Source organism: Quercus lobata, chromosome 5 (genome assembly GCF_001633185.2).
Source record: "Quercus lobata isolate SW786 chromosome 5, ValleyOak3.0 Primary Assembly, whole genome shotgun sequence".
NCBI classification, from domain to species: Eukaryota; Viridiplantae; Streptophyta; class Magnoliopsida; order Fagales; family Fagaceae; genus Quercus; species Quercus lobata.
Genome location: NC_044908.1, coordinates 16,906,157 through 16,977,823, shown reverse-complemented (window position 1 = coordinate 16,977,823; position 71,667 = coordinate 16,906,157). Strand labels below are relative to the sequence as shown.

General features: G+C 35.0%; 6 protein-coding genes and 1 long non-coding RNA gene across 7 annotated transcripts; 6 read left to right on the top strand and 1 right to left on the bottom strand.

Moving 5' to 3' along the window:
- Positions 1-4,706: 4,706 nt before the first annotated feature.
- Positions 4,707-5,502, top strand: LOC115990076. The gene is made up of 3 exons (XM_031113938.1): positions 4,707-4,879; positions 5,006-5,134; positions 5,248-5,502. The coding sequence occupies exons 1-3, from the start codon at positions 4,724-4,726 to the stop codon at positions 5,500-5,502; spliced, it is 540 nt and encodes a 179-aa protein (XP_030969798.1). The 5' UTR covers positions 4,707-4,723.
- Positions 5,503-21,689: 16,187 nt separating this feature from the next.
- On the top strand, positions 21,690-24,295 carry LOC115990075. Its single transcript, XM_031113937.1, has 3 exons — positions 21,690-23,738; positions 23,853-23,981; positions 24,086-24,295. Exons 1-3 carry the CDS (start codon positions 21,690-21,692, stop codon positions 24,275-24,277), a joined length of 2,370 nt encoding a protein of 789 aa, XP_030969797.1. The 3' UTR covers positions 24,278-24,295.
- A 1,957-nt stretch (positions 24,296-26,252) lies between these two features.
- On the top strand, positions 26,253-28,219 carry LOC115992700. The gene is made up of 2 exons (XR_004092620.1): positions 26,253-26,420; positions 27,226-28,219. It is a non-coding gene; the product is annotated as an uncharacterized LOC115992700 (long non-coding RNA).
- A 4,217-nt stretch (positions 28,220-32,436) lies between these two features.
- On the top strand, positions 32,437-36,376 carry LOC115989568. The gene is made up of 5 exons (XM_031113326.1): positions 32,437-34,520; positions 34,677-34,805; positions 34,907-35,101; positions 35,645-35,688; positions 35,829-36,376. The coding sequence occupies exons 1-5, from the start codon at positions 32,487-32,489 to the stop codon at positions 36,142-36,144; spliced, it is 2,718 nt and encodes a 905-aa protein (XP_030969186.1). The 5' UTR covers positions 32,437-32,486; the 3' UTR covers positions 36,145-36,376.
- A 427-nt stretch (positions 36,377-36,803) lies between these two features.
- Positions 36,804-40,186, top strand: LOC115989183. The gene is made up of 4 exons (XM_031112845.1): positions 36,804-36,838; positions 39,258-39,299; positions 39,589-39,632; positions 39,778-40,186. The coding sequence occupies exons 2-4, from the start codon at positions 39,273-39,275 to the stop codon at positions 40,073-40,075; spliced, it is 369 nt and encodes a 122-aa protein (XP_030968705.1). The 5' UTR covers positions 36,804-36,838; positions 39,258-39,272; the 3' UTR covers positions 40,076-40,186.
- A 4,837-nt stretch (positions 40,187-45,023) lies between these two features.
- Positions 45,024-48,916, top strand: LOC115993105. The gene is made up of 5 exons (XM_031117386.1): positions 45,024-46,997; positions 47,158-47,286; positions 47,391-47,582; positions 48,308-48,351; positions 48,501-48,916. The coding sequence occupies exons 1-5, from the start codon at positions 45,033-45,035 to the stop codon at positions 48,832-48,834; spliced, it is 2,664 nt and encodes an 887-aa protein (XP_030973246.1). The 5' UTR covers positions 45,024-45,032; the 3' UTR covers positions 48,835-48,916.
- An 11,278-nt stretch (positions 48,917-60,194) lies between these two features.
- Positions 60,195-61,727, bottom strand: LOC115993020 (putative UDP-rhamnose:rhamnosyltransferase 1). Its single transcript, XM_031117289.1, has one exon. The coding sequence runs from the start codon at positions 61,650-61,652 to the stop codon at positions 60,234-60,236; it is 1,419 nt and encodes a 472-aa protein (XP_030973149.1). The 5' UTR covers positions 61,653-61,727; the 3' UTR covers positions 60,195-60,233.
- Positions 61,728-71,667: the final 9,940 nt, after the last annotated feature.

The window sequence follows — 71,667 nt, the reverse complement described above, 5'->3', positions numbered from 1 at the left end:
GTGGCCACAGACAAGTCATAATCCATAAGTCCAGGTTTCTTATCACATAACATAGCATATCGAGAGGAGATGAAAGAGTGTGTAGATCCAGAATCAAATAGAGTTTTAGCAAAGTTTGAGAATAAAGGGAGGATACCTGTAACCACAGTATCCGAAGCTTGAACATCTTGTGGTGTGAGTGCAAACACTCTCCCTTGTGCTTTCCTCCTCTGATCATTCTTTCCAGGTTGTGCCATTGAGTTTTGTGGAGGAGAAGTACAGCTTCTAGCTAAGTGTCCTGTCTTCCCACAGTTATAACAAGCCTTTCCTTCAAAGAAACACGGCTTATCTCCATGAAACCTTCCACAAGTAGAGCAAGCATTCAAACTTCTACCTTGAGTATTCTGGGGTGGATTCTTATTTTCTGGCTTATTTGATGATGAATTACTCCCAGACCTCCCAAAAGATCCTTTCTTGTTCCAATGACCTTGAGCATTGCCTTGACGAAAGCCTGTCTGTCCAGTGTTTCTAGGTGGGTTCTCCTTCCTAACATTGTTCTTGAAATCTTCCTCCAGTCTCATAGCTCTCTTAACTGACTCTGCATAGTTATCAACCCCTGCTGCAATCAAATGGTGTCGAAGTCTCTCATTCAACCCCTTTTGAAATCTGCTTGCTTTCTTCGCCTCAGTAAGGATTAAGTGGGGTCCAAAGCGAGATAACTCAATGAATTTAGCAGCATACTGCTCAACAGTCATACTTCCTTGCACCAAATCAGCAAATTCCCTCTCTTTTCGTTCTCGAACCACCTCAGGGAAGTAGTTATCATAGAAAACCCCTTTAAATTTCTCCCAAGTGATGGGATTCCTCTCAGTGTCCATTCCCTCCAAAATGGCTTTAGTAGATCTCCACCAACGCTCAGCTTCTCCAATCAACTTGAAGGTTGCAAACCGCACCTTCTGAGAGTCAGTGCAATCTAAAGCTTCTAACAATTTCTCCATTTGCAAGAACCAATTCTCAGCTTCTGTAGGATTTGGCTTCCCATCAAAGGAAGGGGGATTCTGCTTCATAAAAGTCTCAAAAGAGCAACCAGCCCTTACCTCTACTCTACCTACACCTCTACTAGCAACATGGGCCAACCTGTCCAACAGTCGGGCAGCAGCTTCATCCAAAGGATCAGTGCGTGTCACCCTAGGACGTTCATTATTTCTCATGTCTTGAGTGACTTCAGCCTCAGTATCAACCCTTGCTTTGGTTGGCCTTCGCAAATTAACAATAGGTTCCTCGCTATTAGAATTAGCTACTCTCTTCTTTTTGGGTGGCATGATACCTAGTTAACAAGGAAATCAAGAAATATAGACGGTGCAAGAATTATTATTACTACACATAAGAAGTAACATTGCCAAAATTATTTAAAATATCTCATCAAACATAACCTAAATTCCAAATGCTCTGACCAAAAATCAAGATCATAACCTAGTTTCAAGTGTCTATAAAATCATAACCTAGTTTTCAAGTGTCGATAAAATCATATCCTAGTTTTTTTCAAGTGTCTACAGAATCATATCCTAAGCTCTGATACCACAACTGTAACGCCCCAAAATCATAGGCAATAAAAGTCTATTTAATCTGAATAATCCATGAAAAAATATTGACTAAAAGGAACTAGCAACCTTGAATTTGATTACAAAAGTCAGAGCTCTAATTCACCAAATACAAAACATCCACAAATAATTCTCCAATACAAAGTTTAATGTCATAAAATAATGATAAAATCCTCAGTTCTACAAAAACAGTTTGTGACTTCTGTCTCCCAAGAATCTCTACTCCAGTAATCCACCTAATGTATCTGTAATGGGAAATAAAGGGGGGTGAGATAACTCAATAAGTGGAATTCACTAACATTGGGGTGTGGGAACAAACCTTTCAAATAAATAATTCTTTCAACAGATTCACAATTTATAACTCACCAATATTTTGTCATCAACTATTTCATGTAAAAGAAAATAATATCTTTATATTGTGAGCCATCATAATATATATTGATACCATCACATAAACAATTCCCTAGGCTTTTCTCGTGGTCAACGTTTACGCCCCGTTGACAGGGTTGTGCTGTCCCCTTTTTGGGACTGGAACCTCCTTTCATCCCATTTCTCAAGGATGGCTCCTTTGGAACCTAAAGGTACACTCCCTTGCTAAGGAGCTTCCTTTTGGATCCTTAATAGTATGCTCCCTTGCTAAGGAGCTATCAAATGTGCACTGTCCCCTTTTTGGGACCGTCCCTTGCTAAGGACTAGCTGCAGCATGATTATCCCTTGCTAAGGACTAAATATCATACTGAGCTTCTAATCACGACTTGCCATAGGTTTTCAAAAACATATTCAATATGCTCACAAAATAATCCATTCATACTTCTCAAAATATAAAGACATATACACACATACAAGTTTAAATAAAATTAGGTTGTCCCACAAGTTTTTCATAAAACGAATAGCCAATGTGCACATCAAACATTTGAAAAATATTCATTTATATATATAATATCATACATATTCTTTCATATAAAATAGTTTAATAATTAACACTCTTTTGGGAAAAACCCCCAAAATTAGTAAACACCACTTACTTCTTAGTTGCAAAATAAAGGAAATCAACCTCCCTTGAATCACAACAATTCAGTAGAATTAGAACCTAGCAATACCAAAAAAATAGGTTCATCAATACACAATTTCCCACTTCAAAATTTATTTTCACACTTAAATGGTTTTATCCTAGACAACATTGATTTATCCAAAATCCTCCATTTATTCACCTAACTATCCAATTTATTTTCAACTTTGATCAGATTTTTGGACTTATAAATATTGCTGCCTAATTAGAATATTCATGAGACTTCAATCAAACTCAGAGCCAATAGAGGTATGACTATACATACTATTCATACATAATCAAATTTTCAAAGCCTGGACCATACGGCTATACAAATAATAGTTCCTATTTTAATATTGTATTCATCATCCCAAAGACCCAAATCCTCTTGATGCCATAAAGCAAAGGACACGGCTGGACACTAATCGGGCAAGGACAATGGCAATGAAAAGAGATAAACCAATATATATGTAAACCACAAGCAACCCTTTATCCCTTCACATGGTGACAAAACAGTTGAAAAAGTCCAAGCCTATTAGACACAATTCAAAGCTCTGGACATGCAGCCATAATTGACCATTCTCATCTAATATAATACCATTATAGGAACCCTTTTTCTTTAATATATTGAAAGGTTAGACTTTATGAAGTCATGCCTTTTGTCCTATTAGCTACTAAAGCCATTTCATGCACAATTCTTCCTTGAAAACGTGGGATGATCTCCTAGTCATGATCAGGTTTTTATTTTTTTATTATTATTTTTTACTATTCTTTTACTTATCAACATGATGACAACGTTGAATTTCAAGTCCACACCTACCACTGTGCTCTGTGCAGCACAAAGACTCATATACGCAGAAATCCTCCCTCCTAGCTATGTGATATATCAATAGTCCTTAAGCTAGATAGACACATGCTAGGTATCACATAATTAAAAGAACCAAAATAAAGAGGAGAGCTGACCTGATTCTCCTACCCAGCCGTAGAGAAGACAAGAAACAGCTTACTTGTATGTTGCGGCTGAAAACAAAAGGGACTTCTTATGTATTAACACATGTAATTTAAGAGGAAAAAGGCTAGGGTTTTCAAGGCCCATATATATATATACTTATGCCACATCACTTGGGCTTCATATCCCATAGTATTTATATTATTTTTAATATCTTAGGCCCAAATCTATTTAATCCATTTTAATTATAGGCCTCTATTAAAAATTTTCGTATAATAATTTAATTGGTATTAAATTATGGGGTGTTACACCATGAGTATGGAGCTAAAGAAAGAGTTGTTGAGGATTCGAATAGAAGACCTTATACTGCATCTAGATAAGAATATTAAATCATCGAACCTCGTAGAAACGGTGATGGACACGGTGGAGTATGTGAAGGTTGTAAAGAAGTGGAAGTTTTCAATGTGTTGTTGTTGCGGCCTGAGGTTTTTCGATGCCAAATCGAATGTGGAGTATATAAAGCGTGCCCATTTAGGGACTTTATCTAAGAAGTTACAATCCATCACGCAAGAAGTATTTGATTTGGACCACAACGCCATTGAATTCGGCGAAAGGAGACCCGCCAAGAAAATTGCGGAAGAAGATATGTCAAGAAGAGTGTTTGAGTTCTTGGATTATCTCAACAATTTGTACGGGCTACAGAGTGTTTCAAACGATGAGGCTATAGGCGAGCCTTGTGTTGCAAATTATGAAAAGATTGTTTTCAATGAGGACTTCTCTTGTGTAGTCTTTGACAAGAGAATGTTGAGGGGAGAGCTTGTAGTGCCAAATGATGGAGCTGCTGTTACTTCTAGTTTTGTTGAAGAAATCAAATTAAATGATGAAGAAATCGTATCAAAAGATGCTATTGTGGATTGATTATTGAAGGGTGGTACTAATGTTGGGGAGCAATTAAAGCAATGGGCAAATTTTAGAGAAATTAGTAAAAGTCAATCTATCGGGCTGAATTTCACCTGATACAGAGCATTTGTAAGAAAAAATTTGAGTGTTTGAGAGACATTATGCTGTGGGCAGAATTTAGAGAGTATATGTGTTAAAGAAGATAAGAGAAGTGAATAGTTTGCAGGGGACAAACCATTGAGTTACATGTCTCTCTTGTTAAAGAGACAGAGGGAGATTAAGAGCACAAATGGTTATAATTTTGAGTCAGATATGATATTCGATATTTTGGGAGAAGAACAAGTTGAGGACAATGAAATAAGATTCGTGATCATGAATCAGATTAATAAGATGGCTGAAAAGGTATGCTATAGCCAAATTAATGAACATGTGAAATTTTTCAAGTTGTTTATTGTAATATTAAATATGTTGCTTGATGAACTGTTATATTCCATGGGATGATAAAATCTCAGTTGTTTGTTGTTGCAGCTTTACAAATTTGATGCTATTGTCAGGACGGCTACCATTGCAATGCAGCAGACTGGGAAGAAAATTGAGTCAGTAACTGCTTATGACTACCGATCATATATGGTGCCCCTGCTGAAGTCATTCATGCGGGTTTGTGTTGGATTCTCTTTGCTATTTTGTTGAAAGTTTTGAAAGTTTTTATGAAGTTACTTTCTTTCCTGTCTATGATTTTATGCTTTTGAAATAATATTTTTCTTTCATAGGCACGCCTGGAGGATCTGGCTTACAAAGATGCTGAAGAGAAGTCTAAGGCTGCAACAGAAGCATTGTTGTCAGAACTTGATCTTAGTGACAAGAAGGGTCCTGACAAAGGAGGTGGTAGGGCAAGACAAAGACAGGGAAAATCCAAGGATAAAAAGAAGAAAAAGGATCACAGAAAGGCAGAGGAACTAAAGGTCTTAGTTATTGTTCTCTTTCTTTTTTATGGTAGTTACAGTTGTCTAAAGCTCAAGGTGTAAATTCACTGGAATAAATACATAATGGGCAGGAACTAAAAGTGGTAAACATGTTAAATATTAACATAAGATGACAAATTAAACAAATATACTTGAATTGAATGCTTAAGGCTTAAGATAAGGATGAACTAGAGTTAAAATTTAAAACAAAACCGGAAGAGTGTAAAAGAAAAGGGAATTTAAGAGGAATCCAAGTTAGGAAAATGAGGATCAAGTTTCGTAGAATAGTATTTAAGGATCTGAACTCTGAAAGAGTAAGAAAATGAGCAGTCTAATACATTTGAGATACAACAGACATTGATTGCAGGTACTTACTGAAAGAGATTGTCAGAACAGCTAGTCAATTGCGCATAAACTTTTCAGAGAAGTGTAACAACATTTAATATCATTTTTCGTTAATAAGGAATGGAATAATTGGATATGACTAGTAAATTAAGAAACCGGAGACAAGAATGCGGCTAATATCATACCTTTTTGAAATAAAAAGAAAAAGAGATATAAGATCTGCAGAGAGTTCCTAGTTCCCACAAAATATAGAGAATCTATCATGCAAACTAATGTCTCCAAAAAATGCAATTTGCTTATTGTAGGCAATTGGATGTGGCAAGGAGCAGCAGGAAAATGTGGTGCAAATGTAAGTCTTTGTTTTTGTTCATACTTTCACATTTGCATGGTCTAAAACACATGTAAATTGTGTAAATTTGTAGTCATATGTGAATAAAGGTCATTGTGTGTTCACCTGTGCTGTGCTTCAGTGTCTTTACGGCTGCACAAGGCAGAGATGATCCTCCTAATCCTGTGATTGTTGGTCCTGTACCCATTGTTGAGTTGGAGCAAGAGGAATGGAAACTTACGCTTGAACAGGAGAGGGAGCAAAGAATGCTTGAAGAGCATTTGCAGTACCAGAGGCAGATTGAGAATGATGCCAAACGAAAGCACCTTGCTGAGCTAAATAAAGCTGGAAGCAGTGCAGGAAATATGGAAAAAATGTGCCTTAGGCGCATCAGCTTTGATGACTTTAACTGGAAATATTTTTATCAATCTCAGGGTATCAAATCGGATGAGAAATGAAGCAAATTTGAAGAGTAGCACCCCAGAGAACTTATCTGACTAGACCCAATTAGAAGTAATAAATTGTCTTCAATGAAACACCATCAATATTTGAAGAAAGGATCTTGATGCATGTGATTAATCTTAGTTGGAATTGTCCCCTTGCAATCTTAGTTTGCATCCTGTTCAGTGCTCTAACACCCTTGCAACTGGCAGCAGACACTAAAGAGAACCCTATAATGGAGCTCAGAAATTAAGCCAGCCACAAGGTTTGGGGTTTTAAAACCATGTTTGGAACTAAGGGAGGGTGAGAAGTACTATTTTATAACAGAATAGGACAATACAGGCATCAAAGTTCAATATTTTTATTTTTTATTTTATTTTTTTCCAGAGAGGTACAATGAGCTTGCTATAATATGCTATTCCTACTTGTTTGTGGGTCAATAAATAATGCATCATTATACAAAAAGAAATTTATATAAGAATAATTACTATCAAAAAAGAAAAAACAATTGATTTGAAATATGACATTCGTACTCATGTTGATTTAGTAGGGACCTTTTTGATATAAATATTATAAGGACCAAAATAAAACATTTCAAAGGATAGAAACCATTTTGAAACTTGGGACAAAGGTTGAGGACTATTTGTGCACTTAACCTTATGAATGATATGAGATGTATGAAATGAACAGCAATAAGGTACTAATATTGTGGGTTCCAGTTAGTTCAACTGGTAAAGTCTTTGGTGGTTATATAAGAGATCTAGGGTTCAATCTCCGCCTACACCAAAAACTGATTGGTGTCTTAGTCTGATGATAAAGAGTTACCATCAGAATCGAACATCATAAGTTGAAACTCTCTGAAAAAAAATAAAAATAAAAGGTACTAATATTAATTATTATAGAAAATAACTAAATAAAAAAAATCAAATAACGAAACCTAATAGTGTGATTTTCAGGAAATGGATCATCAATTATATCACAGTCCCAGTAATGATTCATTGACCTTAAATAAGCTTGAAATTCAAAAAAAAAAAAAAAAAAATTATAGCTATGAAAAATATAAAATTTTGAATTAAAAAAAAAACAAAAAAAAAAACAGAGAAAGAAATATTTAGTACTCATTATAACCTCAATGGTTTTTATTGTTCCTTTCCCCCTAATCAACCCTTTTTTTTTTTAATAGTCCCAATCCTTATTCAATCAACAAATCTATCACTTAACACGTAAAATAAAGCAAACAAGAAAAAAAAAAAAATGAAACATCCTAGTTTATTAATAATGACGTTAGCAAAGTGAGACCCTAGTCAACAGTAAATGGCTCCCCAGAGCTCTCAAGAACGTTCAAGAGAAGAGGAAGCGGAACTTAGTAGGAGCACTAAAAAAGTTAAAGAATCTCACTGCAATGATTCTCAGCAACGCCCCTTCAATGGAATCAATCCAAATGCTATGGGTTCTTCTCAGCTACCCGAGCCCAACAATGTCAAGAAGTCCTTTAAAGATAAACTAATAGGAGAAATACCAGGTGCCTATGCTCAGGCCTTTGATTTTTCCGAGTATATTGATAATGGCATGGAATCGGAATCAGACTCTAAGGTGGACAGCCTGAGGCAAGGCGTTGCTGCGGTTAGTTTGTCTAAGGCAACTATCCAATGTATTCGAGCCCCTTGGTCTAGTGCCCTCATTATTAAGGTCTTTGGTAGATCAGTGGGTTATAACTTCTTGCTATCTAAACTTCATGCTCTATGGAAGCCTAAAGGCAAAATAGATTGTGTGGATTTGGAATGTGATTATTTTCTTATCAGGTTCTATCTCAAAGAGGATCATGATACAGTTCTTATCAAGGGACCCTGGTTCATCGGGGAACATTTTCTCTCTATTAGACCTTGGGAGGCTAACTTCAGGCCTGAGGAAGACAACATTGCTTCGGTAGCAGTCTGGGTTAGGCTTCCACGCCTACCCATTGAGTACTACGATGTCGAAGCGCTCAAGGAGATTGGTCAAGCGATTGGTACGGTGCTTCGGATAGATACTCACACAGCAACCGAAGCTCGGGGCAGATATGCTAGGTTGTGTGTTCAGATTGATATCAATAAACCATTGATTTATACGGTATTGATTGGTAAGTTCTAGCAATCGGTGGTCTATGAGGGAATAGGAAAGCTATGTTTTTCATGTGGCCGCGTCGGTCACCGGCGAGAAAATTGTTGCTACACTATCAAACCCCAACCTCCGAGCAATCCTGACCAAGCAGAAAACTCACGCTCTTTGGATGGGGAGGTTCGTACTCATGAGCCCACAACGGACACTAAGCGAGAGCGAGAGCGAGATGTACCTGCTCTTGCAGACGCCATTCCCACTACTGAAACTGGTACGTTGCTCGTACCTGACCATTCGCAAGCAGACAATTATGGCCCGTGGCTTGTTGTTACATGTAAGAAGCATGCTAACAGATTTCCCAAGCGTCCCAGTGGCAACACGTCTCCTAAAGCTATTCCTCTGGACTCGACCCAAATTCCTTATCTGGCTGGCACTAGTCTAGAGGGGGCCCATTCTAAAGACAGTAAAAGAAAGTCCTCTGGGCTTGAATCTCCTCCAAAAATTCTGCCTTTCTCTATTGGGCCTCCTAAACTTTCTTTCCAAGGACCCAACCTGAAGCCCAAACGCAACCATAAGGGTAAGAAGGATATTTCAAGTGCTGGAATCTTACCTTTACCCAAGTTTGACGTTCCTTCAAATCAGTCTCCGTCTCCAAACTTCTCTACAATTCGTCCTTGCACTTCTAGCTCTGCTCCTTTTGATGGGTCTTTCAAATCCAAGAGTGATATTCCAAGGGATGATAGTGGTGTTCAACAATTGGTTCATGATGGGAAGCTCGTGGTGGTCTCTAATTCTAATCAACCAAGAGCGCCGGGAAGTGAAAGCCGCACGGTGGAAGAGTGTGCCGCAGCTATCTCCAATGCCGCTCTTATGCGAATTAGACCCAAGGCCGGAGCTGATGGAAAGGAGGTTTCCAAGATGCCTTCTGCTCTTGAGCTTCATCAAGATCGCCCAGGTCGCCCATCTGACCGTATGGACTTTGAGGAAGGAGGTGAGGTTCATACCCCTTCCAGATGATTTCTTTCCCTCCTTTATATCAGTTATTATGAATATAGTTATTTGGAACTGTAGGGGGGCATTGAAGCCTTCCTTTCAAAAACACGTTAGAGATTTGGCTGCTCAGCATGATCCGGCTATTTTTGTTGTGATGGAAACCCACACTGGAGGTGATAGAGCCAAAGAAATTATTGAGAGGCTTCCCTTTCAAGGAGCTATCCACACTGATACCATAGGTCTTACTGGTGGCCTGTGGCTTCTTTGGGACCCTAACAGGGTAGAGATCACCAACCTGGCTAGCACAGAGCAAGAAATTCATGTCCTAGTTAAGGTGAGATCTTCTAATCTTAGTTGGTTTTTTACGGCTATTTATGCTAGTCCTAGACTTAGAGAAAGACATCTTCTCTGGAATAATTTATCTACTGTAGCTAATACCCATAATTTGCCTTGGTTAATGGCTGGTGACTTTAATGAATTACTCTCTACTAATGACAAGTTGGGTGGTAGACCCCTTATACCCTCTAGGGTCAGTGCCTTTAAAGAATGTCTTGACTTCTGCAACATGGCTGATCTCGGCTTCCAAGGTCCGAGATTCACATGGACTAATAAAAATGATTTAAGCTCTCTCATTCAGGAAAGACTTGATAGGTTTTTCGCCAACCCTGATTGGTGTTTGACGTATCCAGAGGCCTAAGTTTCGCATCTTGCGAGGTGCCTCTCGGATCATTGCCCAATTCTTCTTGAGCTTCATCCCCAAAACACCTTTAGGTTGCCCAGACCTTTTCGGTTCCAGAGTTTCTGGCTTTTGGATTCCTCCTTTCCGAATATTGTTCGTAATGCTTGGGCAAATCAGTCCAATCTTGTCCAAGCAACTACTACCTTTGTGAGAGAAGCCCAAGTCTGGAACAGGGAGCACTTTGGGAATATTCTTGTTAAGAAGAAAAGATTGCTGGCTAGATTATTGGGCATTCAGAAAGCTTTGGCAACCAGCCCAAATTTGTTTCTTGTCAATCTGGACAAACAGCTTCAAGGAGAGCTTAATAAGGTGTTGAATAATGAAGAAGAATTATGGGCGATGAAATCCCGCATCAATTGGATGATCCAGGGTGATCGGAATACTTCCTTCTACCATGTTTCCACCCTTGTTAGAAGAAAGCATAATAAAATCCTTAGTATCAAAGACGGCCTAGGAGAGTGGATTTTTGAGCACCCAGCAGTTATGGACTTCATTCAGAATCACTTCCGGAATCTTTTCTCTTCGGAAATGCTCTTTTCTTCCAGGCAGGCTACTTTCACTCATGCTGAGGCTCCTCGCCTCTCTATTTCAGATGTCCAAACTTTATCTCTCCCGGTTCTGGACGATGAAATTAAAAATGCCCTCTGGTCTCTTAAACCCTTCAAATCCCCCGGGCCTGATGGCATCCATGCTGGTTTCTACCAGAGATTTTGGCTGCTTGTCAAGGATTCTGTAACAAATGAGATTAAGAAAGTTTTTAGGGAGAGGAAAGTTCCTGCCTATCTGAACCAGACTCATATCGCCCTTATCCCAAAGATTAAAGGTCCTGAAACCATCGGAAACTACTGCCCTATATCCCTCTGTAACTCAGTTTATAAGATCCTCTCCAAAATTATTGTCACAAGGATTAGACCGCACTTGGACAAGCTGGTGTCTCCTTTTCAAACAGCCTTCGTTCCTGGGCATAAGGGCATTGATAATGCCATTATTGCACAGGAGATTATTCATACTGTTGGAAGGAAAAGTGGGAAAGTGGGGAACATGGTCATCAAAATTGACCTTGAGAAAGCTTATGATAAACTCGAATGGTCTTTTATTCGGGATGTTCTCCATGCAGCAAACTTCCCCTTAGAGATGATTCAGTTGATTATGAGCTGTGTCTCATCATCCACAGCTTCCATCTTAGTCAATGGTGGAGCCCTTGATCCTTTTCTTCCCTCAAGAGGAATCCGTCAAGGTGATCCTCTGTCTCCTTATCTTTTCATCCTTTGCATGGAAGTTTTAGGCAGAATTATTGAGGAAAAATGCTCTCAAAAGACTTGGACCTCTCTCAAAGCCTCTTCTAGTGGTCCAACCTTTTCTCACTTGTTTTTTGCTGATGATTTGCTTCTTTTTGCAAGAGCTAATGAGGAAAATTGTGGTAGTGTGAGAGAGGCTATTGAGGAATTTTGTTCGCTGTCTGGGCAGAGAGTTAATTTTTCTAAATCCAAAGTTTTCTTCTCCCCCAATGTTAACCAGGAGCAGAGAGGTCGTCTTAGCAATATCCTTGGGTTTCGCTCCACTTCTAATCTTGGCAGTTATTTGGGGTTTCCCCTCAGACATGCGGGATCTTCGAACCAAGATCTGAATTTTGTTTTGAGCCGTGTTGAGCAGAAGCTAGCTGGGTGGAAGTCTAACCTTTTGTCCTTTGCTGGTCGCCAGGTTCTTATCCAAGCTTCCATTAGCTCGATCCCTTCTTATATTATGCAATCTATTCTTCTCCCTTCTAGAATTCTTGACAAATTGGATAAATATAGCCGGAATTTCCTTTGGGGCTCCTCGGACTCAAAGAGGAAAATGCACTGGGTAGGGTGGGATAAAGTCACTAAATCTAAAGCTGAAGGTGGCCTTGGTCTTCAAACGGCAAAGGGTAGAAATATGGCCTATCTCTCCAAGTTAAACTAGAGATTTCATGAGGAGAGTGATGCTCTCTGGTCCCAAGTCCTAAGAAAGAAATATTTATCTCGTAGAAGACTCTCCTCTAGTAATGTGAACTCCCTTCCTAGCTCTCGTACCTGGAAGGCTCTTTATAAAGGCAGCGATATTTTCAAGGAAGGTACTAGATGGAGTTTGGGTCGAGACAGCAACATTAGCTTCTGGTTTGACAGGTGGACCTCTGAAGGTCCGATAAGGGGTCTTATCCATGGTCCTCTCACTAGGGAAGAGGAGGAACTGAGAGTTGGAGATATAGCTTCGGAATTTGGATGGAATTGGTGCAAAATTTCTATGGAGCTGCCTGCAAAGACTTATATGGAAATCAAGGCCATGCCTCATTCTCGTGTTTCAGAAGAGAAGGATAAACTCATATGGGCTGCTACCTCTAATGGGGAATTTAATCTTACTAGTGCTTATAAGATTGCTTCAAATCAGGTGGATTTTGTCCCTGCTTTTAATGGTTGTTGGATTTGGAAATTAAACATTCTGCCTAAAATCCAGACTTTCATCTGGATGTGCTTACACAGAAGTATTGCAACTCGAGAATGTCTTGCCAAAAGGGGTATTCCGATTAACTCTTCCTGCCCCCTCTGCCACCAATCTTCAGAATCAATCCTTCATCTTCTTCGGGATTGCCCTGCAATTTCTACTGTTTGGCATAATCTAAATCCTCTTGGCCTTGCTTCTACCTTCTTCTCTCAAGACTTACAAACTTGGCTTGAATCCAACTGCAGAACCGGGTCTCAGGTCTGCTCCTTCTCTATTCCGTGGCATATTCTTTTTTCTTTTGGTATTTGGTCTATTTGGAATCACCGAAACAAGGTTATCTTCCAAAACCGTACTCCCTCTTCTTCCCTGCATTAGGAAGTCATCCAAAGGGCTATGGAATTTTTCTTTTGTGCCCAAGGTAGCAGCCTTCATAAGCCGAAGTTGACCAAGTTGATTAGATGGGAAAGACCCTATAGGGGTTGGTATAAGTTGAACACGGACGGTTCTGCAGTTGGGAATCCTGGGGTTGCTGGGGGAGGCGGCGTGCTTAGGGATGATGCAGGTGTGTGGGTTAAAGGCTTTGCCAGACAAATTGGTCTTACTACCAGCTTTTTAGCAGAACTTTGGGCTCTTAGGGATGGCCTTGTCATGTGTTCAGAGCTGCATATTAATGCTCTAGAAATAGACTTGGATGCCAAAGTCATCGCTGATCTGATGAATGACTCAGGGTCTTCCTCCGCTTCCAATTCCACTATAGTGGCTGATTGCAGGCTTTTGATCTCCCGTTTTCCTCAAGTCAAAGTGAAGCACTGCTATCGAGAATCAAACTCAGTTGCAGATGCTCTTGCCCGTCAAGGATCCAAGCTTGCCTCTGATTTTTTGTATTTCTCTTCCCCTCCCCCCTGGTTGTTTAACTGTTATGTTTCAGACCTCTATGGTCTCTTTCATTCCAGGCTTTGTCCTGGCCCAGTTGTATCTGCTTCTCTTTTTTAGTTTAATGCATTCTCCAGTTTACCAAAAAAAATAATGACGTTAGCAATGGAGAAATAAAGTTGCAAAAGTCTCTTATCTTTGAATAATACTCCTATCTAAAAAAATTTACTTCTATTGAAAGTATGATATAGAAATATCACTTCCTCAGCCTTATCCTTAAGTTCCTTTTCCTCTTGATTCTAAAATAAATAAATAAAGGTTCCTATTGCTCTTGGTCATAACAATCTTTGCCATGTGCATGCAGCAGGAAAGGAACTAAAGAACAACACAGATGAAAAAACATAGAATTTAAAGTATGTAGAAATTGGGAGCACATAATGCCTCGAATTTACACAATTTACATTCGTTTTCCCAAACAAAAGAAAAAAGGTTCCAGAATGCAGGTATAATAGTATGAAGAAAAACAAAGACTCGTACTTGCTCCACAGTTCCCTGCTGCTCCTCACTACCTCCAGTTGCCTATAGTTCCCTGCTGCTACATCCATTAGGATATTTCAAGCGGTATAAGTTGACAATAGCTGACAACTTTCTGAAATTCGTGCAACCTTCATACAAAGGTTGCTCAGCATCTTTGAGTAAGTCATAACATTTTTTAGCATCTTCATTAGGTTCTTCTTCACCGTGTTGCACATATGAACCTTCCCCAACTGTTTATTCCAGATCATTTGCATCATCAAATTCATCCATTAATCAACTATGTGCGGGGAACACTTCATGCATATATCATCACATTCACCGTTCAGATCTTCTACTCCTACTTCAATATTCGTAGCTCTACTAGATGTGGCAACAAATGTAGACTCCCCATGACAATACCAAGAATCATAACTGAGACAAATTCCATTGGTCACTAAGCGATCATGCACAACTCTTGGTTCAAATAAATATACATTCGAACACCTTTTACATGGACATGGAATTTTCCCATCACTAGATTTACATTTTGTAGCAAACTGGATAAAATCCTTAACCCCTTGTACGTACTCTCTTGAGAACCTTTTTTTATTAATCTAACTCTTATTCATTTGAATGTACAGTAAATTAAATTAAATCTACAACATGCCATTGTAAAAATAAAACATAACTATCATTGCAATTTTCATTCTCACTTTCTTTTAGTTCATAGGAAGATGACCCTTTCCTATTAAGTGTAATGATATATTACATCATGTCATAGTGGACAAGCATTATACTCCATCTAAGCCACCCGCTTGCTCCAATTCAAACAACCCCACAACTATATCTCAAATCAAACAAAAGGATTCATTATTATGATATAGTACAACGTACACATCAAGCAACAAATGATCAAAAAACCAAGAAACACTCCCAATATTATAATTAACAACGCTTATACTCTCATCTCCATGCAAACCACTTGCTTGCTCCAATTCAAACAACTACCCATGTTCATCATACAATATATATCACAAAGTATTTGTAATCATACTATTACGTTTAAGATCCAATTTTTTTTTTTTTTTTGGGGACAAACCTTAGTAAACACTTACTTGATTGAAGAAGCTAACAGTTAAGCTTGTCAATTAGTTTCCTCCTGCAATGCCAATATAGAAGGAGATTCTAGCCTTTTGCCCTTAAATTTAAAAAAATTTAGCAATATGCCCCAATTTCGAAACTATATAGGGATATGCCCCTGTTTTAATACTCGATTACCTTAAAATTGAGTTTCAATGAAATACTCGATTCAAAGAAAATCGAGTTATGCCCAATAAAACTATTTAAAAAAAAAATGCATGGAACTCGATTTTAAGGAAGTTGAGTTCCAAAACGTCGCTATAAGGCTTTAAAACGTCACTATAGGGCTTAAAAACGCCACTATAGGGCTCCTTGAACCTGGTATGGGGCTAATAAAAAATTTGTAGGAAAACGCCGCTATAGGATTTTAAAACGTCACTATAGGCCTTAAAAACGCCACTATAGGGCTTCCTGAATATGGCGCGATCACACTTATAAAATTTTTTTTGCATGGAACTCGATTTCCTGAAACTCGAGTTCCATGCAATTTTTTTTTTTTTTTTATAAGTTTGATCGGGCATAACTCGATTTCCTACAAATCGAGTATTTAATTGAACTCGATTTTAGGGTAATCAAGTATCAAAATAGGGGCACGCCCCTATATAGTTTGCAAACAGGGGCATATTGCCAATTTTTTTAAAAATTAAGGGTAAAATGCCAGAATCTCCCAGTATAGAACACAAGAATCACGAATCTTTATAATATCTGGATTAGATTCAAGTACTTCAAAGATATATATATATATATATATATAGTTAAAGTATAAAAAAATGAAACAAAAGGAAAAGACTCTTATCACCTTCTCCAATCCCAAAATCAATATCATGCTAATTCTCAAAGAAGAAAAAAAAAATAGAATAAGGGGGGAAATCTGAGAATATATAACAAGTTTTGGCCCTTCAAAGGTGAATATTATTCCAGACCCCGAATGGACAGTACATAAAAGATAGATCCAATGGCACTACTAATACGCATGACAACTATAAACTTCAAAAAAATCCGCACATAATAGATAGATCCAATACATCTAACAATGATGTGTACATGCAATGATGTATAGAATAAAGGCAGAAAAGATTTTATACAGTATTGTTGCCTCTATTTGGATCCTCTGCCACTATGAAAAAATAAATGTAAGTATTGTTGTTGCAACAAAAATGAGAGCAAGTGAGAACAAATTGGTCACTAACTCACAGTTTTTATTTATTTATTTTATTTCATCTGAGTATAGATATATGATTCAATGAATCAAATGCCGATATGTAAAATTACCAAATTTATTCAGAACTAGCGGGATCCAATTGAAATCAAATCATTTTTTTTTAATATATATATATATATATATATATATATAAAAGTAATGAGAAAATTTTATTAGAATATCAAAAAAAAGTGTTGCCCAAGTATGCAGGAAGTATATAGTAGGAACGAGAAACAATCAAACACACAAACTACAAGCATCCATCAAAGAAAAATTCAAAAAAATAGAATGACAGCCTATACAGACAACCAATCCAATAAGGTTTTGAAGATGAAGAGTTTAAGATCAGAAATTGACCTTTCAGAATCCTCAAAATGAAAATACCACAAATCTAATAGAAATAAAGTGATCTTGCTACTTTGATCAATTCAGTGAAGGTGCAACTGAGGAAAAAAATGCAACTGCATAACATGACATGACTATATGGTGAAATGACTCTCTCCTAAATGTTGAGTAGCTTTATGCCCAAATCTAATCTCTATTGATTTTAAAGTTGGATGGAAAGTAATTTCATTTGGTTCCAATAGTCAATCTACATTAACAAGCAATTGAAAATTAAGAGAAAATGGAAAATTAACATATATAGCCAAATTTATTAAACAGGGAACTAAATGAAATATTTTGCTTGAAAAGTAGTATAGATCACGACCATTAGTGGAGATTTTTGATCCTTATAACGATTCCCTTCAAGTTGCCAAATTTCACACGATTCCATCACTAGCTCCGATGATTTTAACTAGTTATATTATTTCAAAATTATTGTTGTTTGATTTTTGGGTAAATTGCAAAGTTTGGAGGTGATTGGATTTTATATTCTGAAATTTCAGGATTTAGATTTTACCCTTGATGTTTGGGAGTGTTTGGATTTTACACCTTCACGTTTCAGAATTTAGACTTTAACTCCTATATTTTAGAGGTATTTGGATTTTACACTCTCACATTTTAGAATTTGGATTTTAGCTCCTATATTTTAGGGGTATTTGGATTTTATACTCAAAATTATGAAACTTTAGGGTGTAAAATTCAAACATTCACAGTTAAGATTGAATTCAATGGTTCTTGTGTCTAGCTGTATTTGAGGTCAGCTGGGCCTCCAAGAATTGAGGGAGAGAAAGAAATAGAGAGAAAAAGGGAACTGAATTGGAACTAGACATGGCAAAACGGGTCAGAATTTTCTGACCCGACCCGACCCGAACCCGATTTTTTTGACCCGAAGCAAAAACGGGTTGACCCGTGACCCGACCCGTGTTTTGTGCAGGTCAACCCGACCCGACCCGCGACCCGACCCAAACCCGAACCCGAACCATTTTTTTAAAACTTTTTTTTTTTGGGTAAAAAAAATAGTGAAATTAAGACAATTTTGTTTTAATTGTTTATTGTGAGCTTTAAGGAAACAATTGATACGTTTACATAACTGCATGCAAATTAATTGAAAAATAAATGGTTAAGCATTCTGTAATGAGTAAAGATTTTTAGATATCAAATAGCAAAATACATGCCAAGATAATCTGGTTACAGTAAAGTTAAAAACAGATTTAAAATTGTAGATATGTGTGAGACACATTTACGAGTGTGAAGATAGTAAAGCCAAAGTATCAAATTAGCATAAATTATGAATGCTTAGATCTATTTTTTAACAATTTATGTTCAAAATAAATGGCTTTTCAAAATAAATTATGATATTTCCTAGAGTGTGTGCTGCTTAACAATGATATGATCTTCATAAAAGAGACTACGTATAAATAAGTAAGCAATCAAACTTTAATGTATATCTCAAATTGAAATAGAGTGTCAACCACAATTGATAATAGATTATAAAATTAATTTTTAAAATTGTAACTTTCTTATATGTTTTTATTCTTTATCAAATGAGTTATCCAATAAGTCATTTGTAATTTTTTTTTTTTTTTGGAATGTTGATATTGTGTAAAAATAAAACTTGTATATTTGTTTTACTTATCTTTGTGTTTTTTTTGTTTTAGATAGCAATGTTAGGATTTGTATAATTTTAAAATTATTGAATAAATATTAATAAGTTTAACTGAGTTTATTATTGATATAAGTAGTGAATGCAAAATAATGCATTTTACATAAAGTAATATGTTGCATAACTATCCAAATGGCAAATACATATTGTTTTCTTTATAAAAAAAATAAATAATAAATAAAAAATAAATAAAAAATTTCATGTGAAAAATACGGGTCAACCCGACCCAACCCGACCCGACCCGCAACCCGATTGACCTGAACCCGATTTCAACCCGCTTAAAATGACCCGTTTTTGACCCGTGACCCGTTTGACCCGACCCGACCCGCCCGTTTTGCCATGTCTAATTGGAACTATACTTTCTCGATTGATTTTCCCTTTACAATAGCCTCTTTCCTTTATACATCTCCTCCAACTGTCAATTAACAACTAACACACCCTAACTAACTCCAGTTGTCCTGCCTCTACACTAACTACCTATGTATACTCATGACACCTCAATCTGATATAAGCACTGATACTCCAATACATGTACTATACAATACAATCATGCACTACCAGACCATACTACAATACAACAGATCATGCTACAATACAAGCATACGCTTCAATACAAAATCATGCCTAAAACTCACAAGATTCTGAAATGTCAAGATGTAAAATTCAAAAATTCCAAATTTTAAAGGGATCCAAATTTTAAAATTTCGGGGTATAAAGTCTAATCACCCCTAAACTTTAGGGGTGAAATTTGCAATTTGTAATTTACCTTTGATTTTTTTTTTATGATCTCTGTGTTTAAGGAAAGTGTTTTTTTTTTTTTTTTTTTTTTTTTTTTTTTTGCATAAAAAAAAAAAAAAGAATTGCATAAAAAGCAAATGACATTAAATGCCAATTGATGTTATGCCTATGGACATAAGTAGATAACTATTGTTAACCCAAAAAAAAAAAAAAAAAAAAAAAAAAAAAAACAACCAAGAATGTACAGTAAAATATATATATAATAAGATAGACTTCTACTACAGAGCAAAGCAGTAGGGAATTGACTTTTGCAGCCAAACCTGAAAAAGTTCTGAGAAATAAAAACAAAGTAAAAAAATCGAAGACTTGCCTTTGCTAACCAAAAATTAAGCCACGCAATGCTGATGTGGCAAGCCACTGACAGAGGTGGGTGTTCAAAATTGATCAAACTTGGGAAGAGGAATTTTCGGGGGAGTGTTTTTATATGGATTGATCCAAATCCCACAAGGATAGGCAAATTTTAGCGGGAGAGTTTTGGAATTGTGGCGGGAGTCCGCCAGGAATATATAATTTTTTAATTTATTTTTAGAAGATTAAAAAACCTTTTTTTTTTTTCCTTAGATAATTTATTTTACATTCTCACATTTCAAAATATCCTAATTTCTATAAAAGAAATCCTTATATTAAATTATTTATTTTACACTATATTTCATTAATATATAAATTTTTTAATTATTTCTCTTTTTTCACACATATATAACAATTACTATATATTCTCTTACTTCATCATTGAGATACGAAAAAAATAAAAATAAAGAACAAATACAATATGAATCATTCTATCAAAAAAAAAAAAAAAAGTATCTTTTAAATTTACATAATTACTGTAGCAAATTTATAAATTTACATAATTATGCATTCATTGAGGTAAGTCACTTTTAAGCAAAAATTTGTAAATTTTACATATTTTCTATTATACAATATACACTCATAGCCTCAAAGGCCCACTAATGCAAGTGCTCATAGCCATGTTTTTTAAGACGCATTTATAAGACTGCTTCAAAATTTAAATAAATCAACAGCATTCATCATAATAACTGCTACAATAAAGTATAAATTTATTTTAGTAACATTTTCTAAAATCATTGCAATATCACTATATATTAAATTCTTATTCAAAATATAATATAATTTAAACTATAATTTTCATACATATGTTAATTTGTTGTAACTTGTAACATTTTATCAACTTCTCTCTCCTAGATTTAAGGGATAATAGACTTTATTAATGAGCACTAAATACAAGTCACTCTTGTTAAAGAGGCAAAGAGAGATTGAGAGGAAAAATGGTGATTGTTAAGTTATGGTTTTTCACATAACATTTATATTAGCTTTATTCCATAATAAAAATTGTTGTAATTACATTAATTTATTTCCTTGTATTTTGTGGGATTTATGATATTCACAACAAAGACATCTAAGATTCAACTTTCCCCCCTTCCAACTCTTGAATTATATTTAAAAAATTCATAAAAAAAAATAAGACCTATACCCCAAAATACTCAAAATCAACCTAAAAGGCTAAAACACCCTAAGTTAATTAAATCTACATACCGAAAACCAAAAACAAATACATAATTCTTAGGCAACAACCTCTCAAATGCCAAAATAACCATATCAATTAAAAAAAAAAATTTTGAGCTTCTTAAATGCAAATAATAATAATAATAATAATAAAAAATAATAAAAAATTGCTAAGATCACAACTTGCCCACGTGGAAAGTTGTGAGTGGTAGGGTAAGAGAAATAGGTCTATGTTCCACAACTTCACTACTTAAAATTAGCTATGTGAACAAGTTGTATCAAAAGTTGTGGTATTAGCATTACTAAAAAATAAAACCCATATCAAGAATGTTGGTTTGACATCACATATTTTTCTTCTCATCTCTCTTTCTCAAAGGTTTTTTTTTTTTTTTTTTTTCATTAGATTAACTTAGGATTTAGTTAGTATTTTTGAAATTATATAGTTTAATTTACTATTTATATGAATATCCTTAAATTTTCGTTGAAATTGATCATCTTTAAAACACAAAATATAAAAGTTAAACCAAACATATTGCATTAGTTTATTCCTCTATTTGGCTTTTGTGGGTTCCAATTAACTTATTTGATTACCCTCATTGATATTGGTTAAAATCCCTTTTTCCGCATTTGGGCCTTTGCTCTTCATGTCATATATATAGATTCGGCTCACCCACTTTAACTTCCTTCGTAAAACCAATTAGCAAGATTCAAACCACTCTTCCCCTATTCTCGATTTCCCTCCAAAATGAAGATCAAGAAGAAACGCAATGCACGTGCACCCCCATCACTCTCCGATGTTGATGATCAATCACCCACCATCACCAAAGAAGTGGAAGACGCCATGAAAGAAAACCAAAATGGGAACTACACCAAAGCCTTGACTCTTGTCGAGGCCACTCTGTCCCAACACCCAAGCTCCGCTCTTGCTCTCGCTGCCCTCAGCTTCTGTCACTTAAAATTCGTGTTTTCTGCCGAACACTCCACCACTCCCGTTTCATCTGACGACGGTCTCCTCCAACTCGCCGAAACTTTCAATCACGTCAAAGAAGCGGTGGACTTATCCAAGCGAGCCGTGCACTTGTGCCCCAACTCCCTCGCCTGCTGGTTCTTCCATGTCAACGCACTCTTCAAGTTAACTGAATATGACGCCAATGCCGGCCATGAACCTGTGATAGAAGCTTGCGATGCTGGTTTAGCCATCGAATTTGCCCCAGAAGATTTGGCCACAGAGCCCCGAATTGAAGAATTCAGAACGTGTCTCAGACTCATCAAACTACAAAGCAAGTATCTCATAGACACTAAATACTTGGAAAATTTAAAGAATGAGATTCAAGAACTACAAGAACGAAAGGAAGAGATCGAAGAGAGAGCTATAACAGCGAGTAAGAACTTCGAAACGACAGAATTGATGCCTTTGCCAGAAAACAAAAGGAAGATCAAGAACCTCAAGAAAGTAGTCGTGTTGGATGTCGACACGGTGGAGAGACGGGTCAAGACTTACTGGAATGACACGATGACTATGGAGCAAAAGAAGGATTTGTTGAGGATTCAAATCGAAGACCTTAAACTGCATTTTGCTAAGAACAAATTGGCCATGGAGGTGATGAAACAGGCGGTGGAGTACGCGACGGGGGCGAAGAATTGGAAGTTTTCAAGTAACACAGAGTGTCGTTGGTGCGGAGAGAGGTTTTTCAATGCCAAATTGACTGGTGAGCATATGAAGAGGGTGCATTTAGGGACTTTTTCCGTTGAGTTAGATTCAGTCCGTCCAGAATTTTTATTTGATTCACTCTGGGACACTGTTGAATCAGGAAAATGGAAACCCGTGAACGTGGTCGAAGCAAAGAAAATATTGGAAGATTTGTCAAGAAACGAGGGTGGAGATAAAGATTTCATGAAACAAAAGTGGCCTTATTGCGACGATAGACGGCGTGAAGAGATCATTAACAAAATTCGAGCAGTGTTACGCCAGTTCGTGGGTATAAAATGTTTTTGTTCTAGTCATCTTTCGGCGTTGATGAACTTGATATTGGAAATGCTGAAGAAGCAAGTCCCGGAACAGCTGCTTATGGAATATGGGATAAACCGGACCCTGCTTTCAGTGTGCTTTCTGGACATCTCTGAGCTTAATCTTGTGTTCGAGTTCTTGGATGATCTTGCCAATGTTTGTGGGTTACGGAGGCTCGTCTTGAGTCTTGGAATGGAGACGGCTATAGGTGAACATAGTGTTGCTAATTATGAGAAGATTGTTTTCAATGAGGACTTCTCTTGTGTAGTTTTCGACAAGAGAATGCTGCGTGGAGAGCTTATGGTGTCGAATGATGGAGCTGCTGTTACTTCTAGTACTGATGATGAAATCGAATTAAATGATGATGAATATAAAGATGCTATTTTGGATTGGTTATTGAAGGGAGGTACTAATATTGGGGAGCAATTAAAGCAGTGGACAAATTTGAGAGAAGCTAGTAGAAGTGAAGGGAAAGAGCTTTACAAGATCTATGGGGTTGAATTTAACCGGTTGCTGAACATTTGTGAGAAAAAAGTACAATATTTGAGAGACATTAAGGTATGGCAGAATTTGGAGAGTATATGTGTTAAAGAAGATAAGAGAAGAGAAGAGTTTGGGTACGAACCAGTGAGCTACAAGTATCTCTTGTCAAATCAGAGACAGATTGCAAGCACAAATGGTAATATTTTCGAGTTGGATATCTTATGGAATATTTTGAGAGAAGATCATGTGGACAATGAAATAAAATTGTTGATTGAGGAGCAGATTGATGAGATGGATGCAAAGGTATGATATAGCCAAATTTATGAACCTGTCAAATTTTCATTGTTGTGTGTGATATTAAAGATGATGCTTGATGAACTTCTATAGGATTGAATCTTAGTATGTTTGTTGTTGCAGCTTTACAAATTGGATGCTATAATTAGGACAACTACTGTAAATATGCAGCAGACAGGGAAGAAAATTAAAGCAGTAACTAATTATGACTACCGATCAATTTTGGTGCCCCTGCTGAAGTCATTCATGCGGGTTTGTGTTGGATTCTCCTTCCTGTTTGGTTGAAGTCTTTCATATAGTTACCTTCTTACCCATCTATGATTTGATGTTTTCGGTGTACTATTCCCCTTTTATAGGCACAACTGGAAGAACAGGCCAACAAAGATGCAGAAAAGAAGTATGAGGCTGTAGAAGAAGCATTGTTATCAGAATTTGATGATCTTGATAAAAAGAAAAAGACTGACAAAGGAGGTGGTAATGCAAGACAAGGACAGGGAAATTCCAAGGAAAAAAATAAGAAAAGGGATAAAATAAAGTCAAAGAAATAAAAGGCCTTGTATTCTGATCATTGTTCTGTTTTCTATTTATGGTAGTCACCGTTGTCTAAAGCTACACATTTATAAATTCACCAGAAAAAATGAAGACGGGCATGAACTAAAAGTGGGAAAATAAGAGCATCTAACATGTTAAATATTATCATAAGATGGAAGAATTTGGACAAATTTACTTGAATTAGATGCTAAAGACTTAAGATATTGAGGAGCTAGAGATCATTAAAGGTGAAACAAAACTGGAAGATAGATTAAATGAAATGGCTATTTTAAAGGTAGCCAAGTTAGGAAAATGTGGATCAAATTTACTAGAATAATAGTTTTTAAGGATCCGGACTCTGAAAGAATAATAAATTGGGCAATCTAATACATATGATGTACAACAGATATTGAACACTCGCACTTACTGAAACAGATTATCACAGCAGCTAGTTAATTGGACATAAACTTTGCATTTTCTCAGAAAGAAAGAAAGATATAAGATCTGCAGAGTGGTCCTAGTTTCCACAATATATAGAAAATCTATCATGCAAAATAATGTCACAAAAATACACAATTTGCTTATTGTACAACTGGAGGTAACAAGGAGCAGCAGGAAAATGTTTAGCAAAAATAAGTCATAGGGTTAAATAAAGCTCAATGTGTTTTCACCTGTGCTGTGCTTCAGTTCCCTCCCTGAAGCACATGGCGGAGATATTCCTCCTAATCTTGAGATTGTTGGTCCTGTAGCCGTTGATGAATTGGGGCAAGACAAATGGAAACTTTTGCCTGTGGAGTGTGGAGGAGAAAGATCAAAGAATGCTTGATGAGTATTTGGAGTACCAGAGGCAGATTGAGAATGAGAACAAACAAACCCCTCGGCATTTGTATACTTTCAAACATTCAATGCAAATGCAGTAATCAAAACTGGAAAATGATCCTCATTTTAATAGATTCATTTCATATTTTAGATTAGATATTACAAAAGCTAATGGTATATATACTTCTGTGTCAGGGCTCTCAATTTGCATTCCCAGAGAAGATCAGTTTTAATTTTGGTTTGAAAATTTGATGTTATTCTTTGTACGCTGATAATTGCATTTAAACAAAATCTAGGCGGCAGTGTTTTTTTTTTTATTTATTTATTTTTCCATCAAGCACACTGTTTGCACCGGCGATGATTATATTTTGTAAATAAGTTATAGGTAGTCTTATATTTAATTTTCTGTTGTTTATAATGATTTTTCACTTAAGAAAGTTTGAGATTTTAAGTGATCAAAATTTATATCTGAAACTTTTAGAAGGCACTGATGCCATCTTCTTTTTTCTCAACATGCTGACTGTCGTAATCCTCGCTTGATCCAGCTCAAAGATTTCCTATCAGAGTAATGTTTGGGGGAAATGCCATGGAAAAGCAAAATTCATGAAAGGTTGAAGGTCTTATTATGGAGAATTGTTGTGGAGGCTACTAGAAAGCACAGGTGCGGCTTTAGGGCCGCCGCACCAGCACCCAACGCACATTGACGTGGCGTGCAGTGTGTGATGCCACTGACTGCACGTCCATGCCATGCCTTTTTTTTTTTTCTTTTTTTTTTTTCATGCTGATTCACGCCGATTTGTGCTGAACCGGGCTGATTCGTGCTGATTTTAGTAGGAATGGCTGATACAGCCCAATTCTAGCCGAAACGGACGCCAAAATGGGCTGCCACCATGTCGCTAGTCTCCATTCTTCTGCTTCATATGGCCTTGTGAGAGAGCGAAAAATAAAATAAAAGCCTGCTTCATGTGCACTTACTTGAAACTTACAGAGAGAGCAATGTAGAAAGTTGTGGACTGTAGATAGATTTTTGAATAGGTGTATCGTAACGTTCCAGTAAGTCAAAAAAAAGTCAAAGATTAGATATTTTTTGGATTCCCACGTGCCAAACCCCACCTAACCCCACTACCCACCACACAATTAACTCCCTCTTATCGCTTCCTTGGCTGGCTCATTCTTTCTTTCTTTCTTTTCATTTTTTTTGTTTTCTCTTGTATGCTCCTCTCTACTCTCATCTTCTCCACTGGCACTTCCACACCACCACCACCATTTCCACCATCATCTTCGACAAGATCTCCAGAAAATTTTTGGGAACCCATAAACACCTTCACATCCTTTTTTGAGGTAAAAATTTCTCATCTTTTTGGTGGGTTTTGCACTTTTGGTTGATGTTATTTTTATCTAAGGTTTAAGAATGATACCCATGTGATTTATAAGTATTGGAAGTGATATTTATGTGTTTTTATGTATGAGTTTTGCATTGGTGGAATTATTTGATGAGTGGGTATATGGTTTGTGCTAATGATGACTACGTAAGGGTTATTTATGGTGGAAAATTTAGGGGTTTTAAGTTATAACATGTGATGGTTGGTAAATTTAATTTTTCCATTGCCATTGGATTTATTTGGAGTTAGTTGAAGTTCTAAATTTCTTATCTTGGAGGATATATTGATTTTGCTTTCATGGATCTCTTAACGATGTAGTGTAAATTTTATGGAAGCTAGTCATAATGTTGGAGATGATATTAAATGGGTTAACTTTATAAATTGGAATTTATGCCTTGTGAATCAATTTGTTGAGAAACTATGGAAGTGGAATAGATTAGTATTGATGAGGTTAAATACTAGGCTTGCCTAATTAAATGATTATTTGGCAATTCCTAAATTGTAGCTAAATACAATTTTAAGCTTTATGCTTATTTTGTTAGGTATGCTTGATATTGTTGAGGAAAATTGTTAGAAAATCTTTTGATAAGAATGAAGTTGAAAACCTTACAAACTTTGTGGAAATTAGATTATTTAAGGTTTTTCTGAAACTACTTGGTTATAAACTATGTATTTGAAAGGAAATGTATACCCGTGAGCTTTATGTGGTTTTGACACCATGCCATGTGTGATTTCCCGATGATCACCTGATTTGGTTTCTGTAGTCTTTGTGACAATGAAATCAAATCTAGGTCAGTGCCCTTTCACTTTGGATGACGCGTTCTTCCCTACTGTCCATGGGGTGAAGAGGTTCCTTGATTGTGTGTGGGTGAGGCTGCTGTCCATGGGGCCAAAAGACCACAAGCAAGAGTGGTCCTATTTGACGTGCTATCTCTGCTGCCCATGGGAGGAGAGAAAAACCTTGAGGGTATGAGTGAAGCTGATATCCATAAGGCCAAGCATCTGCATACCAGAGAGGACAATATCATGCCAGTTGTGAATGGGTGGATCCCCTGACCGGTCTATGTGGTAATGTGGTATATTTGTGATAATTTATCTTATGTTAGATATTATGGCTTTGGAAATTATATTGTTGATACTCACAAATTATAATATATAGTTTCATGATATTATTTTGAGAAACTTTATGTTTCATCATTTAATCATTCTTGTTACATTATTATTGAAAATGATATTGCAATATTCAGTTAGCAATTTCCTAAACAAAAACATGTTTTGTAAATTGTTCATTATAATGAAACTTGCATTTCCCCCACCCCCATTAATTATGCTACTTACTGGGCGTTAGCTCATCCCACGCTTTAACAGTTTTTCAGATTTCTTAGCTATACCTTGGATATGGAGCTTACTTCCTTGGTGATGATTAGAGTGCTATCTTAAATTTGGAGACTCTTGCTGTAAATGGTTGGTAACTCGATCTTGCTATGTTCAACAAGACCTTAATTTATTCTATTAGGGGTTGGTTACTTGAGGTTTGTTAACCTCAAGCATGGTAGGCATAGACTTGATATTAAGATTCCTTATTCTTGATAAGATTGTGACTTTGTGCAATCCAAGAACTTTGTAGTATATATTCATGTATTATGTGGAGACACAAAATTTTTAGTTATTGTTTATAAATATGTTATAGAACTCTGACTTGTAATATGGAGATTTTAGTGTGGTTATATATTCTTATCCTGTGGAAAAAGAAAAGAGCTTAAAGAGAGATCTCTTACAATTTGAATTGTCAAAAATAAAAAAGGAGAAATCTACAAGTACTTTGAGATGATTTCTCATGTTGTGGACCCTTTTGGGTTTGGGGCGTGACATGTATTGGTATAAGAGAGAACTTGTGAAAACAGTAAAAATACAGATTTTGATTCTTTGATTTTGTCACCTTTACTCATCAGTTTTTATTATTCTTTAATACTTTGATTTTATCACCTCATTACTTCTTCTTTTTTTGAACGAAAATAATTTAATATTACAAATATGTTATTGGGCTAAAATTGGGATTGTGTAAACATTATAATATATATATATATATATATATATATTTATATTTATATATATGCTTTTAAATTTATTAATATATGTTTACCAATACTTCTAAATTGGTAAATGTTTCCCATTATATAAAAAAATATGCTTAGCAATACATGGAAAATATAAATAAAAATATTTTTAATAATTTTTAATTTCCACACCCTCGAGTCCGGCACCCGTACCATGCTTCATAGGGGGGTTACACTTTCAAGTATTGATTAGTGGATACTAGCTACTCTTATTGTGATTTGGAATATGAGACAGAGGTCCATTTGGAGATTGAAATACTACCACTTTGTTTTTTAGGTCTAGAGTGATTGTAATGCTCATCATTTCTTGCTACCCTTCATCCCTGACTTCATCATTTTCTTATGATCACTCTCTTCAGTTGCCCTCTATGCCATTTAGTTTCTATGGCCTTAAGTAAGCCCATTACCTATCTTTATAAGAAGTGCCCAAAAATTTCCCAAAGCCATTGAGTTTTCTCAGTCCATCCTAAGGTGTTTGATTCTCCCATGGTAATACTAATCAACTCTTCCTCTGTGTGTGGGGTGAGTAATGGGCTAATTGACTACCTCATAGTTATGATAAAAATTGTGTTCTTAGACTTTCTCTAATTTTTAACCTACTAACATAAGCTCACATTAACACAAGGGAAAGAGGATGGAGCAATAAAAAGAGGAAGAAATTAATTAAGGTTATTGATCCAATCATGTGACTATCTTGACAATACAAACAACTGTATTGTATTGAAGATCTAAATATTGTCCCATTTTGTTTTGAAATAGTTAAAAATATATATATTAATATGTTGCTAACTTTGCAACTTGCACCCCTCCCCCTTGTCTATTCTTCAAACTTCTAAAAGTATTGTTAATAACCTCCTATCAATATTAAAGCAACAATCTTTACCCATATATAAAAGCAAAATGCCCAGTATACAAAATATCCCATGGCTCAATATTAAAAAATCATTTAATTTGTACCTTAAAACATAATTAAAAAGTGATATAATAATAAGAAGACATTATATAAACACACAGAAAAATGGGCAATTTTTCTTGTCACGTTATGAAACTCCTGGACAGAAGAGTATAGCCTATAGAACCCGTTAAAATCAAGTTAAACTATTTTCTTTCCTGCATATAAAGGATATAGAGTCAGTCTTGGAGATTCACAGTAGCCATTGTGAATATTATAATATATATATATATATATATATATATTCAGAGGCAAGAATAAAAGAAAATATTAAAAAAATAAAAATAACCTCTCTCTCTCTCTCTCTCTCTCTATATATATATATATATATATATTGATGTTAATGTTATAATAAATAAGCAATTGTAAACAACTCTATCTTCAAACTTAATTTCTATCATCACCGCACACTATTGGCGCGATGGTTACTTCACAAGTATAAGTATTTGTGGTGCGATGGTTACTTCACAAGTATAAGTACTTGTGGGATACAGATGATAAGAACTAGGATTCAAGTTTCTAGAAGAGAGTTTCATACATATAATAATTAGATATTTTTTAAAGAATTATAAAATCTACTCAATAATCTCGATTAACTAAATATATACTTTTCATTTAATTTGACTCCTTCAAATAAATTTGAGGAATAAATCAAACTAAAAGTATTCAGATTTCAGAGTATAACAATATACATGTAAAGTTGTATAATCTCAGTGCCTTGAAAGCTTTTAATAAATTTGTAGGAGTCAGCATTTCTTTCTATGTTCTTCTCAATGGGGACAAAATGGGCTTCTGCCCTTTTCAGAAAAATTAATTAGTCTTTTGCCCTTCTTCTCAAACTAAATAGGGAAATGCTTTTCTTTTGAAACTCGACTTTCTCAAAATGAAAATGTATCATATTTGGTATTGCATTTGGGGAATGCATGAATTGTTGATATGGAAAAATGAACATCTTTTATTTAATCTTAGATAAGGAAATCTTAGATTTTATGGTATATTAGAAAATTTAAAGATGCTTATCTCTTCTTGTTATGTGGGAAATTGTTAGAAAATCTTTTGATAAGAATGAAGTTGAAAACCTTACAAACTTTGTGGAAGTTAGATTATTTAAGATTTTTTTGAAACTACCTGGTTATAAACTATGTATTTGAAAGGAAATATATACCTGTGAGCTTTATGTGGTTTTGACACCATGCCATGTGTGATTTCTTGGTGATCACCCGATTTGGTTTCAGTAGTCTCTGTGACAACAGAATCAAATCTAGGTCAGTGCCCTTTCACTTTGGATGACGCGTTCTTCCCTGCTGTCCATGGGAGGAAGAGGTTCCTTGATTGTGTGTGGGTAAGGCTGCTGCCCATGGGGCCAAGAGACCACATGCAAGAGAGGTCCTATTTGACACGCTCTCTCTGCTACCCATGGGAGGAGAGAAAAACCTTGAGGGTATGGGTGAGGCTGCTATCCATGAGGCCAAGAGTCTGCATACCAGAGAGGACAATATCATGCCAGTTGTGAATGGGTAGACCCCCTGACCGGTCTATGTGGTAGTGTGGTATATTTGTGATAATTTACCTTATGTTAAATATTAAGGCTTTGGAAATTTTATTGTTGATGCTCACAGATTATAATATATAGTTTCATAGTATTATTTTGAGAAACTTTATGTTTCATCATTTAATCATTCTTGTTACATTATTATTGAAAATGATTTTGCAGTATTTAGTTAGCAATTTTCCAAACTAAAACATGTTTTGTAAACTGATCATTATAGTGAAATTTGTATTTCCCCCACCTCCATTAATTATGCTACTTACTGGGCGTTAGCTCTTCCCACTCTTCAACAATTTTTCAGATTTCTTAGCTATACCCTAGGTATGGAGCTTACTTCCTTGGTGATGATTAGAGTGCTATCTTAAATTTGGAGACTCTTGCTATGTTCAACGATACCTTAATTAATTCGATTGGAGGTTGGTTACTTGAGGTTTGTTAACCTCAGGCATGGTAGGCCTAGACTTAATATTAAGATTCCTTCTTCTTGATAAGATTGTGACTTTGTGTAATCCAAGAGCTTTGTAGTATATATTTATGTATTATGTGGAGGCATATGATTTTTAGTTATTGTTTGTAAATGTGTTATAGAGCTCTGACCTGTAATGTGAAGATTTATGGTTATATATTCTTATTATGTGGAAATGAAAGGAAAACAAAGATCTCCTATAGTTTGGTTTTCCAAAAAGGAAAAATCTAGAAATACCTTTGGGATGTATTTCTCATGCTTTGAACCTCTTTGGGTTTGGGGCGTGATAGTCAAGGCAGCGTTTGAGGAGTAGGAACACAAGGAGACCCACTAACAAATAAATTAGGAGCCCATATTCTCCATCCTTGGAAGAAACACCACTGGGTTTGGGCACCACAGAACCTATGTTCATTATGAAATAGGATCTTGAAATACTCTACAAGAATGAAGGACAAGATAGTTTTGTTAGTAGTAGTAAAAATGAATGGGTCAATTAAGAAAATAACCGAAAATATGACTCCAAATAGACTAAAATGGAAATGAATATGTACATGTGGTTTAGCTTGATTAGTTTATTGCGGACACATAGTTAACTTCAAAATTTTGGGACTAATTAAGACTTGATTGTTGTAGAAAAAAAAAACTAATGGTTGAAGTAAGAGGTTGTCCATTGTCCAAAATTTAGAGTTTATACTTTATATTAGTACAAGAACCATTACCTTACTGAGGTATTACTCAATAATTCCGTATGCTTAATCGAACAAAATGCTTAGTTATACAACACGCTTAAATTGAGGCAGGCATATATATTGGCTAATAATATTTCTGTATTTGCTTAACTCCCTTTTTCCCTTTTTTGGTTTCTCACCCATTTCAACTTTTCTTCATAAAGGCAATTAAATTCAAGCCACCCTTTTCTCTATTCTCCATTTCCATCCATAATGAGCAGCATGAAACGCAACGCAACCCCATCTCCCTCTCAACCTCCACCGTCCGATGTTGATGATCAATCACCCAACATCACCGAAGAAGTCGATCACGCCATGAACGAATTCTACAATGGGAACCCCACCAAAGCCTTGAGTCTTGTCAAGGACATCCTATCTCGCCACCCAAACTCCGCGCTTGCTCATAACACACTCAGCTACCTTCTCGACAAAAGCCTCGACTCTACTGCCACTCCCGACCACAAAAAGCTCAAAAATGCCAAGAGTTCCGTCAACTCTTCCAAGCGAGCAGTCGAGTTATGCCCCATCTCTCTCTCCTTCTGGTACTCATACGTCATTGCACTCGTCAAATTAGCCTACAATGACAACAATGCTGGCTTCGAAGCTGTGATCCAAGCGTGTGATACCAGTTTATCCATCGAAAACCCCATTGTTCACGGGGAGGACGAAATTGATTTAATCAGAAAGAACCTCAGACTCTTCAAATTGAGAAGCGTGTATCTCATAGACACTAAATATTTGGGAAGCATAACGAATGAGATTCAAGAACTACAAGACAGAAAGGAAGAGATCGAACTGAGAGCTGTTTCGGCAAGGAAGAACTTCAAAACACAAGAATTGGCCTCGTCAGATAACAAAAGAAAGCTCAAGAACGTAAAGAAAGTTGCGGCTGATGTTGACACGGTGGCGACACGAGTCAAGGCCTATTGGAACCACGGGATGAGTATGGATCAAAAGAAGGATTTGTTGAGGATTGGAATCGAAGACCTTAAACTGCATTTTGCTAAGAATAATTCACCGGCGGCAATGGCAGTGTTTATGCAGGCAGTGGAGTATGTGAAGGTGGCGAAGAATTGGAAGTTTTGGACGTGTTGTTGTTGCAGTGAGAGGTTTTTTGACGTCGAATTGAATAGGGAGCATATCAAGAGTGTGCATTTAGGGACTTTCTCCGATGAATCACAATCAGTCATGCCGGAAATTGAATTTGATTCAGTCCATGACACCGTTGAATCAAGAAAGTGGGGACCTGTGGACGTGATCGCCGCTAAGAAAATGATGGAAGATTTGTCAAGAAACAGGCGTGGAGATGAAGGCCTAAATGAGTCTACAGTTTTCATGAACCAGAAAGAATGGCCTTATTGCAAAGATAGCAGGCGTGACAAGGTCATTAATGAAATTCGAGCAAGGTTACGCCTGTTCTTGAGGGTTAGATTTTTTGTTTCAAGTCATCTTTTAGTGTTCATGGACTTGATAATGGAAATGCTTAAGAAGCGAATCCCGGAACAGCTGCTTAAGGAACATTGGATGAACCGCACTCTGCTTTCAGCATGCTTTCTTGACATCTCAGAGCTTAATCGTGTGCTCAAGTTCTTGGACGACCTCGCTCATATTTGTGGGTTATACGGGCTCTGCTCCAGTCTTGCAAAGGATAAGATTAGAGGTGAGTTTCGTGTTGCTTATCATGAGAAGATTGTATTCAATGAGGACTTCTCTTGTGTAGTTTTTGACAAGAGAATGTTGCATGGAGAGCTTCTTGTGCCGAATGATGGAGCCGCTGTTACTTCTAGTGCTAATGCTGAAATCGTATTAAATGATGATGAGTGTAAAGATGCTATTATGGATTGGTTATTGAAGGGAGGTACTAATATTAATATTGGGGAGCAGTTGAAGCAGTGGGCAAATTTGAGAGAAACAAGTAGAAGTCAAGGGAAAGATTTTTTCAAGATCTATGAGGCTGAATTTCACCGGATGCAGAACATTCTTGAGAAAAAAATACTGTATTTGAGATACATTAAGGTATTTCAGAATTTGGATAGTATATGCGTTGAAGAAGATAAAAGAAGGGAAGAGTTTGGGCGCAAACCATTGAGTTACGAGTCTCTCTTGTCAGAACGGGAGAGGCAGACTAAGAACACATATGATGGGAATTTTGAGTCGGATATCATATGGTATATTTTGGAAGAAAATCACGAGGACAATGAAATAAAATTAGAGATCAAGAGGCATATTAGTGAGATAAATGAAAAGGTATGATATAGTCAAATTTATGAACATGATAAATTTCATGCTTGAAGTGAAATCCAATGTCCATAGGTGTAGTGTTGTGTTTGATATTAGATATGTTGCTTGATGAACTGTTTCGTTCCGTAGGATAATTGAATTTCAGTATGTTTATTGTTGCAGCTTTACAAATTTGATGGTATAATCAGGACAACTACAATTGCTATGCAGCAGACGGGAAAGAAAATTGAAGCGGTAACTGCTTATGACTACCGATCAATTATGGTGCCCCTGCTCAAGTCATTCATTCTGGTTTGTGTTGGATTCTCCGTGCTGTTTTATTGAAGGTTCTCATATAGTTATCTTGCCCGTCTATGATCTGATGTTTATGGTAAACTATTCCCCTTTTATAGGAACGCCTGGATGAACTGGCTAAAAAAGATGCAGAAGAGAAGTCTAAGGCTGCAGCAAAAGCATTGTTATCAGAACCTGATCTTGATGACAAGAAGAACACCACTGACAAAGGATGTGGTGATGCGAGACAAGGGAAGGGAAAATCAAAGGAAAAAATGAAGAAAAAGAATAAAAGAAAGCCAAAGGAATTACAGGTCTTGTATACTAGTTATTGTTTTGTTTATTTTGTATGGTTGTTACAGTTGTCTAAAGCTACACATGTATAAATTCACCAGAAAAAATGGAGAAGGGGGAGGAACTAAATGTGTGACAATAAGAGCATCTAACAAGTTAAATATTAACATAAGATAGCCGAATTTTGGACAAATATACTTGAATTGGATGCCAAAGGCTTAAGATATAGAGGTGCCAAGTTAGTGTAAATGAGGTATTTCAGAGGTATCCAATTTAGGAAAATGTGGCTCAAGTTTACTAGAATAGTAGTATTTAAGGATCTGAACTCTGAAAGAAACAAAAAATATATGAGCAATCTAATACATATGACATATAAAAGATATTAAACACTCGCACTTACTGAAACAGATTATCACAGAAGCTAGCTTATTGGATATAAACTTTGCAATTTCTCAGAAAGAAAGAAAGATATAAAGTCTGCATAGAGATCCTAGTTCACAAAAAATTTGGAGAATCTATTATGCAATCTAATGTCCCAAAAATATACAATTTGTTTATTTTAGGCAACTGGAGGTAGCAAAGAGCATCAGGAAAATGTGGAGCAAATGTAAGTCTTTGTTTTTGTTACTCCTTTAACATTTCCATTGACTAAATATGTGAAAATCTGTAAATTTTTTTGCCATATGTGCTCCCATTACCTAAACTTAAATAAAGCTACAATGATTTTTCACCTGTTTTGTGCTTCAGTTCCTTTCCTGCTGAGCATGGCGGAGATAACCCTCCTAATCCAGAGATTTTTGGTCCTGTAATCACTGATGAACTGGGGCAAGACAAACCGAAACTTATGCCTGAGGAGGAGAAAGAGCAAAGAACGCTTGAAGAGCATTTGGAGGACCAGAGGCACGTTGAGAATGAGGCCAAACAAGAGCGCCTTGCGGAGCTAAATAAAGCTGGAAGCAGTGCAGGAAATATGGAAAAAAAGTGCCTTAGGCGCATTAACTTTGATGACTTTAACTGGAAGTATTTTTATCAAGCTCAGGGTGTCAAATTGGATGAGAAATGAAGAAAATTTGAAGAGTAGTACCCCAGAGTAGAACTTGAATCTGACTAGACCCAATTAGAAGTAATAAATTGTCTTGAATGAAACACCATCAATATTTGTACAAAAGATCTTGATGCATGTGATTAATCTTAGTCTTAGTTGGAATTTTCTCCTTTCAATCTCAGTTTGCACTGTGTTCGGTTTTCTAACACCCATGCGACTGGCATCTGACATTAAAGAGAACCTTGTAATGGAGGTTGGGAATCTTTGACAGAATGGGACAGATACAAGATAATGATAAAGTCTTGCAATTCAATGGATAATGATAAGTCCTTTGAACCGTGTTTATCTAAAAACTTATCAATATAAGTTTTTAGATAAACACCGTGTAACAAAAGCAATCTGTGTTTGAAACAATTTTATTTAATAGTAATTTATATTGTGAAAGTCGTGGCTTTAACTTATCCTAAGCCATGATTTTGTTTTGGTGTGGCGTGCAAGTCCTGGAAATCTATTTCCTATTTCAATTGCAACACTATCTCCTAATTGCTTTCGGACTAGTATTCATAGCAGGTTATATAAAGGTTTTCTCTAATTTTTTTTTTATTTGTGAGGCGCTTTCCTCTAACATTTATAAAATTGAATTATAGACTTTCGGTTAGGCACTAAAAATACTTCTCATTGATATTGTTGCTCCCTTAATCCATAAAGTAAGGTATGTATTTCTCCTTCTCTTCATTTTTTTTCTTCTTTGATTTGCTTATTGGTCAGAAAAGAAATTTAATGTATGTCAAATTCACAGTACTGTTATCTTCAATGGAATCTGATCAATTTAATTGAGCATTCCTAACAATGAATATCCTGAATGATTCATGTTTGATTAAAAAAATTATATGTTCTACTATATATATAGTTTATTAAGAGTGCAACAATTTTTTTTAATAAGCATTCAAACTCACATGGATTTGAATTCCTCATTAAGTTAGAATCTTAAACTTCAATGTCTTGCAAATTTAGAATGTGTCAGCTTTGATTTTTCTGTTGATTCATATTGGCATATTGGTGGGTACGGGTGCACCAATGAGTGGTTTGGAGGGTTTTTTTTTCCCCGCAAATTTCAATGCTAAAAATTTAGAATATTTGATAAAGATCCAAAAGTATATATAATTATTAATAAACAAGAAAAATTGACAACAATATTTATTTTTAAATGCTTACAAATTTGGATAGCTTATAATTTGTAAATTTGGTGCTCTTTATATGCTATGGTGATTGCTTTGGTAATTTTATGTTGATACTAATTTACTGCTTAGATATTAATCTACTTTTGATCTCTTCTTTTGTTATATGTTAATATTATTTTGATGTTTTGGTTTGTTTATATAACACATGTACTTTTTTTCATAATAATGTTATTTTTAACTTTTGGATTTTACTATTAGCTTTATTTTCAATTCCTGTTCAATTTTAATGTGAGTCTCTCTTTGCTTACTGTTTTCAATTGTAATTCTATGGTATTATAAATATATATAAAAATAGGAACCTTAATTTTACTAATCATTTTAATTAGAGATATAAAATAAAATGAATAATATATAGAATTAAGCATTTTAGAAGCAGTTCATTACAAGTTATTATAACAATAATCATTCATTTGGTTATATGTGTGTGTATATATATGAGAATACTAAAATTAAGGAATAATGATTCGTTTAGTTATTGTTTCTCAAAAAATTACTATATAGAAAAATTTATGACCAAAACCGTGCAAGCACGAGACTCCTACTAGTTTGGTACCAAACATATTTGGATATATCTTTTTTAACTTGTTATGTTGCGGTGTCAAGTCATTAACTCATAAAAAAATCTTGTCAAAACTACACATAAAATGTCTCTTTAAATGCCACATAATAGGTTAGAGCAAAATTCAAATATGTTTGGAGCATAACTTATTTCTCCAATTTTGGATCATTCATGTTTTTAGAAATTTCATTAGTTCAATTATAATTTTTTTTTCTTACTTTAGTGTAAAATTTGATAACTTGTATTGAAAATGAAACTTTTTAATAATTTCACTATAAAAAAAAGGTAAAAATAAATTTTATTTTATGAAAGATCACCATCAAACATAAAATTTTTTGGAGTGTGCATATATATAAATTATCGGGAAAAAAAAAGTGTGTATATGTGTGTATATAATAAAAAAAAAACAAAAATGTGTGTACATACGTGTGAGAGGTTGTCTTGATAAATATATTAGTATCACAACTTGACCTTCCAAACAAAAATTTCTGACTCTACTCCTAGGCATCGAAGTTCTTCTTCTTCTTTCTTTTATTTCATTTAACTTTTTATTTTTCATCAAGAGAGGTACAATGAGCTTGCTATATATAATATGTTATTGCCTTACTCGTCTGTGAATAAACTATGTACAATATGCGTAGATCTGACATCAATTACTTTAAACTTGAGCATAAGAAGGACACCTTGAACGATAATTTAATAGTCATTCAAAGGCTATATATATATATATATATATATATATATATACATCCCTCTCTCTATCTATATAGAGACAGATTTTAAATAAATAAATATTATTTTTGTTCTTATCTTCTTCTCTTATTATTTTTAAGGAAATAAAAATATTAATTTGATTGCAATTCAAATTCTTCATCTAATCATTTTATAAATAATTTTTTGATACCATCACTCTTTTTATCCTTAACAACTTTTTAGGAGTGCAAATCAAATAAGATTGAAGTTTTTTTAAACATCTTTGTATCACAAACAAAAACAACTTTTTTGTTATGATAATCCACATAAGAAAACATAGATTAGAATTAAATAAGCATCTAAGTTTGAATCTAATAGAAATTGAGTTGAAATAAAACTCAACTACCACTCTATTTCAATCAATAAAAATACTAAAATTAGGTGAAGTACTACATAAGGAAAATTTCAGCTTTTCGGTGAGAAGAAGTAGTTTTTTTTTTTTTTAATTGTGTTTCCATTTTACTATTAAGGTAGTTGAATTATTACCTGAATTCTATGGTTTTTAATTTTTTTTAGATAATTCAATTCATCTTAATTTTTTATATAATTTATTAAAGTGTTCTTAATTGATTGTGCAGATTATTTTCTCATTTATGGCAACATTAAAATGCGTACATCAGGTAATTAATATGTAAATTTTTACATTTACATTGCAATATAATTTTCGCTTCCTCTTTATCTTGATGTACATTTATTTAATTATTTTTTATATTACCTTGATTGTGGTAGCCTAGCAGGTCTATAACTTTTAATTTATGGATTTTTTTTTTTTTTGGTTTTACATACAAGAAATTCAATTACCATTAATTAAATTAAGAGATTTATGTGAGAAGAACTATCTTTTTTTTTTTTTTTTTTTAATTACATTCTATTTTTCTATTAAGGTATTTCAATTATTGCTTATTGTAGGCAACCGGAAGTAGCAAAGAGCGACAGGAAAATGCGGAGCAAATGTAAGTCATTAATTGTTTTTGTTCCTACTTAAACATTTCCATTGACTAAAATATGCGAAAATCTGTCAATTTTTTGGCCATATGTGCCCCCAATACCTAGACTTAAATAAAGCTACAATGATTTTTCACCTGTTTTGTGCTTCAGTTCCCTTCCAGCTGAACATGGCGGAGATAATCCTCCTAATCCAGAGATTGTTGGCCCTGTAATCACTGATGAACTGGGACAAGAAAAACAGAAACTTAGGCCTGAGGAGGAGAAAGAGCCTTTGGAGTATCAGAGGCAGATTGAAAATAAGGCCGAACAAAAGCGCCTTGCTGAGCTAAATAAAGCTGGAAGCAGTGAAGGAAATATGGAACAAACGTCCCTTCGTCACATCAGCTTTGATAACTTTAACTGGAAATATTTTCATCAAGCTCAGGGTGCCAAATCGGAAGAGAAATGAAGCAAATTTGAAGAGTAGCACCCCAGAGAACTTGAATCAGACTAGACCCAATTAGAAGTAATAAATTGTCTTGAATGAAACACCATCAATATTTGTAGAAAGGATTTTAATGCATGTGATTAATCTTAGCTGGAAATGATAAAATAGACTTTCCAAACAATGAGTTCGTAGCTGCCACCACGTACACAACCCCTTCAATATCCCTACTTCATCTGCCAATCTACCAATAGCCATCCCAAAATTAAGAACACAGTTTATCCTAGCTCAATCAATGAATGACTTGGTATTACTACTGGTACACCTTAATCTACCAGCTTGTGTGCTATAAAACATATCATAGTAATCTTGGCATGAAAAATTCTCAGGCTTACATTCTTGCAATAAATAGCCTTCTCAAACGATGGAAACAACTAAATTTTATTTCCTAATAGCCAAAACAAGTGACCGAACTAAACCAAATACTGGTTGATATGTCATATGATAATTGATTAATCAATAATGTTGTAGAAAAATATATTTTTAAAAAAATCTTTAGAAAATCATAGTCTAGTTATAATTTTCCAATGTAACAAGGTTAGTTTTAAATTTAAATACTTTTTTGACAACTATGTTTGGTCATCTGCAAATTTTTGTATGACAATTAGTTCCTACTATTTTTTTAAATATACTAAAGTGGACTGAATGGACCGCAATAGATCAAAATGGACTAAAGTGGACTAAATGTACCAAAGTGGACCGAAGTGAACTAAATAGACCAAATAAACCGAGGTCGACTGAACTGGACTGGAATAGACTGAATGGACCAAATGGAATCAAAATAGACTAAAGTGAACTGAATTGACTAAAATGGACCAAATGGACCATTGTAGACCGAAATGGACCTAAAAGGGTCTTTTTATTTTGGCGAAACTACACTATTGATCCTTCAAGTTTACCTTGTGTGCATAATTGATCTCTTAAGTTTGAAGCGAGTACAATTAGTCCCTTAAGTTTTAAAACTGAGTTGTATTAGTTCTTTTACTAACTATTGTTAATGGTGTTACTTACGTGGCTAACGGAACAATGACTTGACATTTTTTTTAATGATGCAGAATGTTTTTAATTAAAAAATTAGAAACTAAATTTAGAGAAAAAATATTCACCGGTACTGAATTAAAAACATTTTTTTCCCTCTATTCTCTCAATTTCCCTCCAAAAATGAGCAGAAGAGATGATAAAAGAAAGTTTAAGAAATACGCGTCCAATGTTGTACACACGTTAACTACACAAGACAAGGCTTATTGTGTTTTTAGACTTTCTCTTATTTTTAACCTACAAATATAAACTCTCATTAACATGAAAGAGAGTAAGTGAGAGTAATAAAAAGAGGAAAAAATCAAAGGGACCTTTGGTTTGGCGGAATCTACATAAATTTGCATCCAAATTCCTCAAAATATGATGCCTAGTAATCTAGATGCTTGAGAATATAAACATTCCAAAGTTTGGTTTAGTTCGGAATCTACTAAGAATCTAAAAAATATGACATTCTTATAAACACAATATCAAATTAGATTTGTAAACACAATATCTAGTCTTTTTTTTCAATCTTCTCATAAATAATATATATATAACTATAAATCATGGAAAATTCACTAAAATTAAATTCTAACATTCTTTAATGACATGTATAATACATAAATAATTTTTTTAAATTCTTGTTCTTCATGGCAAGCACAACATCATCTTTGTTAATAAAAATAATTTCTTTTCTTTTAGCATCTAACTTAATACCAAATAGGAGATTCTAAAAAAGAGAAACACTACATACACACACATATAAACTAATTCTTAATCATATTGCTAAAAAGAGATAAGGACAATTTTTTTTTTTAATTATTTATTTCGACTTTGTAAATGGTTTAAAAATAAAATGCAACTTTTTCTGAGCATAGAAATATAAATACCCACCTGTTTCGAAAGTAATTCATGTTACTACAAAATTGAGGTTGAATATGAATCTAGATACCCTCAAGCATCATATTCCTTTATGCAATTTGCAATCATACATGAGATTCTTATGGAGTCTTTAAACATTCTTAGGAATTCTAAAACATTACCCAAGACCAAAAATAGCCTAAACTTGACCAAAATTGATCAATGTAAACCAAAATGGACCAAAATTATTTATAAAAAAAAATTAAAAAAAAAAAAAACTGCCACAAATCACTACTTAATAGCCACAAGTTTTTCTCTTTAAATTTCGGGTGTTGTATTGTTTTTATTGGCTATTAACGAAAAGACGGTTCTTCCCATAAAAAGAAAGAATCTCTCTTTCTATTTGATGGATTTTGTTTTTTGGGCTAATTATGTAGTGCTCATATCCTTTTCAAGTGTCCTATTAAATCCTAATAATACATTGCTTCTTATTATTTTGATAGACACATAGGCTGGCTAAAGACCTAGGCTTTAGAGCATTCACATCCGATTTCTACAAAAAAATCCATTTTACCATCTCAAAAGCTACTTTATCATATATACCATACCCTTTTCCAACACATTTAACATCCTAACTTTTATTTTAGCATACTACACATTAAAATAATATAACAAATATTCTCACTTCTCTCTCTAATCTCTGTTTCTCTCTCTCTCTCTCTCAACCACCCACCACCACCACTACCGTTCAGCTTCCCAGTCACACCACCCAACTTTGTTGAGCAACATAGTCACACGACCCACTACCAAGAATCATTTCAAATCAAACCAACACAGTAAGCAAAGATGAACATAACAATAACAAACCCATAGTGACCAAACACCATCCACCACAATCACCACCACACCAACCCAAACCAACAAATATGAATCCAAAATCCAAAGTCCAACCAAGCGGAGTCCAAAATCAAACCAATGTCTAACAAAGCGGAATCCAAAATTGGAATCCAATACATCAGAAATCCATAGCAAAAAATCAAAACCCACCCAAAATTTATAGCAAAAAATTAAAATCAAAACCCCATTAGAATCAGAATCCACCTCAAACTCCCATTGGAACCCATGCACAATCAAAACCCATTCACCTTTGCCATGGCCCACCCGATCTCGCCACGCCATGACCATGCTCATCTCAACCACGCACAACCATAATTTTTAGACCTGGACCGTTCAAAGAACTGGTAGAGGGAGAGGTTCAAGGTTTTTAAGGTCAGACCAAGGTTTGACTAAGGTCGAACCGCGATGATGTCATAATTACTTTAATAATTAATTAAAGCCCAAATATAGATATTAAATTTATAAAACTAGCAAAATTGACTAATATATCTATATATGTGAGGGAAATTTAATGATTTTCAAGCATATATTCACAAATTAAATAAGAAAGTTAATAAAATAAAATAATAACCATGAAAACATTAAAATTTATGATTAATTTTTAAAGTAAAGTTGAATATCTTTGAAGGATTTTAATTATAATTTTTTTTTATTCCTTTTAAGAGATGGATAATTTAATTCAGTAGAATAGAATTGTGTTAAGTTGTCTTTATTAAAAAAAATAAAATAAAATTGTGTTAAGTTTACTTCAAGTATTTTTTTTAAAAAAAATAAAATTGTTGAGCATCAACTTGCAAGCTTAGCTGAGTGGTTAGACTCTAGCTCCAACTCTAACCATGCCTAGGTTCTAAACATGGTAAGCGCACTTCTCTGATTTTTCTTAATTAACAAACATGCTTGAATCGCAGTTGGACCACCCAGTTCATGCAGAACCGGTGCACTGTGGTGTTAAAGGGTTCATAGAATTTTAAAAAAAATATGGTTCTCTATGTCTAAAAAGCTAGATTTCAGTCCGATTTTTAGTTAACCAGTTGGACCACCCGGTCTGGTTTGGGTCTGACAACCTTGTGCACGACCTCGCCATGACCCACGCCGATCTCCACCGTTGCATGAACCACTCGATCAAAACCCACACCAATCTCGACCACGCCGATCTCTACCCACCCAATCAACCACCGATCAACCCATCAACAACCCAGAACAATCCAAAACAAAAACCCACTAAAAGCAAATCAAAAAGCAACCCACACCACCAAGACCACGCCGCCGAACCACCAGATAACGCTGGACCCACGACCACACCAAAAAATAATGAACCACCATAAGAGAGATGTGAGACCAAGAAGCTATGTTTTGTCAAGAGAAAGAGAAGATGAGACAATAAAGAGAAAGAAAGAGGCAAATATTTGTAGGTGAGAATAAAAAAATATTATTCGGTTTTAGAACATTGCTACAGTACCATTGTAAATTTACAATGGTACTATAGCATAATTGCAAATTATTTTAGGAGTAGAAGACTGGGTAATGACATTTTTTGTGCTTGGATGGTAAAATAAGGCAACATATGGCATATAGCATGTCGGGTACTAATTCTCTTAGAACTCATTACAAAATGGTCCTACCACATTTATAAAAAGACCCCATCCCTATTATAAAAATAATAATAATAATAACCCAAAATTTTATAATAATTAATGTTTAAAAATAGAAAAAACTATGTATTATTTTTATCAATTTTAAAAAGCCTTCCAAGATATTCAATCAAATGATCGATAAGAACTCAATCCAATTAGAACATTAAAATGTTTGAAAAAAAAAATGTTATAAATCTATTGAATCAATGATGATTAATATTCCTTAATGGCTAAAGACATCTACTAACCGTTCAATAACATTTTTCTAATAACGTTGTTTATATTTTATGAAAGTATGTGTGAGTGAAAAATATATGAAAATATGTGTAATGTTATTTAAAAACTAAAAACAAATGTTTAAACACATGTAACCAACGGGCACCTATTTTCCTTGACATTGTGGAGACAAATGTGAGTGCATGAGGCCCATTTTGTGATTGCTTATTAGTTATTAATTCCTTATTTTCCATTTACATTCAAACCATTCTCACTATTCTCTTTTTCCCTCCAAAATGAGAAGCAAGAAACGCAATGCAACTGCCTCTCCTTCTCACCCTCCACCGTCTGATGTTGATGATCGATCACTCACCATCACCAAAGAAGTCAATGGCGCCATTGATGAACTTTACAATGGGCACCCAACCGAAGCCCTCAAACTTGTCAAGTCCACCCTATCCCGCCACCCAAACTCCGCTCTTGCACACGGCACCCTCAGCTTCATCCACTTAAAAATCTCGCATTTAGCCACCATCATCGACAATTACCGCCCCGAGATGCTCGAACATATCAAGAGATCCGTCGACTCATCTAAGCGAGCGGTGCAGTTATGTCAAGACTCCCTCTCCTTCTGGTTCTTCCACGCTTCCGCACTAATGGCATTAGCCAGAAACGACGCCAATGCCGGCTTAGAAGCCGTGATTGAAGCATCTGATACCGGTTTAGCCATCCAATACAAGGACAACAACCCCGAAAGTTGGCTCACACAGTCCCAAAGTGAATTACACAGAATGAAACTCAGGCTCCTCAGATTGAAAAGCAAGTATTTCATTGACACTAAATTTTTGGTAATCATAAAGAATGAAATTCAAGAACTACAAGGAAGAAAGGAAGAGATCGATGAGAGAGCTATTGCGTTGAGGAAGAACCTCAAGAAAGTGTTGAACGATGAAACTGTGGCGACCCATGTCAAGGATTACTGGAATGACACGATGAGTATGGAGCTAAAGAAGGATTTGTTGAGGATTCGAATCAAAAGCCTTAAACTGCATTTTGATAAGAAAAAATCACCGCAGGCTGTGGCGGTGGTGATGCAGGCGGTGGAACACGTGAAGGCGGCAAAGAATTGGAAGTTTTGGACGTGTTGTTGTTGTGGCGAGAGGTTTTTTGACGTAAAATTGAATGCAGAGCATCTGAAGAGTGCGCATTTAGGGACTTTATCTGATGAGTTACGGTCTGTAGAGCCGAAAATTGTATCTGATTCAATCCATGACTCCGTTAAATCAATAAAATGGAGACCCGTGGATGTGGTCGCCGCTGTGAAAATGATGGAAGATTTGTCAAGAAAAGAGGGTGAAGATGAAGTTTTCTTGAAACAAAAATGGCCTTATTGCATCGATATAGAACGTGAAGCGATCATTAATAAAATCCGAGCACTATTAGACCAGTTCTTGAGCATTAGATGTTTCGTTCGGAGCCATCTTCAAGGGTTAATGTTCGTGATAATGGATATGCTGAAGAAGCGAATCCCAGAACAGTTGCTTAAGGAACATTGTATGAACCGCACTCTGCTCTCGGCGTGCTTTCTTGACATCTCAGAGCTTAATCGTGTGTTTGAGTTTTTGGATAATCTTGGCAATATTTGTGGGTTACACGGGCTCTGCAAGAGTCTTGTGAATGATGAGGTTAGAGGTGAGCCATGTGAGAAGCTTGTTTTTAATGAGGACTTCTCTTTTGTTGAATTTGACAAGAGAATGTTGAGTGGACAGCTTGTTGTGCCAAATGATGGAGCTGCTGTTACTTCTAGTGCTGTTGATGAAATCGAACTAAATGATGATGAACATAAAGATGCTATTGTGGATTGGTTATTGAAGGGAGGTACTAATATTGGGGAGCAATTGAAGCAGTGGAAAAATTTGATAGAAACTTGTAGAAGTCAAGGGAAAGAGTTTTTCAAGATCTACGAGGCTGAATTTCACCAGATGCAGAATATTTGTGAGAAAAAAATAGAGTGCTTGAGAGACTTTAAGGAATGTCAGAATTTGGATAGTATATGTGCTGAAGAAGATAAGAGAAGGGAAGAGTTTGGGAATGAACCATTGAGTTATGAGCCTCTCTTATCAAAGCGGGAGAGACAGATTAAGAACACAAATGATGAGAATTTTGAGTCAGATATCATATGGAAAATTTTGGTAGGACATCATGTGGACAATGAAATAAAATTGGAGATTAAAAGGCTGATTGGTGAGACGGCAGCAAAGGTATGGTATAGCCAAATTTATGAACATGTCAAATTTTCAAATTGTTTGATGTGAAATCGAATGTCTCTCAGTGTAGTGGGGTGAGAAATATTAAAGATGTTGCTTGATGAACTGCTATATTCCACAGGTTGATTGAATCTCAGTATGTTTGTTGTTGCAGATTTGCAAATGTGATGCTATAATCAGGACAACTACTATTGCTATGCAGCAGACAGCTAAGAAAATTGATACGGTAACTGCTTGTGATTACCGATCAATTTTGGTGCCCCTGCTGAAGTCATTCATGCGGGTTTGTGTTGAATTCTCTGTGCTGTTTTGTTGAAGGTTTTCATGTAGTTACCTTCCTACCCGTCTATGATTTGATGCTTTCGGTGTACTATTCCCCTTTTGCAGGTACGACTGGAAGATCCGGCCAACAAAGATGCAAAAAAGAAGTATGAGGCTGTTGAAGAAGCATTCTTATCAGAATTTGAACTTGATGACAAGAAAAAGACTGACAAAGGAGGTGGTAATGCAAGACAAGGACAGAGAAAATCAAAGGATAAAAAGAAGAAAAAGGATAAAAGAAGGCCCAAGGAATTAAAGGTCTTGTATAATGGTTATTGTTTTGTTTCTTTTTTATGGTAGTTACAGTTGTCTAAAGCTACACATGTATAAATTCTCCAGAAAAAAAAAATGCAGAAGGGGCAGGAACAAAAAGTGGGAAAATAAGAGCATCTAAACATGTTAAATATTAAAATAAGAAGGAAAAAATTGGACAAATGTAGTTGAATTGGATGCTAACAGACTTTGGATATGGAGGAGATAGAGTTAAAAGGTGAAACAAAACCAAAAAGATAGTGTAAATGAAATGGGTATTTCTGGGGTAGCCAAGTTAGGAAAAAGTGGATCAAGTTTAGTAGAACAGAAGTATATAAGGATCTGAACTATGAATGACGTACAATAAATTGAGCAATCTAATACATATGACATACAGCGCACATTGAGCACACGCTCATACTGAAATAGATTAACACAGCAGCTATTAATTGGATATAAACTTTACATTTGCACAGCAATGTAACTAAATTTAATATATTTTTTTTTATTAAGGAATGCAATAATTGGATATGACCAATACATTAAGAATCCAAATACAAGAAAGCAGCTAAGATCGAGTTTAATTAAAGTTGATAAAACACAAACCTTTTTGAAATTGAAAGAAAGAAATTAAAAATATAAGATCTGCAGAGAAATGCCAGTTCCCACAAAACAAAGAGAATCGATTATGCAAACTAATGTCCTAAAACTATACAATTCGCTTATTGTAGGCAACTGGAGGTAGCGAGGAGCAACAGGAAAATGTGGAGCAAATGTAAGTTTTTGTTTTTGTTTTTTTTTTTTTTTGGTTCATACTTCAACTTTTGCATTAATTAAAACAAATGTAAATTTGTGGCCGTATGTGCTCCCACTCCCTTAGGCTTAAATAAATTTCAATGTGTTTTCACATGTGCTGTGCCTCAGTTCTTCTCCAGCTGCGCATGATGGAAATGATCCTACTTATCCTGAGATTGTTGGTCCTGTAACCACTGATGAATTGGAGCAAGAGGAACGGAAACTTACACCTGAGGAGGAGAAAGAGCAAAGAATGCTTGAAGAGCATTTGGAGTATCAGAGGCAGATTGAGAATGAGGCCAAACAAAAGCGCCTTGCTGAGCTAAATAAAGCTGGAAGCAGTGCGGGAAATATGGAAAAAATGTCCCTTAGACGCATCAACTTTGATGACTTTAAATGGAAGTATTATTATCAAGCTCAGGGTGTCAAATTGGATGAGAAATTAAGGAAATTTGAAGAGTAGTACCCCAGAGCAGAACTTGAAATCTGACTAGACCCAATTAGAAGTAATAAATTGTCTTGAATGAAACACCATCAATATTTGTACAAAGGATCTTGATGCATGTGATTAATCTTAGTCTTGGAATTTTCTCCTTTCAATCTTAGTTTGCACTGTGTTCGTTTCTCTAACTCCCATGCGACTGGCATCTGACATTAAAAAGAACCTTGTAATGGAGGTTGGAAATCTTTAATAGGTTGTAATTTTTTTTTTTTTTTTTTTTTTTTTTTTTTTTGGCGCTTTATATGCTTTAGAGCATCTCCAATAGGAGAGCTAAACATAAAATTCTCTCTACTGTAAAGAGTAAACCCACAAAATATGCATCCAATGGACTCTTTATACCCGGAAATTTTTTTTGGCTCATAAATAGTAGCTCATCAAGTCTGATCAGTTATTGTTCATTCTTCAAATGTTTTTTTTTTTCTATTATAATAATCAGGTATTGAATAAAAAAAAGTTGGAAGATATGTAATTGTTAAAAAAAGAATAAGTACTAAATGAAGAAATAATATTTAAATAAGATAAAGAATGTGATAGAGGACTTGTTGGAAAGTGTATTTGAAAAAGTGGGTAGTTAAAATGTAAAAATCACTGTTCATTCTCCAAATAGTACAAAAATTTGTCTAATCTGCTGGAGATGCTCTTATAGTAGCTAAAGGGAGTTTAGATAACAGTGGGTAGTAGTAGTTATTTATGTGCGTATAAAACTCCTTGGAAACTTAAACTTCAGCCTTTACTTGTAAAGTGACCATTGCACCAAATGTATGTGATGATAATCATGTTGTAATAATTAAACCCAACAAAAGGGAAAACAGTATTGTTTGTTGGAGACCTCTCTTATGCAGATGATTATCCATTACATGAAAACAACAGGTGGGATACATGGGGAAGGTTCATAGAGAGAGATGCTGCTTATCAACCTTGGATATGGACTGCGGGGAATCATGAGATCGATTTTGTTCCTGAATTGGTATGCATCTATGCCAGCTTTGGATTCTTCTTGACAGACTTGTATATCTCTGGTTTGATCATTCTTGACTGCTTGTATTTTGTGTGCAAAGCTTGGTGCTTGCTATTTCTCTTTAATATAACTAACTAATTTTTTTGTTCAAAAGCATACAGTACTTGGTTATAATATCCTTAGTGTAGTGACAGATGCTTTTGCAAAGAGTTGTAATAATTTGGTTTATGAAATAATGGTGATTTGGTTGCAGGGTGAACCTAAACCATTTAAACCTTATACAAATCGTTATCATGTACCATATAAAGGACTATATATGCCGACAGTTAATCAATAGCATTCAGGTATATATGCCTCTAGCTAATTTACTTTGATAAACGACTAGAACTAGTTCATATTTATATTTGATTTTCGCTTACCCTCAATTTGTCTGCCAAGAAAATGATGGAAAATTTTAGAAAACAAGGTTTGAATCTTATGACTCTAACTTGAAAATTTTTATCTTTATCAGCCTAAGTTGAACATAAATTCTTTTTTTTTCCCCCTGTATTTTCTTGTCATCCAAACAGATTAGTTGCATGCAATGATTTGGTTCCAAAATTAATATGCTCATACTTTAATTGATATGGATATGGCAGGTAGTCCGAGGAGAATCAAGTACGATAATGGCAGAGTGGTTATTACTTGAAAAAGCAATTGAAGATCCAGCCAATCAGAGATTTATTCTTCTCTCTGATAGGTTAAATCCAATTTTATGAACTGCTGCGTGTTGGATGCTACATTGCTAATGATTCTGTTTGTGTTATGCTCTTCATGTAGTTTCTAATCCAATAATTTATTGATTTTTTCTTTTGAAATGATTGACAAGCTTATAAGTTTTCCTGGTTGACTATTATTGCATTTACTTGATGCAAAATTGTTGGAATGGCTTGAATTATCAAAATTGATGACTTGACATTAGCTAACAAACCATCAGGAAGTTGCATGATTTTTATGATTTCTTACCTGAAGAAATGCAAGAAGTTACATTAAATGTTGCATGGACTCATGGCCGAATTTATTGACTTCTTTGTTGATAGAAGTCTTGCATTATTGACATGCACACATACTTCACCTTTTGGCCAAAATGTATGACTCCATTGGCATTCATGAATTGTTAAGAAAGGGCAAGGAACTACACTTGAAGTTGCCAAATACATGCTAGCCGAAATGTATGACTTCATTGGCAATAAATGCTGGCCATTTTTGTTGACTTGATATGTTTCATGTAGGTGATATTTCGGCTAAAGGTTTGGCTATAAATAGAGGTGGAGCAAATGAGAGCTATGCATGTGAGCTACGGAGATAGCAATTAGAACTTCTTCTGTGTGTGTGCACCAGAGTGTAGGAAGTTAGTGTCTTGCAACTTTTGTTTAAATATAATAGAGTGTTCTCTATTTATGTGAGAGAACCAAGGGTAAATTTGGGGTTTGGGTTTGTGTGAGAATAATATCTTCAAGAGTCATTATTGTAATCTCCACAGTTATAGTGAAATTTTATTCTATCGCCTCCGATGAATGTAGGCATATTGCTGAACCACGTAAATTCCTTATGTCATATTTTCTTCTCTCTCTTATTTAACCTTGTGTTAGCAACCAATTTTCACCCAATTTTCACAACAAAAATTAATTGACATTTTTCATTAGTGATTTTTTATTTTTATTAATCTCGTGTTACAATTGTATACCATTGTACGGCTTCAGTTACATCTACAACGCTGTGATGTCTTCTCCAAAAAAGTTTTGTGGACAGGTAGTCATAAGAGCAGTTTTGGGTCCATGAAAACTAGAATAAATAGTTGCCTTTCTTATATCAATTCGTAAACCAATACTTTGATGTCTTTTGCAAATATGGAAGAAAGAATAAAATTAAGCTGAGTTAGTGAGTTTTATGTACTCTGTGTGACTGTGTTAGCTTTATTAACATCAATGAAGATCGCTAGGATCCAAAGATGTCACCTGCAATACCAGAGGAGAAATGGCAAAAAGGATCCCAGGTTTTATATTTTCCCCTAAAATTTAGTTATTTATATCTTTGCTTTCAATTTAGTTTATAGTTCTTCCCATCCAAAAAAAAATAGTTCATAGTTCTTACCACTTGTGACAATAAAGACATAGGAAAATTGCATGGAATGTTATTCATCCCTCTTCTCCCCACCCCCACCCCCATAACTTAATTTCTAGATGCAAATTTGTTAGATGAAAGTGTACATTTTGTATCAAAGTTGTGCCTCAGAAATGCTACCCCATTTAGGTCACATTGTTGATTCAAATACTTTCTCAATCATTTACTAAATTTCTGATTCAGTTATGGACGTCCTCTTTTAAAATGAATGGCCTGACCTTGTCCAATACACTAGCTTAGGTGTTGTCTGGATGCTACTCAAAAAATTGCCCTCACCAAAGTAAGACAAAGGCACTTTTCTTTTCCCTCCCTTATAGTCTTGCACTATCAACCGTCAAAAACTAGAAATTGAGTCCTAATATTACTTCCAACCAATGCTTGTTTTCTAGAACAAGACAAGGCAGACCATATATCATCATCATTGTTTTTAATTTTCAATTGGACAAACAATTTATTTTTCTAGTTATTGATTCCTAAAATTTCCTATTATGAACTTTCTTTATGTTGATCTCAGTGGATTGCTTTGGTCAGAAGACATGCAGAAATTGTCATGGGTGATGACATAATTTTTCCTGTGTTCAGGGAATTTTGCAAGGTATGCAGGAAGAGTCCTTGTTGGTTCTATTTCATATTATTTCAATCTAATAAATTTGCATGATACTCTCTTCTTGGAAGCAATTAGGTTGGCGATGAATTTTGCTAACACATGGTTTTGTATCTACTTCATCTTATAGAATATGCAATTTCTAACTAATTGCTAAATGTGAGACAAAACAATCACAGCATACTTATTAATTCCCTCACTTTTCAGCGATGGCCACCTACAGACTAAACCAAGAGAAGGCAAATTCTTGTAAGCAATTACTATCTTGCAATTTTCAGATGAAATGCAGGATGATTCTACTTCATGCCTCTTAAAACAAAATAAGACATAAATAACCTCTTTTATCCAAACAGGAAATTGGTTTCAGATTTATGTTCCCATGGCTTACATCACTTTGTTCCAAATTAGTTACGTTCAGTTTCTATTTATAGCATGTGCACAGTTATTTGTTTTTGTTTATTGCATTTCTTTTAGTTTTAGCTAGTTCTGATATGGTCAGTTTTAATTTTAAGATATGAGTTTATTCAATTTTAAGTGTTTTCTTATTTGAATTTGAATTTGAATTTTGGAAATGTTAATAGAATAAATTACCTCCTTTAAAATTTTGATAGTTCAGTCCAATGATTCACTTTCACTTACCAAGTTTGCATCTATACATTTGTAAATTGCTAATATGTGACTTTTTTTGTGCTGGTTTATTTATTTATTTTTTTAGGTAGGTGCATTTTCTTCCTAAAATGAACTACCCTTATTTGGCTTTTTATTCAGGTTTGTCACTTATAACAATGACTAATGGACAGCACTTTTTACAGGCATCAAAAGAACTTAGTGATTAATGGAATCTCATGCGCATTGAAGACGACCCAGCTATAGATGTCTAGATGGCAGATGTGAGTCACTATGTTTTTAAAATTTCCAATGAATTGGTCTTGAAGGTTAAAGGTTATAAGAATCTTCTATTTTGAAAGGTAGATGAACAATGTAAATTTAAGAGAGTAAAGGGTAGTCGGCAGAGTAGTTGAGTTGTATTGATTTTTACAGTTTGTTTCAGGTTATTAAATTTTGATTAATGTGAAAGAGTGCATCCAATTTTTTTTTTAACAAGAAAATACTTATTTCAACGGTTGGGTGCCTATGGATAAAAGTAATAAGCATACTTTAATCTACATTTATGTGTATATATTTCGACGGTTATTAACTGATGATAAATGTGTAATACTTTTTTCAACAGTTGCATAGGCCGTAGAAAAATGTTCTCAACACGGTTTTTAATAATGGTTCTCTACAGTCATTCCAACCATTGAAAATATTTTTTTCGACGGTTTTTAATACTTTTTTCGACGGTTTTAACCGTTGAAAATAGCCAAGTTTCTTGTAGTGAATAAATAGCCTTCTCAAATGATGGAAACAACTAAATTTGATTTCTTAATAGCCAAAACAAGTGACTGAACTAAACCAAATACTGATTGATATGTCGTATGTTAATCAATTAAACAATAATTTTGTAGAAAATATATTTTCTTAAAAAATCTTTAGAAAATCATAGTCTAGTTATAATTTGCCAATGTAACACGATTAATTTTAAATTTAAATACTTTTTTGACAGCTATGTTTGGTCATTTGCAAATACTTTTTTAGTTTTTTTTTTTTTTTAATATACTAAAGTGGACTAAATGGACTGCAATAGACCAAAATGGATTGAAGTAGATTGAATGTACCAAAGTGGACAGAATTGGACGGAGGTGAACTAAATAGACCAAAGTAGACCAAATGGATTGAAGTCAACTGAAATAGATTGAATAGACCAAATTGGATCGAAATAGACCAAAGTACATTGAATAAACCAAATTATATTGAAATGGACCGAATAGACTATTGTAGACCAAAATAGACTGAAATGGACATAAAAGGCTCAATTTTTTTATTTTTTATTTTGCTAAACACATCTGCCACAAATGGCTACAGGATTTTCTCTTTAAAGTTGGGTTGTTGTAATGTTTATTTTTATTGGTTATAAATGAAAAGGTTAATCTTTGTTCGGGGCTTTTTTTTGGGGAGTAGCCTCCAGAACTCAACATTGGGCCACGAGGTCCAATGGCTACCGGCGTATTTTTAAGCCTACAAAACCGTTAAAGCCAAAGTCTAAGAATCACGATAATGGTCGAATAAATATACAATATGCATTTGATATGATAACTTTAATTAGTAGTTGTAATAACAGTTGAAATAAAGTAGTATTTATTTAGAGGTAAAGCAATCATGTACTCAATGATGTAAATTTAAAAATATGGAAGCAGAGTCACTTATCTCTGATGGTTTGTAGCCCCAGTCATGCAACAACAGTGAGCTGATAGGATTCCAGCAGAATGACTCCAGCGGTAGAGAGAAAGTTTGCCATGATAACTTCGTTATTGAAAGGGAAAAATGGGTGCAACTAGAGGGAGAGAGAGTATGTCCAATTGTGTGTAGGGGCTGGTTAAACTTGACCCTCATATCATGCACTTAAATGAGTTTCCCCTTTGACAATGCTCTTTTGATTGTTGTGAAGTAATGAATAGTGTTGCCTTCACTGGGAAGGGCTTTTGTAAGATGTAATTTATGCCTTCTCAGGGAAGGGTTTTTGTAAGAAGTAGTTGTGCTTTCTAAGAGAAGGGCTTTGATATAAGATCTTGGTGCCTTCTAGGAGAAGGGTTTTAATAATAGAAGTTCATGCCTTCCATGAGAAGGGCTTTTAGTATGAGTGTTTGATATCTCTTGAGAAGTGTGGAGATGGTAAAAGATATAGATGTTTTGTGGGATATAGTATTTGTGATATGTATGATATATGGAAGTATGAGAGATATAGAGGTTAAAGATAGTAAAAATGAGAGATTATAACCACTGGAGAAGTTGTAAAGATGGCTTTCCAAGAGGAAAGATCTTGTAAGAGAAGAGTATGGAGATGTGTTTAGGTATTTGGAGATAGGAGTAGTAAGATAGGTGTATTTTCTGAATATGGAGAGTGAGAGAATGAGTATAAGAGGGTAATAGTGTTGTAGTGTGTTTGGCAAAGCTGCTGGGATTTTCTGCTGGAGGATGTATGAGGGCTTATGAAGGGAATTTATAAGCTAAGGGCTGAAGAGTTTAGTTCCTAATTTAGAAACTAAAAAACTCAGAAGACCAAAACTTCATTAAGAGTTTTAGAAGATTATTAGAGGGAGAGAGAATAAAGATTTTTTATGAGAGAGTTGTTCTTCGCCATTGGTGTCCCCCCACCTTGAGGTGTTGATGAAGGGTCCTCTTTGAAGCTGAGTTTAAGGGGTTATTTTGGCAAATAATATCAGACAAAAATGTAGCAGAAATGGTATGTTTAGCTTTAAGGTATTCATGAGACAGTTGTCACAGTTGTCATAAGACAACTGTTGTTTGGGGTAGAAGCAGATGGGGTTAGATGTTAGGCTGATGGGATTTGAGCATTAAAATGCTGATGATATCACTTCTAGCTAGGTGTCAAGTGCTGAATACACTGCTGGGGCTTTGGTGGAAATGTTTCCTTTTTCGGGTGTTCGTGTTTTTGGTCCAAGGTTCCATTACAACAAGTTTTTAGTAAGTAATAGAAGGATTGGTTGAAAGTTAATAAAGCTTTAGAGATCTAGTTCAGGTTTCATTGTGTTGTGACTTAATCTTGGTGAGCAAGAAGAGTATTTAATGATTTGCTCTGGCAGCTTGCAGAGAAATATATGGTCTAATTGTGGCAGACAGCAGCTGAGTATTAGAAGTATCATGAATATTTTGTATATAATTGGAGATTAAAGATAGCCAATCAGATTGGGCCATGTGTTTGAGTTGGATTTTAGTTGAAAGTAGTAATGAGATTATGTAGAATAATATGATGAAGTTTCTAAATTTGGATAGCAACAGCTAGGGATTGAATGAACAGTTATCTTCTCAGCAGTTAAATGGCTGAAGATATTGAGTATTTATCACATGATGAATATTAAGTTTTAGGAAAAGAGCAATAGAGAATTTTATCATCTAAAGTGCTATGTGATAAGAGATGCTTATCATATGTTACCCGCTACACACGGACTCATCAGAGTTTATGGAGTTGGAGAAGACACGCCAAGCAACATGTCTCTTTTATCAACTTTAAACCGCTGGAGCTTTACTGAACACACCTCTTGGCCCTCCAAACCACGACTCCCAAAGTTTCCCCAAAGAGACTTATGAGCTTGGATCATAAGCCGAAGATGAGATGACGTACCTCGGGTTTTGTTGTCATTTTGTGTAAATATGGGCTCTTGTTGAAGAAGCCACTTGCCATGAGTGTAAGAGAGGTAATATGGGCCATGACCTTTGATTCATTGCTTAAGCCCCATCTATATATTGATGTCAATGGTATCATGGGTTATGATCCCAATTGAAGAAAAGGAAATTGGACCATAAATCCACCTCTTGAAGTAAGGATCTCATGGGCCATGTGAGCCCAATCCATGTAATTGAATGAGATATAAGCTTATTTTGGACTTTAAAGAGATTTACCCCAAAACATCATAATATGTTGATGTGGCATGAGTTGCCAATGAAGTAATGCCATGTGGGCCGAAAAAAGAGTCCTCAACAATCTTCTCATAAAAGGCTATTTTTCCTTCAATTTGAACTCAAAGGGATGCTTTTAATTTGACTAGCTTCAAAGGAATGAAAATTTGATCAATTAAATCCACTCTCCAACATTGTGAATTTGGGTCAATTAGCTCCCTCACATAAGAATTTGGATTAATTCTTTTTTTCATAGTTTAATTTTTAATTTAGTTTTTGTCTAGAGGCAAACTCATAACTCGTAAGTAGTTAGGATCTCTTCATTTGCATTTTCTTTTATTCACCCTTTTTTTTTTTGGGCAAACTCATAAGTTGTTGTTTTCACTACTCCATAATATTCTTCAATTCAAAACACTTTTTTTTCCATCTATTCTCTCAATTTCCCTCCAAAAATGAGCAGAAGAGATGATAAAAGAAAGTTCAAGAAATATGCGTCCAATGTTATAGACACGTTGACTACACAAGTCAAGGCTTTTTGTGTTCTCAAACTTTCTCTTTTTTTTTTAACCTACAAATATAAACTCTCATTAACATGAAAGAGAGTAAATGAAATTAATAAAAAGAGGAAAAAAATCAGAGGGACCTTTGGTTTGGCGGAATCTACATTACTCTGCATCCAAATTCCTCAAAATATAATGCCTAGTAATCTAGATGCTTGAGAATATAAATATTCCAATGTTTGGTTTAATTCGGAATCTACTAAGAATCTAAAAAATATGACATTCTTATAAACACAATATCAAGTCTTTATTTTAATCTTCTCATAAATAATATATATATATATATATATATATAAAACCATAAATCACAGAAAATTCACTAAAATTAAATTCTAACATTCTTCAATGACATGTATAATACATAAATAATTTTTTAAACTCTTGTTCTTCATGGCAATCACAACATCATCTTTGTTAATAAAAATAATTTATTTTCTTTTAGCATCTAACTTAATCCCAAATAGGAGATTCTAAAAAAGAGAAACACCACACACATACACACACAGATATATATATATATATATATATATATGTAAACTAATTCTTAATCATATTTCTAAAAAGAGATAAGGACAATTTTTTTTTTTTTTTAATTTCTACTTTGTAAATGTTAGGAGGAATAGGTAAAATTATTAATTTATTATAAAAAAAAAATGCAACTTTTTCCAAAGATAGGAATGTAGATACCCACCTGTTTTGAAAGGAATTCATATTACTACAAAATTGGGGTTGAATATGAATCTAGATACCCTCAAGTATCATATTCCTTTATGTGATTTGCAATTATACATGAGATTGTTATGGAGTCTTTAAACATTCATAAGAATTCTAAAACATTACCCTAAGACTGAAATAGCCCGAACATGACCAAAATTGATCAATATAGACCAAAATGGACCAAAATTATTTTTATATTTAAAAAAAAAAAAAAAAAATCCGCCACAGATCACTACTTAACAGCCTCAAGTTTTTCTCTGTAAATTTCTTTCGGGTGTGTGTATTGTTTTTTTATTGGCTATTAATGAAAAGACGGATCTTACCATAAAAAGAAAGAATATCTCTCTTTCTGTTTGATGGATTTTGTTTTTTGGGCTAATTATGTAGTGCTCATATCCTTGTCGAGTGTTCAATTAAATACTATATACAAGAGCTAATAATACATTGCTTCTGATCATATTGATAGACACACAGGCCGGCTAAAGAACTAGGCCTTAGGACTCATTATAAAATGGTCCTACCACTTAAAAAAAAATGTCAAATTAGTCCAACGACTAGAACCCATCAAAGCAGGCGTGCTAGACCGTAGGTGTGTTGTTGAATTAAAGCAAGAAAAATCATAATGAAAAAAAGAAAAAGAAAAAAGAAAGAAAGAAAAGAGCATGGGAAGCACTACTACTGCTCAGAAAGATTTTGAGAATTTCAATTCAATTTGTTCAAAAAGATCTTCATTTCATCACATGATCTCGGTCAAATTTAGACACCTCTTAACAGCAATTCAAAATACTAATACAGTACAGTTAGTTTATAATTGATTATTACAATATAAAAAAATCCACAACAGTTCAGCCGTCGACCTTCTAGAAGAACATTTATGATTTAACATATTTCTTTGTCTGTCTCTCTCTCTGGAAAGACTTCTCTTTTCTTATATCTGGTTTTACTCAAACACGCACATGACCTTTTGACACAAAACAAAAGAATATTTCTCTTTCTTATCTATTAGTTACTATTTATTCAAAATTATATATATTTTTTTATTTAAAAAGAATGACTAATTAAAAATAAGGGATTAAAAGTGTATTTAATGTTACGTTATATAATATATTAAATGACATGACATTCTATATGCTATTAGTTACAAAAATAAAGTCTTAATCTTGAAATTAACTATCTTGTCAATTTCATTTTAGCAACACCAACGGGTTACAACTTACAAGATTTTTCATTGCACAAGCCCTAATCAGGTGCTTTAAAAATCCCATACCTATGTTTGAGGGAAGAGAAAGGGGGGGGGGGGGGGGGGGGGTGATTCTAACCTTGTGTGCATCTCAAAACACCAAATCCCTCTTAGCACTATTACAATTGTAAGCAGTCATGACTATTGGAAGAGTAGTACGACAACATTAAAAAAAAAAACATTGAAAATTTGAAATCAATACATAAAATCTCAAATTGTAGAACTGGACATGATTGACAATGGAAACTGCCAAGGTCTCGTTTCGATCTAGACGGATAATATTTTACCAAATCTAGAACATCAATTTGGTAAAACACTCCACCCTCCAAATAAACAATAACACTCCACCATAGATGTGGCTTGGCGATAAGACTTCACATGCTACTTTGACAAGAGGTGTGTGGTTCGAATAGTTGCGTTTAAATGAATGTGTTGCATCCATAACGATAACTTCATCAAGACTTTGGCTATACACGTGGTATTTCTAATACTGTCATATGGCATTAGACTGATGAGTCCTCATTGAAGACCTCATTTTTTATTTCCAAAAAAAAAAAAAAAAATCTCCTCCTTTCCATGAATGTGGTAATCCATAATCACTCATATTTTGTCACTGTCCCCAAGATTTAAATGCTCAACAAAGTGACCAATGTAGTGTACTTGATGCAAATTCTCGTCTCCAAATATCGCAGCGGCATCTCTTGCACGAACTCTTAATTTATCTCCTTCTTCTAACACCATGGCCAGTCTCACAGCCCTGGCTATCCCATCCCTGCTAAACGATCCGTCCTCTTCTCGTTCAACTTCTACAGCTAGATCCTTTTCTACCAAAACCCTTGCATTCACAGGCTGGTCATAGATAAATGGCAACACAACAAGGCAATGACCAAATTGTAACATCTCAATTGCAGACCCCCATCCAGAGTGGAACAATGATCCCCCAATTGATGGGTGCGCTAGAATTTCCTTCTGAGGTACCCATCCCATACATACCATTCCTCTGCCAGACGTGTTGTCAATAAAACCCGATGGCAAAGAGTCTTCATCGTCAATAGCCCAAATAGGTTTCCTCAACGCCCACAAAAATGGCACTTGAGAAAGCTGTAGTCCATAAGCAATCTCATAAACCTGTTCTTTGCTCAGCTGACACTCACTGCCAAACCCTACAAACAAAACTGACCTGGGTTCTTGTTTATCAAGCCATTCAAATATCATTTTCCATGAGCTATCATTCGCTTCGGTCTTTACATGTCTTTTTGGAGGAAGTAAACCTATGGGAATCACAGGCTTTCCCATCAATTTTTCGTGTAAACTCAAGAACTCACCTTCAAACTCCCTGCAACTACGAATAGCTACTGCTTTACATGCACGGAGAACTTTCGTCACCCTCGCAGCATCACTTATCCCCGAAACATTTTCTGTATATAGACCCACATGAAACCCAACCGCTTCATACCCTCGGAATGCAACAGAGGACGGAAAACTAAGCCACTCTGGCGGAGTTGTAAAACTCTCTGGTGATGGCCAAGCTTGCTTTTGGTCACCTACGAAAAAATAATTTGGTGGCTTCCCAAAGAAAACAATACTAGCAGCAGAGAAGACAGAGAAGTACACCAACCCGACATTGTGATTTTGGGAAATTTCAACAGCCCAATGAGCAGAAAAATCAGCTATAATCCAGTCCGGTAATTGCTCAGCGACGAACTGGTTAACAGGGTATTGGAGGCGATCATATGCAAGCTTTAAGTACTCAACTTTGTCAACTGGAACGTCTACAGTGGCCTCAGAGCCTTCGGGCAAGAGATCGTTGTCTAGTTTGGGCAATGGAAACTCCACCAGAGTTATGAGAGTTGCCAAACTTGGAGGAACTTTGGGGAGTCTTTGGGTGTTTCTTGGGGTTGATACAAAGGAAACGTGAATTCCGGATTTAGCTAAGGCAATGGAGAGCTGAAAAAACGGTATAAGATGGCCAAAGGCTGACCAAGGCAGCATAACTACGTGGAGATGATCTCTGGCCATTTTTTTTTTTTTAGTTAGGGCCTATGGTCTGGAGGAATTCGCACACAAACGTAAATCGAGGCCACGGGAAAAGGTTACTAGAAATAAAAACCCAGCAAACTAAATCCAAGCAAAAAGAGGGTTTCCTTATCACATCTATTTTCTAAGAAGGCAAACAAAGAAAAAAGAAAAAGAAAAAATGAAATTGATCCAGAGAAAAGAAACAGAGAACAAACTAGAAATACAAACCCAACAAACTAAATTCAAGCAAAAATCCAATGGCTTCTCATCTAAGAGATGTAGATGGTGGCTAAAGAAATAGATAAGGAATGAGTGAAGAGGGAAAGAGGGGATGGGGCGACTGAGAAGAGAGGATGAGAGAAGGAAAAGGAAAAGGATTGAGGGGAAATGGGGAATGGGGAGGGCGGCTGAATGAAAAAGAGACGTGCAGGGCTTTTTTATGTTTATGTTTAGTTTTGATAACAGTAACTTAAAAAAGTAACCACCGAGGCAACTTACTTTTATGGAACATAATTTAACTATATTAATATATATTGGTTGGTTTTAGTTTGGTTCTACTATAGCTTTGAAATTTACAAGGACAACAACCCCGAATGTTGGCTCACACAGTCCCAAATTGAATTACACAGAAAGAAACTAAGGCTCCTCAGATTGGAAAGCAAGTATTTCATTGACACTAATTCTTTGGTAATCATAAAGAATGAGACTCAAGAACTACAAGGAAGAAAGGAAGAGATCGAAGAGAGAGTTATTGCGTTGAGGAAACCACAGCCGTTGGATTAGGATAGTGGCACACTATAGAAAGACCTACCCACATCACGACCGTCCAAATACATATTCAAAGAAAGTTGGCATCAACGGCTGTGGCTTATCTTAAAAGAAGAAGAAAAAATGGGTATCATTTTTTTTTTTCTTGGGGATATGAGATAATAGAATCAACGGCTGAGATTTGATGTTGAAGGTGGACATGATCTGACGGTGGTCAAGTAAGGCACAGCATGGATGGTACTTAAACTAGGATATTTTTGGTGAAGAAAACATCCTAGTTTAAAAAGTTTTTTGTTTACATAGTTAAAAAGTTTTCTAATTTACGTGTTTCTGCATCTGGGTTTGTCTTAAAGTTACTTTCTTTTTCTTTTTCTTTTTTTTTGCGTCTGGGATTGCCAAAATTTTACCTCGATGGTTGTGTGGTATATATGATTGATCTTTCAATTCCAACCTTGTTATTGTTGTGCTTTCATTTCATGGATTCTGATATAGTGATATGACAACTTTTTTTGTTTTGTTAAAGCTTTACTTTTTGCACAGCTTGTCTTGTTGGTTTATTTGCTTTACCGTCTTCATCTACAGGGGCATCACTATCTATTAATTTGTTTTATCTTTCTTTTTTTCCTGATTACACAGTATTTTTTTGCACCAATGGCGTTCTAATTTTAAGGCTTTATCTAATATTTGACTAGAAGAGAGGGAAATAAGAGTGATATAATATTTTGGAGTCTTGGAATGTTTATCATTCATTACTAAAATAAATTCGTCGGTGTTGCTCAAGTTTTAATTTTGTTTATTAATTTAAATTTGACTTGAAGATTTGTGACAAGTTTATTTATCCCAGAAATTTGATGTTTTTGACCCAAAATACACTGGTGGTCCCTAACAATAGCCTATGAGTTATTTTAGTCCCTAGAGTTTAAGACAATCACTTTTAGTCCCTAACAAACTTAAGGTGATCACTTTTAGTACTTAACAAACTTAAAGTGATCTCTTTTAGTTCTTAAAAAACTCTTGAAATAATCAATTTTAGTCCTTTTAGAGTGATGACATGTCAGTTTATAGTTTGGCCACGTTATCTCAGGACTAATAGCAATTACTTTAAATTTTAGGGACTAAAATCACTCACGGGCTAAACTTTAGAGACTAATAGTGTATCTAAGCCAAAACAAATCACTGTCTACAAGTTAAACTCTCTAAAATTCAAAGGAAAATTGAGGGGAGGGAAAAGCAATAAGAGTGTCTAAGATAAGAAGTTTTCTCATACTATTTGGCATAATTCTACGCATGTGTGAAGACAACCACCTCTCAGATCTCACAAGAGATTCACACACAAAGCAAAATAGAGCAACCTCAAAAACGTGGCTAGAGTTTTTCTTTTTATACCTAGGGCAAAACATAAAACCCTACATGTCATATGGGCTTAGGGCTAAGTTGGAAATTCTGCAGAAAAAATATTCTGCTCAACTTTCGATCGGTCGAGTCTAATTCTCGATCGATTGAGCAAGACCGAATTGCACAATGAATTCTGCAGCAGCTCGATTCCAACTTTACATAAAACACATGCTTTGAGCAAGTCTAAAACAAGACTAAAAACCTGTGTTGATCATGGTTTGCCAACAATACAAATTAGAGTTTCAATACATTAGTTCCTAAGTACTTAGAACCTAACAAACTCCCCCTTGGGCAATCCATGACAAAACACAAACACAATGCTCAAAGTTACAAGTAAAAACCCTTTACAAAAATAATGCCCATTACAAAATAATCCAACCTAGCTACTATCCATCAGTTGTAAATGTAGACAGCAGCACGACTGAATCAATCTGTATATTTACTGAAATACTCAACAAATGCATAAACGCATGTGTGGAAAATACAAGTAAAACAAAAATAAATTATTGACTTCACAAAACACAAAACAAAGACATATATCATGAATAACCCATAAATATAAATCAATGAGCAGTGAAACAAGAAACATAGATAACAATGTATCTCCCCCTAACATGAATAACCCAAAAACAATACATCAAGAGCCAAAAAGGATACAAACACAGTGAAGCACCTAGATACAATCTAAACTCCACAAGCTCCAACAAACAAAAACTCTCCCCCTAACTACAAAAATCCTCTACAAGTGCCCAAATGTACTCCCCCTTTTTTGTGACGGAATGCAGATCTTCAAGAAGTCTACAATAAACTTTGCAAAGTTACTGCAAAGGATGCTATGAGTGTTGAATTAGGCTTAAAGAAAATTGCATCTCTTGAACTTAATAAGAAAATTTTGCTTGTGAATTTGTTTAATGCTACTAAACTTTTGAATAATATGAAGACCGAGAACATGCTTTTGCTTGAAAAAGATAAGAATTTAAAACATGAACTATCTGTTGCTAGAGAACAAACTGATAGGTCTGCAAGCTCTAAACTTGATCACATGCTGAGTGTTCAAAAGCCTCCCTCTGACAAAACTGACTTAGGTTTTGTAGAAAGCATCTCTATGCCTGCACCCCATTCCACAAACTTTGTTCTTTTTTCTTCTTCCGAACCCCATGTGAGTGAGGTTGTCAAACCCTCTGTGAGTGAGGCTAAATCTGTAGAAGTTACACCTCCTGGGAAGATTAGGGTTGATCTTCATGAGTCTAAACCTAAGGTTCCTAACCCTCCTAAGGGTAAAACACATGATAAGCATGCATGAGTTTGTCATTTTTGTGGAAAGTCTGGGCACATTCATTCAAACTGTTACAAGCTGCAAGCTACTAAGCGAGCAAACAAATCAAAAGTACCTGTGCCTTAAACACAAGATCCTATGATACTTATTGGTGAATTGGTAAAGGCTATAAACTTTTATTCCAATCCTGGAGTTGATAATCATTTTCATGTGAATAAGAACTCGAGGTGCATCTAAAAAGTTTTGGATGCAAAAGGCTCAATCAAATTGAGTCTTTCTAACATGATCCTTATGCTTCATTACTCTACTATTTGTGACCATTGTTCTTTGGTTTTTGTTTTCTTTGTGTCTAGGATTTGCATTGCATATCATTTATGCATTTCATTCTAGGTTGTTTTTGTTTTCTTTTTATAAAAAAAAATTAAAAAATTAAAAAAGAAAAAAGAAAAAAAGGGACAAATTGTGTTTTGCATTTATTTTCTTGGCATTGAAAACAAGGTTGGTTAATTTATTTTCACATAACATGTCTTTGTACCTTGTTTAGCTTGAATGAACTTATTTATTGCACTTTACTAGTTGAAGTTTTGTAGTGCATGTTGTGTGGGAAAGATGTTTATAGTTTTTTATCATTTTGTCTTGATCTTAAAGTCACATGTCTTTGACTGTCGGACTTAAACCTTTGGAGAAATGCATAAATAACCATCTCACTACTGTTCACTAGCCAATCATGAACACCTTAGTGCATATCATAAGATTTTGTATTTAAGAAAGTGTATCACATGCACAAAAAGAAAATAAGGTGTAGCCTCAGTTAAATTGCTTAAAATTTGTGTGTACATTATTGGACTTAAAGTTTAATCAATCAAATAAAATTGGTGTGTACATTATCCCAGCTATTTTAATAAGTTTCTACTAAATTAAAATTTGTGTGTACAATATGAGGTAAATCAAGAAATTTACATAATTGCAAGCTTATGATCTAAAAGATATGGGAGTTATATGATGTAACTCTTTAGGTGATAATCTCTTTCAAACTCTATGTGATGAATTTTGTAGACTTTGTGTTTGATTTCTCTTCATATATCAACTCACATGTATCTCAAATTTTTGCTAGTTGCACACACTACACAAGTTACTCTTTGCTAAATTTTGTACATGTTATTGTGTGTGTTTCTGTTTTGACCAACCAAGTTTGAAAATTCCTTGAGTTTTATGCAAAACATATTTCATGTTTGAGATTTTAAGAGGATGGATTGAAAATCTTAATTTTGGGAAAACTAGGTTCAAAACATGTGTTTTTGAAAAGCATTTTATCTCATACTTATGCATGTGATTCATAAAATTCAATACTTTGACGAGTTTCTGCATTATTTTGCTTTGTTTTTCAAAAAAACTGATTAGAATTTCGACCGATCGAAATTGTGATTATAAATGATTATGAGTCTCTGTCTGTTTCGATTGGTGCTCGATTGTTGTTGGATCAATTAAAGCATTTTCGATCGATCGAAAATCATGTAGAAAATTTTTTAAAAACTGATTTTCACATGTTCAAACTCACTTTTTCAAAAGTTTTTCAACTTTCTCTCTCTCTATACGACTCGGTCAAGGCTCCAATCCGATTTTTTGTCGTTTTCCACCATTCTTTTTGCAAGTTTTTTCTCTCCCAAGGCCGGTAAGACCTTTATACCCTTCCTTTTGCATTAATTTTCACTTTTCATGCATCAAATCATGCATTATTTAGGAAATTTCGAACCTATAAATTTTTGGTTTTTTTTTTTTTTTTTTTTTTTTTTGGGGGGGGGTGGATGAATTAAGCCTTTTCTTTCACAATTGATCAATGGGTTTTTGTTGGGGGATGTTATAAACATGATCTATGGTGTTTAATTTGATCAATTTGATGTATTGTGAGAAATTGAAAATTCTAGGGCTTAAAACTACCCGATTTGGGGATTTTGTTCAAATTGAGTTTAATTGATGAAATTGGCTTGTTGGATTGATTAATTTGATCATTATAAACTGTTTTCTAACTTATGTGATGATCAATTGGTCAATTTAGTACAAATTGAACAAGTGGTTTTTCAAAATTTTGGGGTTTTTTGTTATAAACTCTATGCTCAAGCCAATTTTGTGATTCTAAACTTAAATTGAACTTGTTATCACTACATTAGAGCATGCATCATGACATTTATCTATTCATGCATCATATAAATTGTTATTTTTATTTTTTTGTACTAACTTGCAATCTGCCCTTGGTGTTTTTTGTTGTTGTTGTTGTTGTTGTTGTTGTTGTTGTTGTTTTTATTCTTTCTCTTGTGTCTTTGTCCATACACTAGTACTATGTCAAGGAAGACTAGAGCCCATAGGACATCCTCCTCTTCTTTTGCTCCTTCCTCTATGGGCATTTTGTTTCCGAGTGAAAAAAGCTGAGAGCTTTATGAGACACTAAACCTTAAGAGAAAGATTTGGGTTGAGCATAAGGTTTTGTTAAATGAGCTAGATCCTACCATTAGGGCAAACTTTAAGCGTCGAGGTTGGTTGCCACTTTTGGATATAGATTATCCTCCTCTAGCTACCTTGATTAGAGAGTTCTACTCGAACCTCTCTATCTACGTCTATGATTCCAACACTTTAGTAAAGAGTTGGATACGAGGTGTAGAGTTCACCATTACTCCTAGTGTAGTGGCTGATGCTCTTGGGGTACTTGTGGTCTAGCATCTTGTTTACCCTTATGATGAGTCTCCTCCCCTAGACGACATCATGTCATACATCACTGGTACTTCTATCCGGTGGGGTTCTGATCCTCGGATCACTTCTACTAAGCTCATTGAGACTACCTATCTTTTCTTTAGGATAGCGTGTCATTCCTCGTGGCCTATCTCTCATCTGCACACCATTCCTTTAGAGTGATGTGCATTTTTGTATGCTCTTGTTATGGATGCTCCTATTAGTTTTCCTCATCTATTTCTTCATTCTTTGAACGAAGTTCATAGGAGTTCCTCTACCACTCAGGCTTTTTTTCATCCTATTTTCATTTAGAGGATTTTGTTGTTTTTAGGTTTATATGACTTCCCCGCTTTTGAGCCTGTAAACATTATTGCTCCCATAGGTGCCACTTTTCTTAGGCAGAAGGCTACTCAGATGAGAAAGAGCTCTAAACGCCATCGAGTTGAGCCTTTTGGTACCGTACCCCTCCTTCGTCTACAGGTACTACTTCTAGTGAGGCGTCTCCTGATCCTATTGGTGTGGTGCTGTTACTGTTCCTCCACCATCTACCTCGGATGACTTTGACATTCGTCGTACATTGGAGACTGTCATGACCGTTCAGGCGGCTCATGGTCAGATTTTGGTGGACATGCTTGATGAGCTCCGTGCTTTGCAAGCAAATTTGGCACATCTTAGACATTCGCCTTCACTGCCTTCTTTTAATGATGGATTCTAATTTCCCTTTGACATTCCGTCACAAAAAGAGGGAGTACATTTGGACACTTGTAGAGGATTTTTATAGTTAAGGGGAGAGTTTTTGTTTGTTGTTTCTAAGGAAATTCCTAAAGTTCTTGGCAAGGTAAGTAATCTCTGTAACATAGAGCTCATCATCAAATCCACCAACATCAACATCATCAACTAATTTAAGAGCCATTGATTTGGATTTACTAGTTTTGGGTAAGTCCAACTCATAGGACTGAAGAGATCCTACAAGTTCATCAACAAGGATGGAGTTCACATCCTTGCTCTCAGTGATGGCAATCACTTTGGGTCTAAAATTTTCAGTTAAAGATCTAAGAATCTTCCTAACAATTTTAGGTTAATTATAGATTTCACCCAAGTTGTATGTAGAATTAACAATGTCATTAAGTTTAGCATAAAACTCATCAAAGGATTAATGATCAGACATCCTAATGCTCTTAAATCTAAATGTTAATTACTGCAACTTATTAATTTTGACAGCCTTTGTGCACAGACTGGAGGATATTCCAAGCAGTGTGAGCAACCTCAATATTAGATATTCTCTTAAATTCCTCCATAGAAACAGCATTAAAGATTGCATTCATAGCTTTGCTATTGAAGGTTGTTGTTTCTTTCTGAGCAGTAATCCACTCACCCATAGGAATAGGAGGCTTCTCCCATCTGAACTCAACGGAGTTCCAAACTCTCTCATCAATGGATTTCAGGAATACTTTCATCCTTACTTTTCAATAAGCATAATTATTCCCATCAAAGTGAGGAGGAATAACTAGAGAGTGTCCGTGTTCCATGACAATAGGTCAAGAATCAGCTCAGAGATCAAAAGATCTACAACAAGAGAGCTACCTACTTTGATGCCACTTGTTTGTTTTTAGACCCCTTAAAATACAATTGGATTAACCTAGTTAATTAGCCAAGTGATTACTTAGTCCAAATTTCAAATCTAGGTTAACATAATCATATAATCATATCAATGTAAAGTGCAGAATATAAATAACACAAAGATATGATGACCCAGGAAACCACACAAGTAAAAACCTGAGAAGGATTTAACCTAGCTATCCTCAAGGTAAACTGAATCCACTATGAAAGAATTGAAGTTTTACAATAGCGACTTAGACCACTAACATCCTATTACTACCTCATGTAGAAAACTTACTACCACGACCACGTGACAACTCCGAAACCATATACTTCTTCTTTCTTGGATTCCTAGCAAGTACAAGCACTCCCGCTTGCGTATCTTTAAGCTCTTTGGTGCAGCAACTGAATGATCATCAAGCTCTTAATGAAATCTCCTTGTTGATAATCCTGAGCATGTGTGAAGGCAATCACCTCTCAAATTTCACAAGAGATTCACACACACAGCAAAATAGAGCAACCTGAAAAACGTGGCTAGGATTTCCCTTTTATACCTAGGGCAAAACATAAAACCCTACACATCATATGGGTTTAGGGCTGAATTGGAAATTCTACAGAAAAAAACATTCTGCTCGACTTTCGATCAATTGAGTCTAATTCTCGATCGATCGAGCCAAACCGAATTGCACAATGAATTTTATAGCAACTCGATTCCAACTTTACATAAAACACATACTTTGAGCAAATCTAAAACAAGACTAAAAGCCTGTTTTGATCATGGTTTGCCAACAATACAAATTAGAGTTCTAATATATTAGTTCCTAAGTACTTAGAACCTAACAAAAGCTATACGTATAAATTCTCCAAAAAAAAAAAAAAATGCAAAAGGGGTAGAAACTAAAAGTGGGAAAAAAAGAGCATCTAAACATGTTAAATATTAACATAAGATGGAAAAAATTGGACAAATGTACTTGAATTGGATGCTAACAGACTTTGGATATGGAGGAGATAGAGTTAAAAGGTGAAACAAAACCAATAGATAGTGTAAATGAAATGGGTATTTCTGAGGTAGCCAAGTTAGGAAAACATGGATCAAATTTAGTAGAATAGAAGTATATACGGATCTGAACTATGGATGACAATAAATTGAGCAATCTAATACATATGACATACAACACACATTGAGCACACACTCTTACTGAAATAGATTAACACAGCAGCTATTAATTGGATATAAACTTTACATTTGCAAAGCAATGTAACTAAGTTTAATATACTTTTTTTTTTTTTTTTTAGTAAGGAATGCAATAATTGGATATGACTAATACATTAAGCATCCAAATACAGGAAAGCAGCTAAGATCGAGTTTAATTAAAGTTGATAAAACACAAACCTTTTTGAAATAGAAAGAAAGAAATAAAGACATAAGATCTGCAGAGAATTCCCAGTTCCCGCAAAACAAAAAGAATCGATTATGCAAACTAATGTCCTAAAAATATACAATTCGCTAATTGTAGGCCACTGGAGGTAGCGAGGAGCAACAGGAAAATGTGGAGCAAATGTAAGTTTTGTTTTTGGTTTTGTTTTGTTTATTTATTTATTTATTTATTTTTTGTTCATACTTTAACATTTGCATTGATTAAAACACATGTAAATTTGTGGCCATATGTGCTCCCACTCCCCTAGGCTTAAATAAATTTCAATGTGTTTTCACATGTGCTGTGCCTCTGTTCTTTTCCAGCTGGCATGATGGAAATGATCCTACTAATCCTGAGATTGTTGGTCCTGTAACTACTGATGAATTGGAGCAAGAGGAACGGAAACTTACACCTGAGGAGGAGAAAGAACAAAGAATGCTTGAAGAGCATTTGGAGTATCAGAGGCAGATTGAGAACGAGGCCAAACAAAAGCGCCTTGCTGAGCTAAATAAAGCTGGAACCAGTGCGGGAAATATGGAAAAAATGTCCCTTAGACGCATCAACTTTGATGACTTTAACTGGAAGTATTTTTATCAAGCTCAGGGTGTTAAATTGGATGAGAAATGAAGCAAATTTGAAGAGTAGTACCCCAGAGTAGAACTTGAAATCTGACTAGACCCAATTAGAAGTAATAAATTGTCTTGAATGAAACACTATCAATATTTGTACAAAGGATCTTGATGCATGTGATTAATCGTAGTCTTACTTGGAATTTTCTCCTTTCAATCTTAGTTTGCACCGTGTTCAGTTCTCTAACTCCCTTGCGACTGGCATC

Coding starts and splice junctions, on each gene's coding strand:
- LOC115990076 (XM_031113938.1), top strand. CDS start 4,724: ATGTCTCTCTTGTTAAAGAGACAGAGGGAGATTAAGAGCACAAATGGT. Junction 4,880..5,005: donor TTAATAAGATGGCTGAAAAG/GTATGCTATAGC, acceptor TTGTTGTTGCAG/CTTTACAAATTTGATGCTAT. Junction 5,135..5,247: donor TGCTGAAGTCATTCATGCGG/GTTTGTGTTGGA, acceptor TTTCTTTCATAG/GCACGCCTGGAGGATCTGGC.
- LOC115990075 (XM_031113937.1), top strand. CDS start 21,690: ATGAAGATCAAGAAGAAACGCAATGCACGTGCACCCCCATCACTCTCC. Junction 23,739..23,852: donor TTGATGAGATGGATGCAAAG/GTATGATATAGC, acceptor TTGTTGTTGCAG/CTTTACAAATTGGATGCTAT. Junction 23,982..24,085: donor TGCTGAAGTCATTCATGCGG/GTTTGTGTTGGA, acceptor CCCCTTTTATAG/GCACAACTGGAAGAACAGGC.
- LOC115989568 (XM_031113326.1), top strand. CDS start 32,487: ATGAGCAGCATGAAACGCAACGCAACCCCATCTCCCTCTCAACCTCCA. Junction 34,521..34,676: donor TTAGTGAGATAAATGAAAAG/GTATGATATAGT, acceptor TTATTGTTGCAG/CTTTACAAATTTGATGGTAT. Junction 34,806..34,906: donor TGCTCAAGTCATTCATTCTG/GTTTGTGTTGGA, acceptor CCCCTTTTATAG/GAACGCCTGGATGAACTGGC.
- LOC115989183 (XM_031112845.1), top strand. CDS start 39,273: ATGGCAACATTAAAATGCGTACATCAG. Junction 39,300..39,588: donor CATTAAAATGCGTACATCAG/GTAATTAATATG, acceptor TGCTTATTGTAG/GCAACCGGAAGTAGCAAAGA. Junction 39,633..39,777: donor CAGGAAAATGCGGAGCAAAT/GTAAGTCATTAA, acceptor TTTGTGCTTCAG/TTCCCTTCCAGCTGAACATG.
- LOC115993105 (XM_031117386.1), top strand. CDS start 45,033: ATGAGAAGCAAGAAACGCAATGCAACTGCCTCTCCTTCTCACCCTCCA. Junction 47,287..47,390: donor TGCTGAAGTCATTCATGCGG/GTTTGTGTTGAA, acceptor CCCCTTTTGCAG/GTACGACTGGAAGATCCGGC. Junction 47,583..48,307: donor GAAGGCCCAAGGAATTAAAG/GTCTTGTATAAT, acceptor CGCTTATTGTAG/GCAACTGGAGGTAGCGAGGA.
- LOC115993020 (XM_031117289.1), bottom strand. CDS start 61,652: ATGGCCAGAGATCATCTCCACGTAGTTATGCTGCCTTGGTCAGCCTTT.